Below are 67,405 nucleotides of genomic sequence, written 5' to 3' on the forward strand. Positions count from 1 at the left end.
TGTGATGAGGTATTGTATGCTGATATGTTCCTTACATTAAGGCAGTATCCTGAGTGGCAAAAGAAATGTGGAATCAGTTTGGCCCAACCGATCCTCTGGTGTTGGTATTAGAAAAGGATAGGTGAGAGAGAGATAAAGGGAAAATGTTAAAGAGGTGTTGACCCAGAATGAGCAGGACGAGGATGCAGAGATGTTAGTGGCTCCAAGATTGAGACAGAGACCTCAGAATCGTGGGTCTGAGCCCTCTGGGGCAGAGGGATTGGATGATGCATCCAAGAGAGGTGTTTTAAGAACAACTCTGGTGGTGGAGAGAACTTGCAGCCGGCAGGGAGTTGCATTGCAAGCCCCACTGAGACAAGCAGTTGGAAATGATGGTCCAGTTGTGATGAGAGTGTCTTTTTCGATCACAGACTTAAATAACTGGAAAACAGCTGCTGGTAGCTATAGGGATGATCCTGATCGGGTGGCTAGTGCTTTTGAAATTGTGGTCAAAACTCAGGATCCAGATTGGAGAGATATTGAAGCTATCATGCAAGTACTGTTTGATAGTATGGAAAGGGAGATAATTCGTAAAGCTGCAAGAACTCAGGTTGAGGCTCAGGTAGCAGCAGGGGTATTGCGAGGGCAGTTAAAGCACCACTTTCTCTCAGTAGATCCTGGTTGGGACCTTATTGACAATGGAGATAAATTGTTGTTAATGCAATATCAGAAGTGGGTTTTGTTCGGTGTAAGAAATACTATACTGAAAGTGACAGATTGGTCAAAAGTATATGAAATCAAGCCAGATAGAAAAGAATCTCCAACTGATTTCTTAAATAAATTGAAGGAAGCTGCCTGGAAGTATACAGCCCTTGATCCCGAGTCAGAAGAAGGGAAGAACCAGTTAGCGACTTTGTTTACCAGGCAGTCTGCCGATGATATTCGGAGAAAGTTGTAAAAGCTACAGGGAGCAGATGCCAGAGATTTGGGAAAATTGTTGGATATGGCTTAGGTGGTCTATAGGAACAGGGATCAGCAGAAAGAAAAGAGGAATGCCAGACTGATCACTGCGCTATGAGGGAACTATGGCCCTCAAGGAGGAACCAGGGGTGGATTTAGAGGTGGTTATTGAGGAAGAGGACGTGGCAGAGGATTCAAAAAATCCCTAATAGGAGAGAGTCAGTGTGCTTATTGCAAAAACGAGGGGCACTGGAAGTGAGAAGCCCCATCTTTGCAGAAACTTGGGGAACCAGGCACTCCTGTGTTAGCTATAGAAGCTAAGGACTGAGGGAGGCTGGAAGAATCTCCCCCAGCAGAGCCCCTGGTTAAAATTAAGCTGGGGGAAGATGAAACAGAGATAGAATGTTTAGTTGATACAGGGGCAACCTATTTCATTTTAAATTCAAAGAGACATGAATTAGGATATGATAGTGTAAGAATCGTTGGTGCGACAGGAAAGGCAGAGACACAGCCCTTCTTTAAACCTATGAGATTTAAAATTGGAAAGCAATGGGTAATGCATCAGTTTTTGTATCTGTCAGGTGTGCCCAAACCTCTAATAGGCCAAGATTTATTGGAAAAATTAGAAGCTGAGATAAAGTTTAAAAATGGGGAAGTGGAAGTAATAATGCCTGGCTCTAAATTTGTCCAAGCTACGATATTGTTATTGCAGGAAATTGAGCAGGTGGAAAAGAAAATCCCCGCTGGAGTCGAGGATGCAGTGATTCCCATTGCCTGGGGCAGGAGATGTACCGGGGAAATCAGAGAGAGCTAAACCCATAAGGGTAGACCTTAAACCAGGATCGGCACTGGTAAAATTGAAACAATATCCCCCAAAAGTGAGAAGCCAAAATTGGGTTAGTACATATTATACAGAAATTTTAAAAGTATGGATTGTTGAAAGAATGTAAATCTAAGTATAATACTCTGATTTTACCTGTTAGGAAAGCTGACAGGAGATCTTACAGGTTCGTTCAGAATCTGAGAGCAGTGAATCAAATTGTCCAAGATCTCCACCCTGTGGTAGCAAACCCATATACACTGTTAACTGCTCTTAACTGAAGAATAGGGGTGGTTTACAGTTCTAGATTTAAAAGACGCCTTTTTCTGCATCCCGCTTGATTCTGAAAGTTAGGAATGATTTGCCTTTGAGTGGGAAAATCCTGAAATCGGAAGGAAGACCCAATATATTTGGACAGTATTACCACAAGGATTCAAAAACTGTCCAACAATTTTTGGAAATCAGTTAGCAAAAGATTTAGAACTGTTGAGACAAAACAATAAGAATGGGATAATGCTACAGTATGTTGACAATATACTGTTAGCTGGAAACTCCTGGGCAGAATGCCTGGAACTGACAGTTTATTAAATTTCCTTGGACTAAATGGTTATTGAGTATCAAAGGAAAAGGCTCAAATTGCATGAGAAACTGTAACGTATTTGGGTTTTGAAATTCTGGAAGGACAGAGACAGTTAAGTAATGAGAAGAAAGAAGCTATTTGCCAACTTCCAGAATCTTGAAATGTCCATGAGCTGAGAATGTTTTTAGGAATGGTGGGATGGTGTTGCTTATGGATTGCTAATTATGGACTGATAGTGAAATCTTTGTATGAATTACTGAAATCATCAAGAGGTTCCATGCAATGGACAGATGAAAATTGGAATGCATACACTCAACTTAAAAGGGCCTTGATGAAAGCTTCAGCTTTTGGGCTGCCTAATTTAGAAAAGCGTTTTGAACTGTTCACCTATGAAAGGCAGACCGTAACCCTCAGTGTTTTAACCCAACACTTGGGAGGATATAAATGAGCAGTGGCATATTTTTCTAAGCAATTGGATCCGGTAAGTCAGGGATGGCCTGCATTTTTAAGAGCAGTAGCTACAACCATATTATTAATACAAGAGGCTTGGAAGCTCACCATGGGACAGGAGATAACCATGTTCCACACATGGTAACTACAGTGTTGGATCAGAAGGGCGGACATTGGCTGTCCCCTAGCAGAATGCTAAAATATCAAGTGGTACTAAGAGAACCAGATGATGTGACCCTAAAGACTACTGCCGTGGTTAACCCTGCTATGTTCTTCTCAGCTTGACAGGAAGAAGGCAAACCTGAACACGACTACCTGCAGACCGTTGCAGAATTTATTCAAGCAGGCCTGACTTAAAGGATGTTCCCTTGCAGAATCCGGATTGGGAACTGTATCTGGATGGCAGTAGCTTTATGAAAGAAGGAAAGCAAGTATCAGGATATGCAGTTACCACTGTCAATGCAGTGGTAGAAGCACAAGCACTGCCCACCAAAAACATTGGCCCAAAAGGCTGAACTGATTGCTCTCACTCGAGCTTTGCAGTTAAGTAAAGGCAAACGTGTAAGTATTTGGACTGATTCAAAATACGCCTTTGGAGTAGTGCATGTACATGGAGCCCTTTGGAAAGAAAGAGGACTACTGTTTGCACAAGGGATGGACATAAAGGATAAAGAAGAAATTTTGAGCTTACCTGAGAGTATAAAGGCTCCCGTTGCTGTAGCTGTTATGCATTGTAAAGCTCACCAATCGGGACGAACCACTCAAGAAAGAGGAAATAAGCTAGCTGATTTGGCTGCAAAGCAGTCTGCAGAAAAAGGCTTAGAGAAGGAATTATTAGCTATAGTACCAGAAAAGAAAATCTCCCTCCAGAAAAATCCTATTTATGATATGCAGGATTTAAAATTAATTGAGACTTTAAAAGCAGAGAAAGGGGAAAATGGATGGGCAGTTACACCCTCAGGCCTGGTGGTATTACCCTATTCCCTTATGAATAGTCTAGTGAAGGAAGAACATAATGCTGTGCATTGGGGAACAGAAAATTTGTTAAAGCATTTGCAGAAGTCAGTTATTAGCAGGAACATGGTAGAAACCACTAGACCAGTCACAGAAAGATGTGAAATATGTTGTAGGAACAATCCAAAAACACAGAATAAAATTCAGTTTAGAAAAATTGCTGAGGGACAGGCACCTGGAGAATATTGGCAGATAGACTTACTGAATTGCCAAGAAAAGGAGGGCTAAACTATTTGTTGGTCCTTGTGGACACATATACAAGTTGGCCTGAGACCCTTCCATGTTGCATTAACAAAGCAAGAGACGTGGTAAAAATATTGTTGAAGGAAATAAGTCCAAGATTTGGAATACCTTTAGGAATGTCACTGGACAGAGGTCCACATTTTATAGCCAAAGAAGTTACTGAAATAAGTAGATTGTTAGGTACTAGTTGGGATTTGCATACCCCTTATAGACCCCAGTCTAGTGGTGAAGTAGAAAGAATGAATTGTACCCTTAAAACTCAGTTAAGCAAATGATGTCAAGAAACCTCAATGAACTGGACACAGGCTCTACCTTTAGCTTTGTTGAGAATCAGGGTCCAACCTTGAGGTAGCCAACATCTCAGGCTGTACAAGTTGATGTACAGACGACCATATCAAACACCTGGACTATGAGGAGAGATGCGAATACAAGGGGAGAGTGATATGAGAAATTACATCATTGCTCTGAGAAGAGTTTTGCAGGAACTGAATAAATATGTAGTCTTGAATAAATCTTTAAGTCTTGATTCCCCAGCACATCCATTCCAGCCTGGAGACTGGGTGTACGTCAAATCCTGGACTTCTTCTGAACCACTACAGGAGAAGTGGAAAGGACCATGTCAGGTTTTGTTAACTACATCCACAGCAGTCAAGTCAGAAGGAAAAGTACCATGGATCCACTATTCTCGAGTTAAGAAAGCACCAAAACCATGGACCTCCTAAGAAATAGCCCCTTTAAAGCTTACACTAAAGCAATAATATCTGTAGTGTATGCATTGACTGAAATTTTGGGAAGTACAGGACAAGGATTAGAGGCCCTGTGGAAAGAAAATGTCCATGTACAATTGGTAACAAGAATTGCTTCTGCAATTAATGCAAGCAACTGTTGGGTCTGTTCTAAGTTCCCAGGACATGGTGCTATGGCAAATGTTACTATAATAGGCCTTCTAATTCCTTTTAAAACTGCTTGGGATAATCATTGGGGCAGACCGGATGTTCATTTTAAGAACTACAGTGTAAACGCTCAAATCTGAGATATTAAAACCCCCAAATAACAAGAGAAAGTAAAATGTATCACAGATTATAAATTGACTAATCTTGGGAATTTCTCGGTAGGAAATTATTCACAGTGTGATTGGTATATGCAATTACAGTGGCAAAGAGGACAAAAGTACTGGGGAAAATACTGGGAGGTACTTAATGGAACAGGGTGGTATTAGTTATGTGGAAATAAGGCTCGTAAATCCTGCCCCCTTGGTGGACAGGTTCTTTACATTAGGAGTAATATTTCCTAGAAATAAGATAAAGGCTGAGCTCAGAGGGATGGGATGGTTGAGGTCTCCCATAGGAAGAAAGAAGAGAGAAGCACCTAATAGTAACAAGCCTAATCCATTAATAATTCGGTTTACAGCCTTTCATTCGTTTGCTAGGTGGTTTATTACATGGCTAGCTGTTAGCAAATTAGAGAAAGCCATAGTGAAATTATCAGCAATTATTGGAACTGGGATTGGAATTGGGCTGGCTACAAACCCTCAAAAGAAAAGGAGGGATTGATACTGACTTCAAAGGAACATATAGTCCCCTTCTAATTGGAGCAACAGAGCTAAGTCTGAAATACTTGGATTACTTTGCCAACAGATAGTCTTAGAATTTGCTAAATGTGATTAGAGAGAAGGGAGTCTGGAGGCCCTGTATCCTGGAGTAGAATAATTAAGCAAGATGTGCTATAATAAGCTAGTTTTCTATCAGTAAGAATTGTGTAACCAAGCCAAAAGCAAACTGAGCACCCCCAAAGACTGGGTTCAACCAGTAGACACGGTGAGGAAGACTGTCAATGACCACCGGAGAACCCTGGAAGACCACCAATGGACACGAATGTGCATGCATAAAGGACAATTGCTTATATTAATGAATTCCACAGAATAGTCTGCACACGATGATAATTTCCTAGAAAACCAAAGAATATGTGTATTTTGATTGCATATAACCCCTGAGTAGAGCAACTTGGTGCGCACACCAGGTGGAGCGATCCCCTGTGCGCCCAGTGGCACAATAAAGAATGCCTGCTTTCTGAAACTACGCACTGAGTTTTAGACGGTTCTTATTTTTACCGACTTACAGAATCGAGGGTGGGGCCGCGGTGCTGCGGGGGCGGTTGGGGGGGCGGGCAGAGCTGGAAGGTCCAGCGGAAGGCGGAGCCTCGCCTGGCCCCTGGCAACGTGGCGGCCGGCGCGCGCGGCCCTTCCGCTTCCGGGCCAGCCGCCGGCCCCGCCCTTCCCCGGCTCGTTTCTCCTCCCGGTTCCAAGATGGCGGTGGCCGCGGCGGGTGGCGCGGGGGCGGCGGCGGCGGCGTTGTGGAGCGAGGTGAACCGCTGCGGCCAGAACGGCGACTTCGCCCGCGCGCTCAAGTCCGTTAACAAGAGTGAGTGAGTGAATCCGCGGTGCCGCCGGCGGCGCCATTTGGGACGGCGTCGCTCCCGGTGTCCGTGTGTGTCCCGGTCCCGTGTCCTCCCCCCCACCACCCCCCCGCGCCTCTCCTGGCCGGTGTCGCTTCCCGGCGGAGTAGGGCCCTGTGCAGGGGCGCTGCGGCGGGGTTTCCGACTGCGGGAGCCGGGCTGCAGACTGAGGGTGCCCGGCGGACGCCGGGCACGGGTCGGGGGGCTTTGCGGTGCCGGGGGGAGGCGAGGGGGCAGCGCCCGGGGCCCGCTCCAGCGCCGGGACCGCCGGCTGCTTCTGGTGCGTCACGGAGCCCCTCCTGCGGGCCAGGCCCTCAGAGTTACCGTGGGCTTCCCTTCAGCTGTGGTCGTGGGAGGAAGGAGGGCTTTTCCACCCGGGAGCTGCGGGAGTGGTGCTATGCGCATGGACCGACCGACCTGGGAGCAGTAACTTGCTCGGGGGCGTGAGTCCACGCTGAGATGTGTTGTTTTGATAGTTTCCAGTGTCACTGAAAGGTTTGTCCAGGGGCGTACAGCTGCTTCGGTGCAGCTCTGTTCCAGGCATGTTAGCACAGCGGTCACTTCGGGTAGGTCCAGCACTTATATTGGATTCTCTTGTCCTGACAGGATTTGTTTCATGATCTAAGCCAAAGCAAGCCATGCTAGGACCCTTTTATATTGTCGCAACTGGTCTCTGTGATGGGTTTCTGTAACTGACAATACATGGCTCTTACAAAGCCTTAATGTGTCTGATAATGAGTTATATCATTACGTTGAAACTGATTTCCCCTCCAGTACTGCAGATCAGCAAAGATGATGTGACTGCGCTTCAGTGTAAAGTAGTGTGTCTTATCCAGAATGGGAACTTCAAGGAAGCCCTCAGCGTAATCAACACTCACACTAAAGTGTTAACCAGGTGAGTTGTGTCTTGCTATGCTCTGCAAAACATGAAGCAGTAAGTCCTTGAGAAGCTGCTGCAGCTTCAGTGGAGGGGACTAACAGGCAGCAGAATAAAGAGCAGGATGTGCTCAGAGCCATTGGGATTAGGCTTTTCAGTGAAACACTGACTTGTTCTGCGTGTGAGAGGTGGTCTGGGTGAGTTTGAGACAGTCTAATATCTTGTTGTTACGGTTGAAGGGATTGTCCCTAGTCTAGTTTTCAGCTACCTTCATGAGCTGATTCTGCTTGTTGATGTGGTTGAGCACCACAGCTGGTGCAAGGGAAGAGGACAGATCTTGTGGGGAGTGAAGAGAGGGAGAAGCCATTGCCAGTGGCAGCAAGCTGTTAGCTTTGCTTGGCTGTCTCATCATACTGCTCCTTGGGGACCCTTTCTTTGCCAGCCTGAAGGTACTGCTTCAGCTTTCGGGGTGGTGCAAGCCCTTTGTGCCTGTTCTCAAAATCAGGACCTTGGAAGCAGCTTGTGTTTAAGAACAAGTCAAGCTTCCCATTTGTGTCAGAGACAGACTCTAATTTTTTTCCTCATAAAGATGCTCTTTGTGCAACAATTAGGATCTAAATTGCTACCAAAGAACTGCCTGGCAGCAAAATTTTTGTTTTTCAGATACCGCTTTTGCTAAGGAACTTCCCAGGAAAGTGTTTTATAGCTTCAGTGTGATGAAATGTACGTTCCTGTATGTTCACATCTGAATAAAACATAATTACCTTATTCACAAACTCCTGGGATGGAAGGGGTTTAATTTAAGTTTTTTAGTTTTTTTGTAGTATATGATGAATTTGTCTAAATTCAACTGGCTTCAGAGTTCTCCCTATAACTTCTTTAGCTTGACTCTACTGTGTGTCTTCCTCTGTATCCTGCAGAGCAGGGAAAGGGGTGGTTCTTACTCTGCCTTGAAGTTGTCCTGTCCTGCACGGAGGCTGGTCTGCTGCTTTGCTTTAATTCTTAATGCCATTCATTTGTTTTCAGGCTCCCCTAGTACTCAGCTGTGCTGAGATAATTTTAAATAGACAGAGAAATAGCTGGTGACAAGTGGCACAAGTGACAAACTAAAGGAATCACTGATTAATTTTCCTTTGGCTTAAGTGGTAATTCAGGGGGTAGGTGGAACACAGCATTCAAGGCTCTACTTGTTTAATAATGCTTCCCTGCTGGTGTGAGCTTGCTTTGAAGCCAATTTTATGTGAACATCAGCAAGCCCTATTGCTGCAGTTCTGCTGCGCTGATATTTCAAAATAGGTTAATGCTACTGTTCGCTTAGTATCAGACTATGAGAGGGGCTGGGTTTCATACCGTTTCCTTTCTCTCTCTGTGTGAGTTGATTGTCTTTCCAAGTTTGCAGTAACTATCTTTTGCTGTAATGATGCCTTCTCCTTAAGAAGGAGTCATATAATAAGTTCAATATTGTTTTACCTTTAAGCATGTGATTCGCATAATCAGTAGGAGGCGAGGCGGGGGCACAGATGAGTTTGAAATGCCATGTGTCTGGCAACATCAGAAAAAGAGGAACCTCTTAGGTGAAGTTTTTATATTCCTTTTCTGTTGAACACAAAGTAGGTTTAAGATATTTTCAGCACTCAACAGATACATAATTCAGTAATCTGGGATCACGTGCTCACCTCTGGTGTTTGGCTATTTGGGAATGCAGCAATCTGTTACTAGTTATGGCTACTTAAGTAAGTGTGTTCAGGTGGGTGAATGTTGTTGAATGAAGTCTACAGTGCCTGCTCTCAGCCTTTGACTTGTCCTTGCAGTGACGTTATTGCCTTTGAGAAGGCCTACTGTGAATACAGGTTGAATCGTATTGAAAATGCTCTCAAGACCATTCAGAGTGCCAGCCAGCAGACAGACAAACTGAAGGAGCTTTATGGACAAGTGGTAATTACAAGCTTTTCTTCTTGGTGGGAGTTTCATATGCTGGGTTCCTGTCCCTCCTCTAATGTGGGGCAAGTATGGGGACAGAATTTCCTTCTCTGCCTTGAAGGTAAGGAGAGGTACAGCTCCCAGCTGCTCCAGCTTTTGCAGAGCTTCAGTTACCTGTTGCTGGAGGCAGAGTTGTCATCCTATTGCCACTGAACAAGAGCAATACATTTGTGACGCCCTCTCCCTTCCTGGGTCTGGCCTGATAATAGCCATCTAGCTGAGGGGATGGAGGATGGAAGAGAGCTGATGAGATTTATCTGTGGTTGAGCCATCTGCTTGCATTGGATACCTGTCCAGGAATGGTTTGCGGGACCTGACATCTCAGGCACTAGAAGTGAAGCAGAAAAGAAGTTGTGTTTCTTCTGTGGTTTGTCCCTGGTTGATCAGAACAGTATTGTGAAGGATTGGCTGTCTCCTCTCAGCTATATGAAAGACCATTCGTTTAATCTGTCATAGAGAGGTGATCTAGTCTGGAAAAAGGCTGCCTGAAGACAAAACTGTAAATTGCTACTTTTAAAGAAGCTGTTTGAGTAATAAGAACTGTGCTGCTTTTGTGCAGTATCTGGTGTCATTGCTTGAGTCCTTGCAAATGTCACCTTTAGAGTTTGTCCTTAAAGGTAGATGAAAATGTTAGTAATGTTCAGCTTAAAACATATGATGCTGTGCTGCTGCCAGCCCATGGGGAGGGATGATGGAGGCTGTAGTTACAAGCATAAACAGGGAAATACTATACTGAAGACTAATCCCTCCCCCTTCTCAGTTGTACAGGTTGGAGCGTTATGATGATTGTCTGGCTGCATACAGAGATCTCATCCGCAATTCCCAGGATGAGTATGAGGAAGAGAGGAAAACCAACCTCTCTGCTGTTGTGGCAGCACAAAGCACGTGGGAGAAGGTGATGCCAGTAAGTAAGTGTGCATGTGTATAAGAGCGAGAGCCGAGGGATAAAGGATATGGAATTGTAGATATTTAACAGGATAGAAATGTGTTCTTGTCTTTTAATGGCTTCTGAGTATATCAAAGATCACCTAACAGTTTCTCCGGTATGGAGGAATAAATGCTGTTATTCTGAGGAATGAAGAGTTATACTTCATCTTTGATCTCTAGGAGACTTGTATTAGTAGATGTCACAGCAGAGTGGGAAGTACATCTCTCTCAGCCTGCATTAGGCAGAACACCTGTAGTGACTAGCATATCTTATTACCCTGTTGTCCAGGGTAAAACTAACTGCCTGGATCACCCAGCCATGCTTGGGAATGTTTTTGTTAATGAACAGTGCAGATTGTAATGTTCTCATTTTCTTCAGAAATCTTTGTCCTTGGAGGTGTGCACAGCATGCTCACCTTTCTGCTCAGCATTGTGGACCCACTTTCTAATTCTCTAGAGTAGCTGTTCTTACCTGCCCTCTTTCAGCAGCCTAAGTAGTCTCCAAATTCAGGCTGGAGTTTCACTGCTGCCTTGTCAGTTGCCTCTGACTTTGTTGTGCAGTGTAAGGGAAGATCCTTTGCACTGTGATTTATTTGCCAGGTGTGTCCCATTTTAGAATTGTCTCTAAATTTATTTTGCAAGGAATAGTTTGAATGTATGCGAAAACTATAGTTTGTATCCATTGCTTGTCAAATCTGGATAGATCATTTGGTGTTTATGCAGTGTTACATTTGCTTTTCATGCTAGGAGGATTTGGGCCTTCGAGAAGCTACCTACGAGCTGTGTTATAACAGTGCATGTGCATTGATTGGGCAAGGAAAGTTGAGTGAAGCAATGAAAAAACTACAGAAAGCAGAAGGTAAAAACATGGTGAGGTGAGAGGGAAGCTTTGTGTGATAGAAGTAGTTACTTGCTCTCTATAGACACACTTAATCAGAGGGAAAGAGGTTTTGGAAATTTAAAATATGACCAACTGCAGGTTTCATTTTAAGTTTCCAGATGTTTCCTGACGGAACTGGTGTTTCTGTAGAAGCATTCCTCTGCAGCTCTTTTGCAGAGCCATGCGGCATGTACCATCTCGTGGTTGTCATATAGCTCCCTGATTGGTGTTCAATGCCTTTGAGCATTTTTTTGAAGTAGGAAGTAGGCATGAGCATAATCTCTTCTCATAAGCATGAGATGTTTCATTTATTCTGACTCCTGGTTTTATTAGTATACATATATGTGTGTATATATATAAACGTATACCACAAAAAATAATAATACTTCATGGTCTGAATTAGGTATGAAATTAGTATAAGCCAATAAATGAGCTTTTCTTGTAAAGAGGATTTTTTTTTCTCTGGGGTGGAAGGGGGATTTTGTGTGTGTTTAAAAAGAAAAAAAAGGCCAGGGATGGGAGAATTAGGAAGAATTAGTTTCTTTCTAATTGCTCTTGCAATTAAATAGGTCTGTCTTTTCCTGATTTTGATGATAGAATAGCAGCTCTCCCATACACCTGATTTATTGAGCATGTGTAATTTGAACCAATGTACTGTGCTAGTAGTCCTTTGGAGAGCAAAACAAGTGATGTCCTGGTGAGGTGTATTAGAAGGTTAAGTGGTGACTGGTATCTGTACTGAAAATTGATGGAATTTCTGCCCCGAAAAGGGTGGTGTAATCTGAATACTGCAGGCTCGCAGCAGTTAAAATAACTCTCAAGATGGTGAACAGTTGCAGCAGAGTGATCCCTGTGGAAAAGATCAGGAGCTAGTTTTAAGGAAATTTTTTCAGGAGAGAAAATGAGTGTGACTCTGCTCTCAGAAGGCAGCACTGGGAGGGGCAGTATCTCCTGTGCATTTGATATTTCTTCTGCATCATCTAGTCTTCTCCCTCATGCTCAGTCCCATCCATCATCAGACTTGTAGCCTGATGTCCCCATGTAATGTTGCAGAAGTTTTGGGGATACATGAAAAAAGCGTATGTTCCTCTGTGCATCTAGGCTGGTTTTTTTTCTCCTAAAGCCTTCTAAACTGTGTTCTTTGATTTGTTTTTCCTTCTAGAGCTGTGCCGCCAATCGCTATCGGAAGACTCTGTAAGTTCTTGATGTTGTTCTGGAAAGTGTTTGCTTTGCACCAGCACGAGCGAGGGTGTGGTCATGAAGTGTACTGCGGATAGCCAGAGGATAGCCAAAGCTGCTGTGCAGTATTACCCAGCAAGACTTGCCACCGCTGCGGCTACCTGCTTCTGAGGCTGGGGCAGCAATCATGGTGGTTGCAGAAGTGTAGCTAACACTGCAGACTGTTTGCTGCTGTGCTCCTTGCACAGTTGCCTCTGCTGGTGCAGGCAGGATGGGTACAGGTTGTCTGATACCTCCCTGTGACCCACGCCTGCTATGGATGACATGCTGAGTGGGTGCTGGGAAACACAGGAAATTTGTAATCACTGTTCTTGGCTCGAGCAGAGGGGCAAATTCAATGCACAAGTTAAGGGTATCTTCAGATTCTTGCAAGAGCAGGTGAAGCTTTCTTTGCTCCTGGTTTAACCCTGATAGCTTGTATTTGTTTTGTGGCTACAACCTTTACCTGTATTGGCTGGGGTACTTTGCTGCTAACACTTCTCAGGAGAGCTCATAGACGTTTGCCAGCAGAATGCTGAAGCCAGGAGAAGAGAAGTGAGATGGCAGCTTTTTTTTTGCCTTGATTTTCCTTCAGGATGTGACAGAGGAAGACATTGAGGCTGAACTGGCCATCATTCATGGTCAGATGGCTTATATCATGCAACTGCAGGGTCGTACAGAGGATGCTCTACAGCTCTACAATCAAATAATCAAGTTGAAGTAAGGGCTCTTCTAAAACAAATGGTCAGTCTTCCATCTCTAGAGAGACTACTGTTAAATAACAGTATGCTTTCTCCTTTTCTTATCTGCAGGCCAACAGATGTAGGACTGCTAGCTGTCATTGCAAATAACATCATCACAATTAACAAGGTACGGAATTACCTTGCTGCTTTCAGTGTGGCCCTTTCTGGTGGTTACTCAGCCTGCTTCTCTGCTTCAGTGGAGACGGGGGTAATCAAGAAAGACTTTTTCCTAAACAGTAGTTAAATTGCAGACCCAGAGACTGTTTCTTCAAGGAATGTAGTGAAATCTTCATCATGAATGAATGAAATGAAATAATGATTTTTGATTTCTTCAGGACCAAAATGTCTTTGACTCAAAGAAAAAGGTGAAGCTGACCAATGCAGAAGGTGTTGAGCATAAACTCTCCAAGAAACAGCTTCAGGCAATCGAATTCAACAAAGCTTTGCTGGCAATGTACACTAACCAGGTAGGGGAAACTGACCTGCAGTAAGTAGCTAGTGCTTTAGCACTCTGCACAGGGGTTTGACTAGGTGAAAATGGGTATGCAGCTGTTCTGTGTCAGAAGGTAAGACCAACTGGTTTAGGCACATAAGTGAGGAGGAAAAAAAAAAAGGTCGTCCCTAAAGTAACAGACAGCTGGTTGTGTAGTGACTTGAGTATTGCTGTAGGGAGGATGGTGTGGAGATGACCAGGAGACAGAGGGGTGTGTGGGGTTCTTAAATGCTTCTGAAGTGCTACTAAGAGGATGACTTCTTGGTTCTGTGTACACATTTCAGGGAAGCCATCACTAGCATCTTTTCTTAGATGTAACTGGTATGTTAAGCCCTGTGTTTAGGTGCTTGCAGAGGCTGAGAAAAGTGTATTGTCTCTCCTCACTCCCCAGGCAGATCAGTGCCGCAAGCTGTCAGCAAGCCTGCAGTCACAGAGCCCTGAGCATCTGCTCCCTGTGCTTATCCAGGCAGCCCAACTGTGTCGCGAGAAGCAGCATGCAAAGGCCGTAGGGCTTCTGCAGGTAGGTTAAGAGAAAGTTCTCCTTTGGCCAAGCTTCATTTAAATTTGTGCTTTTTCTTGTGTGCTGTTTACCTTAGCTTGTTTTGTCAGGCTTAAATTTCCAGGGGTCTCTGACTGTGCTTATTATGGTTTGGTTTAATGCTGCTGGAAAGCATTTACACCCAACTGAATGATGCTGCTTTTAAAGGGAAATAGAAATCACAGGTGCAAGGGACTATGCTTAGGAAGCTGTAGCAGACTTCTAGGGTAAGCAGTGGGCTGTGGTGCTCTGCTTGCAAGCAGTTTGCAACAGCCTCCTTTTGGGGAGGGAGTGAGGGGTCTGGGACAGAAATCTGAGAGGGTGATGGGCCACTGGCTCAGTTTGGGGCCCTCCTCTGCTGTGTGCTGAAGCCTGCCTGTGCTGGAAAGCTTCCTTTGGCTCTTGCCAGCTTGCTGTGACTGAGCACGAGATATGAATCACCAGAGCAGCAGCCTGGTGCGCACACATATGTTGAATTGTTCTTTCCTCTGACTCTCAGGACTTCGCAGACCAGCACCCTGCCAATGCAGCTGAGATCAAGCTGACGATGGCCCAGCTAAAAATTGCTCAAGGTATCCAATGATCTCCTTTGTTGGGAAGTGTCTGCATATGGTAATAATACAAGGGGTGAGAAAAACAGGCTTTAGGGCAATCTTTGCTGCAGTTGCTATTGTGACTGTGCTGCAGAGCAGAGATGCTTTCAGTTGGGTGTTCTATATATACGGCTGTGGCAGGATAAATCTCGTAGCTTAATGTCTGCGTGTCCAGGCTCCACAGATTCCTGGTAGAGGTGCTGACAGTCTTTATGAATAATTGGGCTGAATCTGTTCTGGGGCAGTAGGGTCTTTGGAGCAGCATGGGGCTCCTTGATGCTATCATTCCTATATAGAGTCAGGCAGTGTGGAGTTGCTCGTGGAAGAGAAGACCCTGCTTGCAAAAGCTTGCTCCTGAACCCTTGCAGGATGTGGCACGGGCAGAAAGGTCTTTTGTGTGGAGGCCTGTCCTTTATTCCTGGAAATGGGGGAGATATTCCAAGAAGGAGATCCTAATGTCCCCATTGTTTACCTTTGCCTGGATATTCACAGGCAGGGTGAAGTGTTAACCATGCCACTCAGCATGTTCCTCCATGTCTCTCTTCTAGGCAGTGTAACCAAAGCCTGCATGATCCTGAGGAGCATAGAAGAACTGCAGCACAAGCCTGGTATGGTAAGCAACACTCAGTCTGAACTGTGTGAGGTTTTTCCCCTGTAGCACAGCTCTGTACTGCCTGCTCCCTGTTGTGTCTTCCCTGTGGTTTTCACTTGACCTGGGTGCCTGCAGGGAATTTGAGCCCATCTTCCTTGTCTTGCACAAAGGTGGGATTATAACTTCTCATCAGGTGGCCTGAACACAGAAGTACTCTGCCTGTCAGCAGAGATGCTCTCTGCCTATGTTCCCACTCTCTCGTAATCCCTCAGACCTGCGTGTTGCCTGGATTTACTTGCGTAACGTGATTGGAGCAGCTGCTTCCCTGGTATGTACTGTTGGGAAGTATTTGAAGCAGGTTTAGGACAACAGGCATGAGGGAGAAAGTGCCATATGTTCCCCACAGCATCACCCTGGTCTGCATGTGTCCACATCTGGTATTTGGAAAATATGACCTTGAAAACACTCAAGTGTACAGCGTAAATGTCTTGAGCAGCAGCTGACAGTTGTAGGTCTGTTCTAATTGCAAGTGCACATTGTCAAAGTAATTTATGGGGGCAGTCAGCAATACCAGCTCCTTGCCCTGGGTCACCTCTAGTTGTGACTGGGGTGTAGACAAGCAGACGATGTCTGTATCATCTCTTCAGTGCTGCTTTTTTTTTTTTTCCATGGTTCTTGGGATAGAGAATGGGGGAAGAAAAAGGACTTCTAATGAAACTGTGTCCAGTGGCAAGGACACAAAGTGCCAAGACAAGAAGGTTCTTTCTGTGAATGCAGCATTAAGCTTGTACTGTAGCAGAAAGACTGGTGGGAACATTTCTTTGGGAGGGACCCAGTCTTGCCTGGGTGTCCTGCCTGTTAACCACAGCTGGTTTTTCTGGACAGAGCAGAAAGCTCACACTGAGTCTGCTTTTAGGAAAACCCATCATTTACTGCTGACTGTCTGGCTATAGATGGCTTTTGTGAGGATCTGATATAAGCTGCTCTTGAATGGTTGCAGGTGTCTGCGTTGGTGACAATGTACAGTCATGAAGAGGACATTGACAGTGCAATTGAGGTCTTCACGCAGGCTATCCAGTGGTATCAGCAGTTCCAGGCAAGTCAGACCAGAGGAGCTAACATGCAAGGCTTTGTCCCAGTCTTTCCTAGCTAGTTCAACCCAGCTTTTCCTGTTGATAACACAGCCCCAGCAGCTCATCCGATTGGGGTTTTGGAGACCTGCGAGCTCCTGTTTTAGTAAGCATTTGTTTTATCACTGTTTCATTATTTTAGACGTGTTGCAAACATGGAGCAACACCTCCTGTCAGATTAGGAGAGTGGAGGCAATGGGTGCCCAAATGTAGCAATCAGGCCTTCTCCCTGATTAGAAAACATTGTGGAGCAGCAAGCTGTCTTGTCCCATGCAGTTCTGCCTCACATCCTGGAGTGCAAAGGTGGTCTACTTTCTGCATGGCAGGGTGCTTACTCAGTTCTTCTTAGCTAGGTCTTAGCCAGGGCATTAAAGCCAGCTAGAGCTGGGATCTGTGCTACAGTAATCCATGATCTGTGGTGCTCTGTCTTTCAGCCAAAGTCTCCTGTCCATTTGTCGCTGATAAGGGAAGCTGCCAACTTCAAACTAAAGCATGGCAGGAAGAAGGAAGCAATCAGCGACTTGGAGGAGCTCTGGAAGTGAGTTGGGTGGTTGCTGAACAGGAGGTTTCCACCCAGAGACCTCTGCAAGCTGTCTGGTGCCAGACACTGACAATGTGGGTTGACTGGTAGCCCTCCTTTGGAGCTGTTTTTGCATGGGGGCTCCAAGGCAAAGCCATATTTTGGAAGGGGAGGGGATCATTCATTTTATCTGTAGCTGAAGTTCACTTGAAAACCTGGTTGACTTGTCCCAGAGGCCTCCTGTGTGCATTGAAGGTTGCTCTGGGGACTGGGACGTGTAATTTTTTCTGGTGCTGCATAAACCATGGATTTTTAGGTTTTAGTTTTTATTATGCACTTGATAAGGTGTTCTGAGGGGACTGTTAACTTGCCTTTGCTACTGGGACCTGAGGGATTTTTCTTTCATTGCCTGCTTCATGATACTGTAGAGATGTCTGCACCTCCCTTTGTCCGCACCAGTGATGTGCTGTGGATGAGACCACAGACTGACGTGCCTGTCCCTACAGATAGCAGCTAAGCTGCAGCAGCAAGCACTGCATGGCAATACCAGTCTTTGGGATATGTGTGTGCCTTGGTAACTTGGTCGGTTTTTTTTTTTCTTCCCTGCAAAGGCAAAACCCGAAAGACGTGCATACTCTGGCACAGCTCATATCTGCCTACTCCCTGGTGGACCCTGAAAAAGCTAAAGTGTATCCTTTTGGTGGTGGCATCAGAGCAAAGGAAGTGGTTTTTGGGCATTGCTCCCTTGGATTTCAGCTGTGTGGGGAATTCAGGTCCACTCCTACCTGAAGAAAGGCAAGGAACATCTCTAGAGCAGCCACATATCCAGGCCAAGTTGTCTGGAGCTACATTATTTCCCTAATTGGTTTGATTACTGCAGGATCCCAGGACCCTTTTGTCTTTGGCCTGCTTCTCTTTGAGAATTGGTAATTTAAGACTAAGTGGAACCAAAAATAGGAGCTCCTCCATCTTTTCTCTTGGAATCTTAAATCTGTGGTAGTAATGCAGGATTGTGCCCGATAAAATATGGCTAAGCTCTCACTGACCCAAAACGTCACGTTCACATACTGCTTTTGCCACCCTGAACAACTTTCAGAGAAATTTGCTGCTTCTGTCCCCATATCAAAAGAAGGGAAAAATGAGGCAGATGACGATCAAGCAGCTCATCCCAGCTTGTGTAGGAACCTGGTGGGAGAGCTGGAACTAGGCCCATAGGCCTGTCTGGTGTCTATTACTAACAGGCCGAATTTGTTCAAGCTGAAGTTGCCTGTTGGTGTCTGGACAAACCTGGGCGTTCATCTTTTTGCTTGCCGGTTTGTATCCCTGAACTCTTCCCTCACAGACTTAGCAAACACTTGCCTTCCTCGGACACCATGTCACTGAAAGTCGATGTTGATGCGCTGGAGAACTCCCATGGAGCAACCTATGTGCGGAAGAAAGCTGGGAAGCTCACTGGAGATAACCAGCAGAAGGAGCAAGGGTAAAGTCAGCAGCTGTAGCTCTGGTGCTGTCATTCTTTGGGCAGTCTGGGGTGGCACGAGAACCATGGCTGATGTGGTGGGGGTATTGCTGTAGAAGGCAGGCTGGTGTAAGGCAGCCTGTTTAACTGCAAGGAGCTTCAGGTAGCAGCAGGCCAAGTTTTGAGGGAGATGGGAATGGTTTAGCTTCTTCCAGAACTAATTTTTAGTTGACCTGTCTGCTGTGTCTGTGCTGTGTCACAGCAGCTATTTCCCTTCTTGCTTTTCAGACAAGGGGATGTGAAGAAGAAGAAGAAAAAAAAGAAGGGTAAGTTGCATTTCCAGAGAGCTTGCCAGATTGTTTCTTCAAATAGCCAGCCTTCAGCTCCCCAGGAGCTGGAGCCCTTTGCTGGGACTGTGTCCCTGTGAACCCATATCTTCATGATAGCTTGTTTGGATGGGGCATTTTTCCACAGAAGTGAGAGCAACGTCCTGATAGGATAATGTGGGTTGCTGGGCTGTTTGCGCTTCCTAGCTGCTGGCATCCCATGTGTATCGCTTGCTGATGCCTCTCTAGGGTATTAACCCCAATCTCATTTCCTGACGCTGGATTTTCTGCAGGAAAGCTGCCTAAGAACTACGACCCCAAGGTGACTCCTGACCCTGAGCGGTGGCTTCCAATGCGAGAGCGTTCCTACTATCGGGGACGGAAGAAGGGCAAGAAGAAGGATCAGGTTGGCAAGGGGACTCAGGGTTCAACCACAGCTGGCTCCTCTGAACTGTAAGTACCCATTCTGCAGGGCTTGGTGTGGGGTATCACTCCTGGGTGGCTGGGAGGGCTGGCTTTGTGCTGCTTTTCTGTGGCTCTGCCATCGTGCCAACCGTGGGTAGCACAAGTGAAATTGTACTTTGCAACTTGAACTTTCTACCAGCTGCTCTTCCCGAAGATGCCTATAGGTTACTGAAACACAAAATGTACATACAATAGGCATGCTTGAAGGTGCCATGGTGCAAATAAAATTCCCATAGTCTTTTAATACGCTTTTCTTAGCTTTGATGAGACTAATTTTGCATATTTTATCTGGAGCCATTAGCTTTCAAGTCTTTTGGGGGCTGGAAAACCATTAGCCATGATTAGGAAAACACTATACTTCCTTTTAAGTTGACACTGATTATTTGAGCTGGAATCAGGGTTTACACTTGTGTACGAGGCCTGACAGCAAGATGATGACTTACTAGCAACCGAGAGAAGGAAGTGCTGCTAAAATAATAGCAACGAAGGGAATTGCCAGTGCTGTCTGATAGTTTCTCTTTACATGGCTGTCTCAAAACAGAAGCATGAAAAGTTTTTTGTGGTACTGTTGGTGAGAGCAGTGTTTGCGAGGAGAGCTGGCACAAAGATGCCTTTGTGGTTAAGGAGAGAGAAAGGATGTTGGTTTTGCACTGTCTAAGCCTGGGGCCCTGAAAGGCCTCTCCTGTGTTGCATGAACTGTCACATGTCTATTGAAAAGTTAGTGTAAGTCCTCAACAACAAATGCAAGGCTATGTAGTGAACATTGGTTAGAAGGTGATTGCCTGCCCTGTGAGACGTGTCTATCATGTATTGGCCCTTCTATATATGTTGAAGCTTATTTAAGGTCTCTTTGTACGAGTACCCTCCCATACATAATGCTACCTGATGCTGTCTTATGGGGCAGCTGCTATATTTTGCTGTCAGCTTCCTGCAGTACTGCCACATTTTGCAGGTGGTGGTGAACCCACACGGTATCTCTTTCTCTCATCTTCCCTGCAGGGATGCCAGTAGGACTGCCAGCAGCCCACCTACCTCCCCTCGGCCTGGCAGCGCTGCAGCTGTATCGGCCGCAAGTAATGTCATCCCTCCCAGGCACCAAAAACCTGCTGGTGCCCCGGCCACCAAGAAGAAACAGCAGCAGAAGAAGAAGAAAGGGGCTAAAGGAGGGTGGTAAAAAGCAGGATGTATAATCTTCCTCCCTCAGCAGGTGATGCTGGTTGCAGAATAAAGGTCAAAAGCAAGTGCTGGAGAAAGACTCTTGGCATCTGGATCTCTGTCCTGCCTGTCATTGCTGTGGGGGCAAATGGGCTGCTATAGGTTCTGTGACGCATCTGCTCACCAAGTTGCCTTCATAGAATCATAGAATTATTAAAGTTGGAAAAGACCTCTAGGATCATCAACCCAACACCCCCATGCCTCCTAAACCATGCCCTGAAGTGCCGTGTCTACATGTTTTTTGAACACCTCCAGGGACGGTGACTCTACCACCTCCCAGGGCAGCCTGTTCCAACGCCTGACCACTCTTTCAGTAAAGAAATTTTTCCTAATATCCAATCTAAACCTCCCCTGGTGCAGCTTGAGGCCATCTCTTCTCGTCCTAGACTTGCTTCCTCACACTTACCCCACTGTGAGTTAGGGTGCTGCCATCAAACTCAAATGCAGCCCCTAAGAAGAAATCTGTCCATGTTACCAAACATTTAAAAGATGTGGAATAACCAAGAACTTCTTGAAATGTAGGTTTATGTTCCTCCTGCATATGTTAGTTAAGGCCTTTGACGGATGTATCTGACTATGTCTGACTATGCGTGATGCAAGCACTGTCTTCTATGTCTCATCCCGGTCAGTCATTGACCACCAAACAGCACAGGCACAAAGGGTCTTGGAAAACAGCATATGGGCTAGATTATACAGGAGAAGATAATCTGAAGGGGAAGAACAAGGCTGTTAAGAGAAAGCATGGCAATGTGTGTGGCAGCTAAGTGTCCCCTTTTCTGCAAGCCAGATCCCTTAGTCTAGCGGGCTTGGCAGAACAAGAGTGAGCTAAAACAAAGTGGCTGGTTGTGGTGGTGGGCTGCATTGAGAGGTGCTGCACTTCTCACGTGGAAGCTGGCGATGAGGTGGGGGATGTGTCTGCTCTCCTAGCGCTCCACAGGTAGTCCCCAAGCATCTCTTGAAACTTCTGGTTTGGTCTGAATGTAGCAAAAACATTTTTTCGTATGTGGACTTTCATGGCGTAGGAATAGCACCTCAGGCAGAGTTGTTAGGTGTCAGCCCAAAAGGGAAAGGCTCGTTTCTGAAAGAATTTAAAGCAAAGGCCTGAAGGGGGGGGAGCAGGGGAAATGTTACTGTGGCTTAAACTTCCTGGCCTGAGTCCCCATGGAGTAAAAATCTAGTCTTTATCACCTTGGCTGTACACCAGGAGCATCTGGAAGGGCGCTGAACGTGTTGTGCTCTGGGTGAGAAGAAAGAACAGCGTAGAGAAAACAGCTTTATGAATGGCTGGCAGAGTCACTTCCTGCCAGCTGAGTGCAAGGATTGCTCTAAATGACTTGGTACCTGGGTGATGTGCTGCGTCTTAGCCATGCGCTACAGGAGAGGGCACAGTCCTGCAGCCATGCAGTTTCCGGAGGGTGATTTGGAGAGGGAAGATACTGGAGGAGAATGCAACTCTCTGTTCTCCAGGCGTCTCCTGGTCAAACCTGGCTGAATCGCTGACTTGTGCTGCTGCTGGGGGCCTGGGCAGCATCCCGACTGCTCCCCCAGGAGATGGGTGCCTGGATAGAGGCGAGCCGGGAGCAGATCCCGTTGTGTGGGGGAGAGGGCGGCAGCAGCAGCGGTGGGGAAAGGCTGCCCTCCTCTAACAGCAAAAAGCCACCTGTGAAAGGCTCGCTCCTTATTTTACCGAAGGTGGGGGGCCCTCAGCCTGCCGCTCGGAGCGCGGCTGGCGGCGGGGGAGCCGCTGGTGGCGGGGGAGCCGCCTGTGCGCGCCGGGCGGCAGGGGGAGCTCCGTGCGCCGTGCCGGCGGGGAGCGGGCGGCTCCGGGGCGGCCATGGCCACCCGCCCGCGGCCCGCCGCTATCGGGGCAGCGGCGCTGGCCCTGGCGGCCGCGGCGGCCTGCGCCTGGGCCTGGGCCCGCCTGCGGAACCGGACCGCGCCGACCGCCGGCCGCACCCCCCCCGCCAGCACCGCCGCCGCCGATCAGGTACCGGGGCCGGGTGGGGGCAGCGGGCGAGGCCGCTGGGTCGGGGAGCGCCGACGGGGCCGCCCATCTCGGTGCCACCGGGCCCCGCCGCTCCCCTGCGCTCGCCGGCAGCGCGGCGGGGCCTGGGCCGGGCCGGGCCGGGCGGCGGGACCCGGGGCCGCCTTCCTTAGCTGCCGGGTGTCCGGGCGGGCGGCCCCGCGCTTGTGCCGCAGGAGCCCAGCGGGCACCTTCTCCCCTGCACCCTGAAGCGGCTTTTGCTGTTCCCTCCACACCCCTTGTTAAGCCCCCTTTCTTCCCCCCAGCCCTGCCGAGCTTTGTGGTGCCCCGGCTGCCTGGCTAAGCGTGCTGCCCCTCGTTTTGCAGGGTAAAGGACACACCAAGCAGGTGCTGGTGCTGGGCCTGGATGGGGCTGGGAAAACCAGCATTCTCCACTCCCTGGCAACTAACCGTGTCAAGCGCAGCGTGGCTCCCACCGAAGGCTTCCATGCCATCTGCGTCAACACTGAGGAGTCCCAGCTGGAGTTCCTGGAGAGTGAGTGGACCTGTTTAGTACAGAACATAAAATAAGTTCCTATGCTATGTCCCAGGGCTCAGGCCTGTATTTTAAAAACCTTCATATTCCCTTGTGCCTGCTTTAGTAACATGAAGTTGCAATTATTTCTCCTTGGGGAATTTTGCTTTCCCACCCCACTTCTTGAATGAGATGATATGCTGGTGTCCTCCAGGGAGTTCTGCTCCCAAAGAGAGAAGGGTAGCAAGAGTGATTGCATGAAGCAGGCCCAAAGCAGAGGTGTCCCCAGTTAGCCCTGTGTTGGGTCTGTAGCCGTTGTGTGTCATACAGCTCCTCCTTGGTGTTCGTGCCTAGCAAAGGGCAAGAGCAGATGAATAAATAATAAGCTGAAAGAAGAGAGGAGGAAGATAAAAGCTTTGTGTGCTTTTTGTTCAAAAGCCTCCGAGGTGGTGTTTTCTAGTCTTTAATGGCTTTTGAATGTCTGTAGGTTTTCACTAAGCTGTCTGTGTTGTCCTTAGCACTGATTTTTGGGTATTGTCTATGCCTGCAGAGAGCATCTCCTGCAATGCTTTTGGGGTGCCCCAGCTGTTCTAGGTTCAGCTAGCTGATGGGACAGGTCAGTCCCTGGCACAGAGAGGCTGACATCCTAGACTCATTGGTGCCTGCGTTCTGCTGAGGCAGAGGCCATCCTTTGCTTCCTGCTGTTTCTGCACTCTGCTGTACCAGTGCTCGACTGACTCTGTTGACAGCGAGCCCGTAGATGCCTACATACCTTTGTCAGCAGGCCTAAAGGAGTTGTGCTGTTCCCAGGTAAGCCTTTGGGATGTGAGGATGAGGCTGCTACGGCAGAATTTCATTCCCAGTCCTACTACCAGGAATCTCTGTGGTATCTTAGGGAAATAATCTCTTCAGAGATGCTTGCAGTCCATGCTCCTCTCCTAGTAGGTATGAGACACCTGCCTCTCTTCCTGGGGGGTGCTTTGCATAGCTGAGCCCAGAATAACACGCAGTATCTCTGCTCCTGTCCGGGGATGGCCTGGGCCCAGCGCTGCGCACCCCACTGCGGAACCTGTTGTTTCTGAGTCATCCTTCCCTCTCTGGTCCAGGTTGGTAGTGACTGAGATGTGATGGCTGCGATCTGACCCATGGGAAATGAAATGTCTCAGGCCAGTTTCAGCCAGGTAAATCCGTGCATGGCTCTGTAATCTGGTTACTTATCCAGTCTGTACCATTGCCTAGTCCAGGGGTTAGCAGCCTGTGCTGTGATCATGTGGCACAAGGTAATCAGCAGACAGCAGGGTTTTTATTTTGCTGCCTTAGACAGATAGAAAGCTATTCTATCTTTTTTTTTTTTTTTGTACCATCATATAGATAACTGGGTGGCATCTTACCTCCATAAGGGATAGGAGCTCCTGGCATCTGCTGAGTTCCTTCTGGTTTGGGGGAAAAAAAAATGTTCTCTGTGAGGTTGCTGACCCCTGGGTTATGCTATGCATGAATGCACTTAACAGAGGGAATGGTGGTGACCCCCTAGAATGTCACTTTCCACAGTGGCGGACTTGCAGTTCTGCTTGCAGATGCACTGCGGCGCTTGAAGAAGAGTCAGGCACACCCTAGTGGGGAACGTTGCTTCCCTTTCTGTGTTCTTGAAGCTACTGAATCATTTTGACCTAAGCAAAAGCAAAATTGCTTTGAAACAGAGCAAGGTCAATGAGGGCAGTAAAAGATGGCTGACTAGCATGTCAGTTTTGAAATGAGGTCCTGTGTAAGGCAGGAGACAATTACAGGGAACCCCAAATGTATTGCTTTGAAAACTTGCTACATTTGGGTGACTCACCCAGGCCTTTTGAGCACCTCCGTACTCTTCAGCGAGTGGTTCTGCAGTTTCAGAGCTGAAAGCACATCTGAAATGCTTAATATACTGTCTCTACCCCTGCACCTATCAAACTCAGCAAACTACCAAACTTCTTGTCCCCAGATGGGAACAACGATCTCGGGCAACTTGCTGCATGTGGTTTCACTGCAGAATTGTACCTGGTTTTGAAGGTGGACAGCTTTCCTCCGTATCCAGCAGAGAAGGGGTCAGGGATCTCCTGTGCAAAGATTATTCCCATCACCTAAGGATTGCCTAAAGAGTCTGCTGGGGCTTGATTTTTCTCTCTTCCTAAGCACCTCTGGTTATTGGTAGTATGAAAGCTGTGGGAGTTTTGAACTACTCCCTCGTGTATTACAAATCTGATGAGAGCCCTCCCCATCTCAGAGTGAAATTTCTTCTTTGGAAATTGTAGGCCTGCTTTGTCTTAAGATGAGATGGGCGTGTGGAGGTAGGTTATATGGGGACATTCTCACATGGTGTTTATGGACACTGAACCTCTTTCAGCTCTCTCTACTAGCTTGAGAGCAAAAACCAACAAGGCAGAAAGCATCCATAAAGAAACTGAACCCAGAATCCTCTCAAAATAAGAGCTTAGAATGGGAAGAGATATATATATTTTTTTTTACCCCCAGAGCATATGTGTATGCCTGCATGGGACTTGACTGGGGAAAATAAAGCTATTTGCAGTCTCATATAGAGTAGCCCAGATACTTTGAGTTTTTGTTAATGCTTTTGTTAACCTTGGGTTTTCAGCCCAGGGCCTGCTGTCCGCACCTCTGGGAGCAGCGCTGCTTGGATTACTTGGTGAATCTTGTGCTGCTGTTTTCTCTTCCAGTCGGGGGCAGTGAATCTCTGCGTTCATACTGGAAGATGTACCTGCCCAAAGTGCTGTTGCTAATCTACGTTGTGGACTCGGCTGATCACGCCCGACTGCCTGTGGCAAAACAGCTGCTTCATCAACTGATCCAGAACAGCTCCACCCTGCCGGTGGTGGTTCTGGCCAACAAGCAGGTAAGAGTTCCCTGCTGCTAGCTGAGCGTGGGCTGGCAGCAGCTCTGAAAACAGCAACAAAGCCTTTCAAAGGAGGCTTCATGCCTTTAAGGCGGCCACATGGCTGGGAGCTGGGGGTCTTTCTGGGACACCTGTTGACCACAAAAGAAAATAATCTGAGGTTGAGTTTTGGATCTGCAAGGTGCGGGTCCTCTCCTTGGAGACGGTGCAGAGCTGTGGGTGGAAATAATGGTGAAAAGTGCTGTAGAGTTGCAAGTTTTGAGAGCTGCAATGGGAGACTACAGTTAGACCTGGAGTTAGGCTTCTCTTTTAAGTGTCTGTCTAGAAGTACCACTTTACTTAGCAGCTGCCACAAAGTGAAGGACCATTGTTTGCCTTCAGATTGGTTGGTTGCTCCTATGGCCACTGCTGAAGCATGACAGAAGAGCAGCTTTCCTCACAAGGCAGTGCTTTCTCCTAAGATCTTTGTGGAAGTGTCAATGACTGGTGCTGTACCTGGAATAAAATTGTGCCTGTGGTACAGTCAGGTGACGGAACAATGCAGAGTTTTTAAGCCCAGATTTTCTTTTCCCAGTCCATTTTAGGGCATGGGAACTTGATCTTGTAGAAGGTACGTAAGAAAGCTTTTTGTGGCAGAATTGAAACTCCAAAAGTGCATAGCTGTTGAGTCATAAATGGCAAGATCAGATAAAGAGAGGAAATCTGAGGCGTGAAGATTTTTTACAAAGTATACACAGAACAGGGCAAAGGTACAGCTGAACACTTTTTTGCAGTCCTATCACGCCACCAGCATCCTCGTATTGCTAGAAAGTATTGCACAAACTGTTTGAGGATAATATGGCCTATTCACTGAAAACTACCAAGCACCATGCTGAAGGCCAGTGACCTGATGCCATTGAATACTAAGGGGGGACTCTGGGTGCACCATGGAAAGGATGGATTTTTTTCATAGACTTTTTGCATGGTTGTTTACACCCACAAAAAGTGAATATAGGCCACTGCTATTCCAATTTAACAATGTTTTTCACTCATTCTACAAAGGCATAAATGACTTTGGGACATGGTTTAGGAGGCCTGGTGGTATTGGGTTGATGGTTGGACTTGATAATCTTAGAGGTCTTTTCCAACCTTAATGATTCTATGATTTTGTGATTCTATAATGGTGCTCCAGAGCCTTTGAGACCCTTCCCCTCCCTGGACAAAGGCAGTGCCTCAAAGCAGGAATGGTGCTGCCACCTCGTGCAACTAACAGGCTTGTTTTGGTTTTGCGTATCAGGACCTCGAAGGTGCATATAGCATCACCGATATCCACGATGCTCTGGCGCTGTCTGATATTGGGGATGAGAGGAAGATGTTCTTGATTGGTACCCACGTGGCAGAGGATGGCTCCAAGATCTCCTCCAGCATGAAGGATGCCAAGGAGCTGATAGCGCAGCTGGTTTTGGAAACGCAGTGACAGCTCTTTTCCTATGATGTAATGTTTGCCACTGAGGGAGACAAGGTGTTAGTGTATGGTCAGTTTGCCCCATGGCAACTGAAACATACAGATATCTTTTCCTTGTGGGTGTGGAATTCCTATGAAAATGATGTCTAGTTGATAAAAAAATCTAATTTATAGTGCTTTGAAAATACATTTGAAAAGCAATGTATTTTTTAGTATATTTGTAGGGGAAAATTAGTTTCATGAACAGCAGAGTTAAGGGCATATATAGCTTAGATGGGCTGAGATGGCTTCTCGCCAGGGGGAATCAAGCATTGACTTCAGTGGAACAAAGTTGTATGCAGTGAATATAACCTGGCTCGATGTCTCAGGCTTAAATTGAAATATGTTTATTTCACGGTTTTTGCAGAACTGTGTTAACAGTGTTGTTCTGTTAAAAATGAGACCTTGCTTCTTGAGAGTGCCAGAAATATAAAGTGCTGTGACTAGTATTTTTGACAGTGATGACTTTTGTTGTCACTGTATTGGAGTCAGCTTTTAAGGGAGTGGCAAATTAGTAGTCTCTGGAAATTGGGTTGGTTACTGCTTCTTTAGTGAATAAAACCAAGAAAACGAGTGGTAAGACATTATGTGTTTCTTTGCCTACGGGGGAAAGACAGAACAGTGTAGTTCAAGATAGTGACTGAAACCATTTAAGTTAAATTGGCACCAAAGGTGGGAGACTCCTGCATCGGGCTGAGTGGCTTGGTTTGGTTTGGTCTGGGTTGCCCTCGAGCAAGCACTCTTGCATGTGAAAAACCTGTTGTTTTTTGAAAGTGATTTCTGTTAGCACAGCAGGTGAGTAAGATGAGTTGCTGACAAGTGTCAGTCTCCTAATCACTCCACGAACGTGATCCAGGGCAGTTCTGTAAAGGACCTGTTTTGCAACCGCATTTATTGTATGAGGGTTTTATGGTTTTGTGCTTTGGAACAGAGGCATAAAGAAGAGAATTTTACCCAAACTGGTGGTCTAGGCTTCATTTACTGGAAGAAGGAGCGCTACAGGAGGCCTTTCTTGGACAGCCACCTTTGAAACCGGCCTTTTCGCCCATCTGCAACGGGCAGGTGCTCAGGCCCTGCAGGCCCCTGCACGTGCTCCCTGGCCCACCGGCCTTGGCTTCCATGGGCAGCGGGTCCTGCTTCCTTGGGCCCGCCAGCAGCCAAGAGATTGGGTTGCCATGGTGGCGGCTGGGCCGGGGCACTGGGGCCCTTGGCGGGGGCAGCCTGTCCCACCATGGCAACGGCGTCTCCCCACGCCCCGGCCCCTGGCCCAGCTGGCATAGGGCTCCTGGGCACGCAGGGCCCCTGGTAGCATTGCTGAGAGCGGCTGCCGGGCAAAGCGATGCCAGCCCATTGTGTGGCCACTGCTGCTATCAGGGCACATGGCTCCCTGAAATCGGACCTGGTTTCCCCACAGTGCCCTTGCCACCACATCTCTGGTTTTCCTGTTGTCCTCCCTGCCCGCCCCCCCCCCCCCCCCCGCCCTTAAAAACACAGCAGCTTGTTTTGTGCTGAGTCCCAGTTCAACTCCACCCCTACTCCTCCAAGGGTCTTGGAACTGACGGCAATAACAAGGGGTAGCTACACTGAGCCAGGTGAGAGCCCGCAGGTTAGCAGTGGCCGCTGGTGCTCCTCCTGGGAGGAGGATGCTGGTGAGGGGACGTGGTGCTGGGGGTGCTCTGTCCTGCAGTCCCGGGGTGCTGCCATCATTCCCCTGGTGAGGAGCAGCCCCCAGGAGGGAGCGTGCAAGTGCGTTGCTATGCAGCTGCACCGGGAAGGACTGGGGAAAACAATACAAACACCTGCCAAGCAATTGTATCCTAAGGAGATGCACAAGCCTCATCTGCCTTGTGATTATTTAACACTGAAGAGCAGGCAGCCCAGGCTGCAGTTGTTGCCAAGCTTGTAAATTCACCTCTTCTTGCCTTTGCACTTTCTTTTTGTCTGCACACTCACGTGACAGGTAAGAAATGCTCCCAGCCCTGGCCTCCTGGCTGGGTGTCCAGGCTGTGCCCCCACATCTCTCAGGGGGGGCTCAGTTGGAGATTTACACCGAGCAGCGAGTTGGTATATTGGCTGACACTGTGATAAACACACAGAGGAAGTGGTGCCTAGTTTTGCCCTTCCTCCTGCTTCTTATGACAAACAACATCTGACTGTCCTGCCCCTTCAAAACGGAAGCTGTCACCCTTTGCTTTACAAGGAATTAATCTCAAAGGGAGTTGATCCCCCTTAAGCAATGAATCTGTGTGAGCTCAGGCAGCAGAGGGGAGGCGTTTCTGTGTCTGGCTGCGGCAGATGGACTCCTTTTCCCTACTTAGAAGCACGAGCATGACCAAAGGGAAAGGCTCCCCCAGGGCTGTCCCCTTTTCAATGAGGTGGCTTAACTCCTTCAAGTTGCAGAGCTGCTGCAGGTGTCCTGTGTGGGGATGCCCATCAGTCCAGACTTTTGCCATGATAAAAGAGTACAAAGTTATCTTTTTTTTTGTAATTGGAAAAAAAACCCAAACCCTTAACAATTGTCAAGTGAGTCGAGGGACCTGACTTGGACGTACATGTGATTCGTCCATTGGCTGGGTCATGATGCAAGCTTTGCACAGCAGTGTCCATGCCAGCAGTGTGGGGGACTAGGGCCATGTGTACTTCGTACTAGGTTTGGCTGTGGCTATGTGGTGGATCTGTGCCAGCAGTGGAGCAAAAGTGATGACCCTGCCTACAGAGGTAGTGCCAGCTCTGCAACGCAGCTAGGCTTGGGGGGGACACCTCCATGTGGTTATCCTTCACCCCCTTGCACCTTTTGCAAGGAAAAGCCTCTGGGAAGCCACTTGGGAATGAACAGCTGAAACTGGTTTTTGGCTCCTGAAATGATGGCTGCATTCCAGAGCATGTCCTTTCTTGAACTGCTGGCAGGAGGCCAAAGTCCCGCGGGCAGTTCCCTCTGTGGGATCTCCGTGGGAGCCGAGTTTGCAGTGTTGTGACCAGCAGTTAGGCGTGACAGGGAGATAAATCAGCAGGTGTCTCTCAGGAAGCATGTGTCGAGGATGCTCTAACAGCAGCCTGCCATTGCCACGGTCTCTGCGGTTTTGAGCTCTCTGGCAAGCATTTGCTGGGGCTCAGTGTCTCACTAGAGGTATCGGCTCCATCAGAGAAACCGCAGGTGTGTCCTCAAAACACAGACCATTTTCTGTCAGCAAACATCTCTGTTGGTGTCCCCACTCCTCTCTAGGGCTATGCTGCCTTGTTGACGGGTGATACTAAGCAGGGAAGCAATGCCCCAGGCTTTCACCTTCTGTGCTTTTTCCATGGTGGGGCACTTCCACAGCTGCCTTCATCATATGGTTGTTCCCCAGCTGGCTGGGGTCTAGCACCTGCAGCCCCAGTGGGTGGGTATGGGCTTGGTCTGTGAGTTCTGCAACATGCAGCACTGGCATCGTCTCGTCCTTCTCTTTGTAGCAAGGCTCACAAAGCACAAGTGCTTCACAGCCAGTGGGATTTCAGGCCTGGGACACCTGAGCAGCAGGAGCAGACAGCGATATCCGATCTTCCTGAAAGGTTTTGGTCTGATGAATATTGAGTAAAAACATTTTCAGTGCTGCTCCTAAGGCACAGACCATGTATGTTTCTGTGTCTCTATAGCATCTGAGACCTCTGTGCCAAATGGATTGAAATAACATGACAAATAATAAAATATGTCTTCACCTGTGCTTCTAAAACCATGTGGGAACAGTCCTGTCTCCATGGTGCCTTTTAGTAAAACACAAGACTGTTCATAACAGGTGTTTCTGTTCATCTGAACTCCTGTAGGCTGGGAGATCAGCCATCTGGGTTTGCATGGCGTGTTATTAACCAGAAAAGTAACTTCCCCCTCTCTCTTCCATGTCCCAAAGGGATCCTGCCATGAGGGCAGAACTGCAGATCCGTTTCTCTGCAATCCAAGAGACAGCACAAAAATCCATGGCTGGTGAGTCCACCAGATTAAATGGATGGAAAGTTACTTGAGAGAGAGATCCCTTAAATGCACTCTCGCAAGGGATGGAGGCAAAGGCATGAGGGTTCAAGAGTGTGTTATGCCTTTGAGGACAGCAAATGACTTTGTTGGTTTAACTGTATGTTTAATGGTATATTTGTCCTTTTCTGCAATTTTGATAGGATACAAGAATTCACAGAACGCAAGAAAGTGGCTCTTGCAAACGATCCCAGCTAAGGAGGTGCCCAGAAGCCCTGGCTTGAGGACTGGGGCCTACTGGGGCCTCATCTAGTGCAGACCCTTTGAATTTGTCTTGCTATTGCTCTCCCCTCAAGAGCAGAAGTGACTCCAAAAAAACAGACTGAGATGTTCAGTGCGTGAGGGGCTCTCTTCAAGTGGTTCGTTCTTGTTTTCAATCCAAAAACTGGGCCTGACCTGAGTCTTGCCTTTCCTGCTCCATCTGAGCTTCTCTGCTGAGATGTTGTAGAGTAGGTTGGTGCTGTGATGCAAGAGGACTGGACCTCATTGGAGCTACAGGCTGCTGTATGCTGGAGGACACAGTCAAGCTTTAGGAACAGAGTTACTCTCTGCATTATGGGGTCAATCTATGGCTTGACAAGCTAGGGCAGCGGTCTCTTGATAATGTCTCTTCTCCACTGTCTGGATGGGTGTCACTGTGCTTGAAAAAGGCTCCATCACCCTGCTGTTCCCTGTCCTGACAACCCTGGTACCCTCTCCCACCGTGGCCTCTCTCTCAATGGGGGATGAGCAACTCGAAATTTGCCCTCAGCACAGGAGAGTAACCACTAACGTGCTGCAAAACCTCACCCACTTTCCATGGCACACCCTGACCATAAAATTATTATTATTTTTACTGTCATACCTGTGGTATAGTTAGGTGGTAATGGTGAGGCGAGAAAAATGCAATAATGAAAGTCCCCCAGGTGTTTCAGAGGTGTAGTGAAACGACCCTTTCTGCACATCCACTGGGAACTATAAAACCAGACTCGTTACTTGAAGGCTCTTTTCCTTTTGAATTGACAACCACCACCTGGACAGTGTTAGGAAATTCAGTGACAGAGAAGGTAAGTGCTCAGGGGATGGCAGTGGCAATGTACAGCTGTGGGGAGCCGTAGGGACTCTGTGTGTGTGTCCCATCCCAGACAGGGAATGATAGCCCCAGCAAGCACATTTCACACTTGCATGTGTTTCTAAAATTTCACACCTTTGCTGTTCTGGCTAGGCTCGTGTGGGGAAACCAAGAGACGATCTGGACCCTCTTGTGGGGTGTACTGATGGCTCAACCATCCCCAAGAACAGTGGCACTGGCCAAGCCCAAGCAAGATTTTGGCAAGCACCACTGCAGGTCAGTGATGTGGCAGCACATCCTGGGGAAGGGGGCAGCTCAGATGGTGCCCTCTAATCAGGGTGGATGTACTGACTTCCAGGGGAAGGGGAGATGTCAGCAGCTGTGGAAGCCTGGATGAGCATGCACTAAGCAAGCCCGGGGAGATCCCAAGAGGAAAGGACCTGCAAGGCCACAAGGTGCTATTAAGCCACTGCAGCAAAGAGGTTTCTAAATTGGCAGAGCTGAACAGAGATGCTGATAGGTTTGCGCTGTGGAGTGGCTTCTTGAAATGGTCCAGGGAAAGGCCTAGATTTTGAAAGTAACGCACTTAGGGTGCTTAAGAGAGGACTCTGCATACACAAACAGCATTTGCCTTTAAAGTCAGGAAATCTCAAGTGTAAATAGCTATTTGTTCATGGCTTTTCCATGTGCACCAGTGCCAACTTTTGTACATGCAGCAGCCATGGATGTTTAACCAGACTTAGGATACCATCTGCCAGGATCACATTCTCTGGCAGTTACCTTTTACTAACTCTTCTGTGCTGTTCCTCAAGATCCCTCTTCTTGTATAGCTGTGGACGGGAATCAACGATCTGGGAGCGTACCCCGCTAGTGGATTTTGGCTTCCCTTCTCATCGGCTGCTGAAGTTGTCTGAACCTAAAAAATGCCAGGCTGCTTACCTGCAGCAAAGGTGAGAGGCCAGAAAACCTGTAGGGTGTTATAGGTAGGCCCTTGGGTCTTGTAACATCAGCGCAGCTTCGAAGTAATAAATACAGGAACAGAAGATGGGTACAACAGAGGGCAAAATGCGGAGCAGGGACTCTGCTGGGATTAGGACATCTGGACTCATGGCATGGGTGGTTTCTACACGGGAAACGGCCACAAGACAAAGCTGCCTTCTGCTGTGGCAGTCATGAGGCTTATACATCTCAGCTGCAGCCTGGTTTAACCAGTGTGGGGGAACATCTATGAGTGGCGGTGCCATGACTCTCTGCTTTCAGACCTCGCCAGTCCCCTGAGTGGCCCGTGTCGCCAGCTGCACTGAGCTATAAGGCCTCCCCGCGGATCCTGGAGCTTGCACGGCCAAAGGTGCTGCACCCAGAGTTCCTGCTGGCCAGAGAGGTGAGGAGGTGGTTGAGTGAGATTTGCAGGGGACAGTGATGCAGCAAACTGCCCTGAGCCTTTACACCCTCTGTCCTGCCCCTGGGTGTGTCCCGCTGAGAGACAGAAAACAGCCAGGTTGGAGCAGCCTAGAATAGCAGAAGAGCCAAGGGAGGAATCTGGGCTGCATCCCCTAATAAAGCAGCCTGGGAAAGTGGAGAAATCTGATGGGAACGGTCCGTTTAGCTCCTAGGGAGTACAGTCACGTTTGTAGTTGGGCAGCTGTGCTCCTGTCTATGTTTATAGTGGGGATGAGCCTGTGAACACTATATATATTTTAACAGTGTTTTACCAGAAGCTTAATTTAGAGATGTATTTCTGAAGTTGCTCCTTTTCGGTGGGTCATTGCTTTGGCAGGGGTGAAAGGGCTTGGGGCAATCTCGGATTACAGTTATTTCCATGGCAAAGGCTAAGTTTTCTGGTTGCAGTCTCTGGGCTAGGAAATAAGAGAGGCTGTGCTGGAGTGGGCCTTGGCACCAGTAACCCTGTGAAAAATGGGAAGAAGTCCCATGCTGGAGCAGTAATCACTTTTGCTGTAGGAATGCAGTTAACTGCACCAGTACTTTTACTCCAAAATCTGAGCGTCTCTCCTTAGCAAGAAAGTTATTTGATTCAGCCAAGAAGATGAAAATGAAAAATATTTTTTTACTCTGGAAGAATTTTCTCTGCATTTCTACCTGGCTACACAGGCTGTCATTACAGGCATTCCTCTCCTGACTATGAGTGAGCAACAGTTGGGGAAAAAAATAATATTGGCTAAGATATACAAAACCTCATAACACCAAAATTACCTTGTAGTTTGAGTGAAATAAAAATAATAGGTACTGGGAAAATATGAACGCTCCTTCTTGTGACTGTGCCCATAGAGGAAGGGTGCTGTGTGCTCATCCCTTTGGAGAGGGAGCGTGTCCCTGTGCGCTGCAGTGGAGGAGCTCTGTGTCTGCACATCCCCCCCATTCTGAACCCATGTAGGTGCCAACACAGGTTACAAACGCTGCGGCCTTGGCCAGAGCATCCTTGCGGTTACAGCGCCTCGCAGAGCCCCGGGTCAGGAAGGTGACCTGCTGCTACGAGCACAGCTTTCTTGAATCTGTCATCCGTCCGGTAAGACAGCATCACCCAGGACCACGCATGGCAGGGACACTGGGCAGAAGGGAGGGCAATGGGTGCCCAGTGACTGGTGGGTCTCTTCATGGCAGCCCTGGATGTGCTGCTGTCTGTGAGGCTGATGTTGCTGCTTCCTGGGCTGGAGAGCAGGACTCATCCTCCATCAAGAGCATGAACTGGATTCCAGCAGACATCCTCAGAGGAGGACAGACCTGTGCCTGGCCTGCAGTTGTGGGGATGGGGAGATATGCACAAGTGTCTAATTGGGATCTCCACTGCTGGGGGATGGGTTGGAGAAAGAGCTATGAGTAAGAGGAGGTTGGAGGGCAGGTGGTGGGACTGACCAGGCAGTGGCTTCTCCTTCCACAGCTTGTCTGGTGCCATACACAGCCATGGACAGGATCGTGTCCCATCTGTGTGTGGTCAGTGGCTGTGAACCTGGGTATTGTGAGTTGCAGGCTGTTCACCCTTGAATGCCTGAAGGACCTGTAAGGACCTTCCTCCTCATTCTTCCACAGGTTTCCAAGTCAGCTCAGGAGGCAATTGCGAGCCCTCGGACCCTGGAGCTGGCCTGGGCAAAAAGATTGCATCCTGACTATGTGCCCTTGCGGGATGCTGAGTGGCCAGTGACGAAGGCTGCAAAGCACGCAGTGGCCACACCACGACTCGTGGAACTAGCCCAGCCTTGCAAAAGGTAGGTGCTGCTTCCCTGCCATGGGGAAATGATCACCTGTCAGCCCGTTTTGAGCAGGCCATGGCACCTTCTTGGTTTGGGTTTGGCCAGTGCGATTAAGCCACTGTTCTTCCACTTCCAAAATGCATGGATTTTGTGTGGCTGGATGTACTAATGCTACATGGATTGTAGTTTAAAAAGCGTTCTTGAGGTGGAAGGAGAACCAAATGAGAAGAAATAGGAACTTTCTAATTCCAGTAGGAATTACTGGTTGAGACTTCTTAATTACTAACTAAAAAGCAACCAGCTGACACATGACAGTGTAGCACATTCACATTGCCCAGCATGATGCAGCCAGCCCCAGCCTGGGCTGCAGGACATGCTGAGTGGGATGTTTCACACAGGGTGAGGGAATGCCTGCCTGTAGTGGCTGTGACAGCTTCAGTGGGAGATGGGACACCCCCCTCACTGGTGTCCTGGTGACAGCAGCGGATCCATAACTGCTTTTGTCATTCCTTGACAGGGGAGGGCAGGGCGTAGGTGGAGGTGTGTCAGCTGGCCGGCAGCTTTGAAAGCTGGCCCTGCTTCTGTTGGAATTGACTGGCTCTGTCCTTGCTCCCTCAGGCCTCCTATGGGCTCAGCTCAGTTCAACCCAGACGCGTTCACAGTGAAGGAGTCTGCTAAGAAGGCGACTTGTTCTGCTCGGATCCAAGAGCTGGCTCGTCCGATTAAGCACTAAGCCTCAGAAACACAGCCCGCTCCCTCCGCCAGCTGCCCCCACCACCCTTTGGAACATCACCCTCTTTGGGCTGTGCTGTGCTGGAAGACCTGCTTGATCACGGTGCAGAGGCAGCACCCAGCAGGAACATTTTTCTTATGAGCAGCCACTTTTACTGGATTTATCGGGCGAGTTAAATAAAATGGTGATTCCTTAAGAACAAAATAGTCACCAGGGGAAGTGAGCAGAATTTGACCTAATATGGGGACCCTCTCTCCCTAGGACAGGTTACATCTGGAGTTTGTCACTCTACTTATTTTTTTGCTGTAATAGTTAAAGAAGTAATGAAACAACTGCTGGGGGAAGGCAGCACAGGAACTGTGGTTTCACATAAAGAAGTGTGGCAAACCAAAGCTGACAGCATGCTGTGGGTTGGTGCAACACAATTCCTGACCTTGGGTTTCAAAATTTTTGCTAAACTTTCAAGATCTTAGTGACACTCAAAGTTTTGTGCTTGTGACAGAAGCAGAAACACAAAAGGCTGCAAAATTCCAGATCCAGGGCTGGATTTGATAAGGTGTAAAGCTTTAGTACAGGATTTGGAGATGCTGGGGTGGCTTACACATTGAGTTGGCTTGGATTTGGGGCCTGTTTTCTCACATATGTGGAGAATGGGCAGACCCAGCCTCTTGCTTTGCATGCATTTTGATACAGGTTACACAGGTGGGTTAAATCTGTGCGGTTCAGATATTCAGTTGTGTGGCACTGGGCAAAATAATAGAGCCCTGCACTGGGATTCTTGGAGCCTAACTCAAAAAAGCAGAGTTGCCCTCAGTGTAAGGGAAAAGGCACGTTGCAAAGGCTAAGAAGAAGACAGATATCGGTGCCAGACTCTGCAGAACAAACTCTGAGCTCCAGTCAGGTCTGAGGGTGAGTCAGTTTGGCAGCTGGATTGCAGGGGAACAACACAGCCTGTGTAGGACATGGCACAGGGAGATTGTTTTTATCTATTTCTTATGAGTTTGGTGTGCTTTGCACTGGCAGCCTAATCACCGGCGATGGGCTGGAGATAATGAGGCAAGAGAGATGCTCTCCAGCTAGGGACAGAAGTCATAAATGAAGGCATGTGGCAGTTTCAGTGCCCAGTGTATCTTAATCTTCCCTGTGTTAAGCTGATTCTCCTTCCAAAGGGGTAGAGGCAGGTGACCGCAAACCAGAAGAGGATTAATCAGAGGATCCACTAATTGATCCGATAATCCCCTAAGCAGAGGATTTTTGAACCCTTTTGAACAAGGTAAGGTCACTGGGCAATGGTGCTGGTTATTTTTTAGCCCATGCATTGTCCTATACCAGGACAGATGAGAGTCTGGGCTTTGTGCAAGAGCCCCAGCACAGTTGCATCCATCAAGCTGCAGGCTTAAGAATGGCCTGAAGGAGGTTGGGGTCTGCCCCCACCCTGCAGGGCAACCCCAGCATCACCAGCCTCTGCCGCCTCAGGGCTTGGTGTATGCATGGGGCTGCGTGGGCTAACTGGGATGGACCTGTGGATGTCCTAAATGAGGAGGTTGCCCATGTGTGCGGGCTATCCCTCTGGGAAGAGGGGAAACCCAAGGTGTGCACTGAGGCTGCCTTGGAGGAGTCTTGCCCTTCCAGATGAGTCTGCCTCCTGCCACTGGGGCAGGGAGCACAAGCAGGGACATAACACAGCTTCACTCATCAAAAAACTTTGGATTTTTTATTAATGCGTTGGAAAAAAACCCACACCAGTTCTTTCCCTTTGGTGACCTTTAACAGAAATGTGAGAAATGCATTCAAGGGGGGCTTGGCTTAGTCTGATTATAGTGTAGGCACTCAGTTTGCCAATATCCAGAGCTGACTCAGGCATCTTGAGCTAACAAAGATGTGAAAAACACTTCTGGTTTTTCAAGTGCCCTCTTCTCTGCATGATCTGTAGATTAAAGCTAGCACACATACTTTGCCTCTGGGGATCACAAAGAAAATAAATCTTTTTTCCCCCTTCTCTGTTTGAACCTTTCATGGCAGCTTTTCTGCAAGCCTGGGACAAGGGCATGAGACTGCTTTGCCCTGTGCAGCCTCTGTTAATGGATGGGAATCACTGGACAGGTTATGCAGCCATCAGCAGCTGTACACACACACACATATATATAAAATAATATTTTTCCTGGTTATGTACACTTTAAATAAAAATTATGTTAAATAGCAGGATATTACTTTGTATCTCGAAACCTATTGCAGCAGAAGAATCCCGAGGAAACCCACTCTGAAGAGCTTCACCATCATTTACAGCAGGCATGGGGATCAGAGCAGCATCCTCTAGTCCCTGACAGACCCGCTTTCTGAGGGCAGCCCTTCAGACTTCCTCCACTCTGCCAGGCGCTGCTTGAACCATTTCTGGAGAAAAAAAAAAAAACAAACAACGAAACGGAGATTGAGTGTATTGGGCTGACTGAACCCTCCAGATAACTTTGCTAAAGGTGCAGATGTGGTCAGCACATGGGACTAGGTGAGGGAAACTCATGGCACTGCTGTCTTGTAGCAAGGCACTGCGCTATTCCCTGGCAGTACAGGCAGCAGGACAGCTGCCCCTGACCAAATGGCCTTGTTACCTATGTGTGAGCCTCTTTCAAACCAAGTTTTCTTGCTCGCTTCAGACCTTGATAGCATGGGTGACTTCTTGTTTTATTGCTGCAAGTCCAGGTTTTTCTAGTAAACAGAGTAAAAGATTGGCTAAGGAGCTGCTCAGTGGTGTCTGTTTAAATGGCTAGAGCTGTGAAACAATCACTGCAGGTCCAAAAATGACAGGAATCAAAAGTTGACCTGCTTCAGAAAGGGTGAGAGGGATAACACAGTGGCTTTCAGCAAATTTAAGAACAAATAGATTTAAAAAATGGAATAAAAATTGTCTTAGTCCTCAAGCAATATGCGTGGCTACATTATTCTGTAGAAACTTAGCATCTCTAAGCCAACTCCCAGAGCTGCTGATACCACTTCAACACAGCTGCAATTTCAAATGTTAGATAAAATGCAGCTGGATAAAGCCACACTACCTCTGCAAGAAAAGAGATGTAACTCATATGCTGGAAGTACAGCTCAGCCTTTTGTTTGGGAATAGGCCCATGATTTACTTTGTTGATGCTCATTTTGTTGCTATATTTGTTCAAGGCTATTTTTGAAGCTATTGTGGTCCATAATGGTACAACCACGGAGCTCTCTACAAGTGGCTTTCGCACTAGCGCTCCCTTGGACCACATCCAGTTAGACGATTGCCTGCCTAGCCTCCTCCCAGAAATTTCACTTCCTATCCTAAATCTTAATCTCCTGTTGACTCAGTACCTCTTTGCATGTCATTTACTAAATTTTTTATTTAGCCAATAAAGCACTCCAGATGTCAGGAGCGATGATTCTCTATGTCATACGCAATGCAGGCACTTTGCAGTTCACCAACCCAGTCTTGATCCTGTCCCTAGTATGACCTTAATCTCTAGACCTCTAGAAGCACCCTGGATTCATGGAAAAGATGGCTCTCAGGGAAGATTTTAAGACATCTCCAGAGGTCTCCTGGGCATATATGGCCTGTATTTACAACTTGCTTTAGGAAAAAAAAAGTGGAGGAGTGCCATTTCTAAGGAGGAAAACGTATTTCAGGGTACTGCCTGCCTGCTGCCTCAAACAAGCAGTGCAATGTGGTGTTTTTCCAAAAGCGGATTTGTTCACCCTGTGTGCAAAATGCCAAAATACACACAGAGCGGAGGTATTGTATTCATTGCATATCTGCACAAAGATGGGTGCTAGGTGGTAACTCCACAAAGCTAGCACCCCGCACCAAGAAACTGCAAGGTATTTGTACAGTCAAATGTGTCAGTAACAGCTAATATTCACGCTCCCCAGCTAATCTTTTGGTAGTTTTTCTCACTTCATCTTAAATATAGAGCTCCCTTCAAATTTGCCACACATGCTCAGATAGTAATGGGCTTATTTTGGTAGGGGGCTTTCTGACCTATCAGTGTGATTTTAGTATTATAGTGAGGATAGTTCACCTAAAGGACACTTAGTTTTAGTTCTTATCAACATGCATAAAACATCCTGATTAATTGTCCTGCTTGACTTCATACTTTTATCACTCAGCTTTCGGCTTTACTTTATCACTCGGCATATTCTGAGGCAGGATGTTCCCTTTTATCAGCCCCTCAGTTCTTCTTCAAGGATATAGTAGAAAAACAAATGCTTCCCTATCTCTCAGTTCCCTCCTCTGACTTCCATATTCTGTTCTGCAAAGCTCACATGGTCCATTGTTATTTATTAGTGGAAAATTTAATTTTCTGTGGGATATCAGTGGTACCTGCCTGCCACCAAAGCGCAGTAGAGGAAGGGTCTCCTTTTCCACTCCAGCCAAGGACTATGAGTGCAAGGGATGTTATACCAGCATTCTTCCCTGGGACAGGCTAAATGCTGGCATTGCCTGCTCAGCTTTCATATCCCTTTAGCTTTGCTCAGGGAAAACCAGGTTTAGCAGTTCTTTGCAAAATACTGCTAACTCCTCAGTGGGTTGGATTTCTTTTCTATACCTGTCAGTGCTGCTATGGGTCTAGTAGCTTATGAAAGACCTGCATCAAAAATAGCTGCACTGCAACCTGAAGGAATTGGGAAGGAGCCATTTGTTTCTGAAGCCCAGGGTAGGCTGCAGGTAGCCAGATGGAGCACAGGGCTCAGCGGAAGTCCCAGACAGTGGCATTCTGTCCCTGTGGAGGGACATTTAGAGGCCTCTATGTCTCCTGGAGAGGCTAACAGACTTGCCTGATGTCTGGGCTTGGGGATGCTAAACTAGCTAATTGCAGTGAGGAGGAGCGTGCACAGCCTGAGCATGACCCACAGCACATCTGCAGGAGTTGCACCTATCCTGTACCTGTTTTAAAATTGCTGCAGTTTCTTCAGACCATAAAGCCAGCAGTGGTTTGGGCACCCAAGACTGTCAGAAATTGGTTGGAAGGAAAGGACAACATGCATGGGTTGTATATTCAGGGCTCCGCAGCCAACGGCCCTCAGCATACGTCCTTGTTCTGGCTGTGGGAAGCACTAGCCTGGTCTCCAAGTGCAGGCTGGGGCTGTGGATCCCAGGCAGGGGGGGACAAGGATCCCAGTGGGGCACAAGGCTGCTATGGAGGAGGCCATGGCTGTGGGAGGAACGGGCTGCTATTACAGGGGAAGGGACTTTGGGGATGCAGGGGCAGGAACTTGTGGGTTGCAGGGAGAATGTGGGGCATAGGGAGGTGTGGTGGTACAGTAGAGCTCTGTGGGTGCAGTGTGGGGTTGGGGGTGCACTGGGGGGTTGCAGAGGTCCAGAGGAGACTTGTGGATGCAGTGTGGGGTGCAGAGTGGTGCAGAGAGTGTAAGTAGGGAGTATATGGGATACAGAGGGGTGCAGGGGGTGCAGTAGGAAGCATGTGGGTGGACAAAAGGGAGTATGATAGAGCGCCGGGGACAGGGCAGGCAGCAGATGCGGGGGGAATGTGTGGGGCACAAAGGCATGCAAGGGGAGCAGGGCAGGCGTGAGGGGTGCACACTCACCAGGGTTTGCTCCTCAGAGAGTCCGGTCTCAGCTGCGATGAGGCACAGCGTGGTGGGGTCAGGATGCTTGTTCACCTTGCAGAAGTTGTACTCCAGGATCTCCAGCTGCTCCTCAGTGGGAGTCACTGGCTTCTCGGTGGCCATCTCCTCCTGGGGCAGGGCTATGGGACCAGGCACTGTGGAGAGTGGCTGTCATCATTGCCCAAGCTGGGAGCGGCCAGTGGGGCCACACTTGCTGAGTCCCAGATTTGCCATCCCCGTCCCCACCAGCTCCCCCCTCCCCAGTGGCCACTGGCTGCAGCAGGGCACAACTCCCTTCCTAAAGGCAGGCTGGGGAGCTCAGCTGGGAGCCCTAGCCCCCCAGAAACTCCTGCCTCAGTTTCCCCACTGTGGCAGCCGCACGCTAACAGCACCCAGCTGAGCTGTCTCACCATCCTTAGCTGGCAGGAAACTGCAGCCTGTCCTCTGCTCAGCACTCCCCTCCTGCTGTATTTATAGCCAGTGTGACTCCCGTGGGGACGATTCCTGTTTACGGCCGTATTTAGGCCTGGGCGTCACTTGGGAGTGATGTCACAGCAATGGGCATGTTGGGGGGGTTAATTTAAATACATTAATTAAAAACCCGCTATTTTTCCTTTGTGTGAGGGGACAGTAGCTGCAATCCAGCCTAATGGTTTTTTTTTTTTTTTCTTTTCCCCAGCCACCCAGCAAGTTTGTGCAGGGAAATCATAAACCAGAGGATGCAGGCTCTTTTGAAAGCATGGGCCTGGACCCAGAAATCACCCCATTTTCCCTCCTGATCAGTGTCCTGGTTCTCCGCCTAGGAGCATGGCCAGACATCACACAGAGCTGGCGATAAGCAGGTCAGTTGCTTTGTTTTTACTAATACTTAATGTTATCACACACAGGCATAAACAGTCATGTTGTTCCTGAGCATAGCTGAACTGTGTGTTTGGTTTTTTGGTGTCTAAGTGAAGGGTCAGTCCTTGGAGAACCGTACCCCGCGTATCTCTGTTGCCCAAGCACTTACTGCCTTCAGCTGTGATCAGTGCTAGGTGCTCCTGGCAATGGCAGAAGCAAGGAACCCACATTCTTCTCCAGAGTAATGTTTGTCCTACTTGTGCTTTGCACGAATCTCTGGCAGACTTGGCACAAAAGCACAAGCAAAACAAGTAAGTACACCTTGGGTAAGCCCCACACCTCTCTTCTGTAGGGCTCCAAGTTTGCTCCCATGTGGCAGAGGATGAAGCCTGCCAATTCGGTCAACTGAAACATGAGGCGTTGCCCCCACAAAGCACGCAGAAGTCCCTTGACACTGAATCATCTTGGTGTTTCTGAAACCAAGCTGTGGGGTGTTGGTGGGGGAGGAGTTAGATGCAAAAATGTGGCCTTTCTTGATATGCTCTCCTGGTGTCCGAGTTGCCCGGCCCATCTCTGCCAGGCAGGTGGGACAGCGTTGCTGGCTTTCCAGAGCTGCCAGGAGCCCTTGGCCTGCCATGGGACTCCTCTGGGCCATCCACTCCCCTCCTTAGCTGCAGACCTACTCTGCCTCCACCTTGCAGTCCTGCTTCTCCTTCCCTTTGGCTCTGGGGTGTAAGCCAGGCACCTCCACCACACTGCACCCCTACTGTGTCGCTTTAAACCCAGCTGCTTTCCCAGTTGATGGATAACTCACCTTAACCCACTTGGTACCCTGGGGTGTACTAAATGCCCCAGGGCTCTCACTTGCTGACAGCACTGCTGGGATCTCAGCTCCAAAACTGCCTTGCAGCTTGCAGAGAGACAGCTCTCCTAGTCATGAGAGGCTGGAGAGATCATCTTCTTTGAGCTTTACCTCAAAAAGCAAAGGCCCCACTGAGCCTTGTCTGCAGGATGTTGCTTTGACTAATAAAAGGAACCTTTGGCAATGGAGTAGGGGCTTATAAATAGACCAGGGCTGGTTGTGAAACAGCCCACTTTTCTTGAGTCACTTGGTAAATACTGATTGTAACACAGTGATTGCGTAAGGTTGGAGCACCTCTGAGCGTGGAGTGTGCTGGAAGACAGCATCATCCACCACCCAATGGATGGACTGGGGAAAGACCATTTTTAACCCTAGGTGCTGCAAGCTGAGGTGGCCTTGACTGGAGAGTGTTGCAGCCGCAGGTGTGTGGCAGCAGCTGCCTGGGCTTTCCTGGTGTCAGCTCAGTTCAGAGTTGTCCATATAGGAAGAGGGTGGACAAAGTTCAGTCCCTCATGTGTGTGACCTGGTGGGGTCCAGGTGAGTGCTGCTTACCTACCTTGGGCAGTTGGAGACCTCTGCAAATGGTGCAGGGGGAGAAGGAGATCCCCTGGACTTGAGGTACTGCTTTCCAGCACTGTGGCTGCCGGGGTCTCCGTGAAGTCAAAGTGCAGATGAGGCCAGGCTCAGGCAACCAGTCCTTCCTCCCCTCCTTGATTAGCACCCCATGTCAACTCTGAGCCACCTGCCCTTCCCCTATAAAGTCACCACAGGGCCCCTCATCACCTCTTGGATCATGCATCTCACCTGGGCCACCAGCAGCAACAGGTCCTGGCAGTTTATAAATCACTGTTTGCAGCCTGCTGCATTAATGCACATTGATGTGTGTGCATTGATTTGCATAGGAAACACGTGCTTCACCTCTCATGTTTCATCTTCACAGCTGTTTCTATTTCTGATAATCTCCAGGTTCCTGAGGCGTTTCCCCGTAGGACACAGTATCTTCTACCTGCTGGCAGCTCAGGGTGCCCCAGCACACAGAACATGATGCCTGATGCTTTTTCCTTGTCTCTCCTCTATCCCTGCTCTGGAAGGAGAAGAGTTCCTACCTGTCAAGGCCATGAGTTGGCTTTCAGGGAAAGGTCAAAACTCTGGGGATCCTGGGGGGCTCTGCAGGTCTCCCCACATTGCTCCTCTGGGCCCTGGAGGTTTTCATGAGCTGTATGGCCCCGTGCCACATATGGCACCCAGCACTTGACACCTCTTGGGTGCTAAAAATTGGAGGTATATGACAGGACTTGAGGGCACCAGGAGTCCCTAAATGTCCTGATTGGCTGTATCTGGACCACTACTTACCTACTTGTTAGTTAAATGGAGCCATGTTTAAGCCCAGGCCTGGACCCTGGCTTTCAGGCTGCACAGGACCTCTCCCCCGTACAGGAGAGGTAATTTTCTTCCTTACATTTTTTTAAGCCTGGCAGAAATATGGACAATCACCAATATTATGCTCAGCTGCTGAAAAGCATTACTGCTCACTGCTTTTTTTCTGCCTACTTTTTTGCAGACTTTAGAAAAAATTGGCTTTTTCAGTACAAAGGATGTAAACTATCTATTTGGCTTTCAGAAAGGCTGCCGGGGTTGGGGGCGGGAGGCTATGGTCATCATTCAGCTCTGTGAGCTGTCCCATGCCCACTGCTGTCTCCCCAGGGCAGCACAGGGATGAGAGTTCAGAGGCAGGGTGTTACTCACCCGGGCAGAAATGACAATGCGAGATGCACTGTCATAGTGAAACCACAGCTCTGGTGACACCTGCTCTGCCCTTTGTGTCAAGCTAAAGTGCACCAGGGAGTTCACACTTGGTGCTGACTGTCTCGGTTTTAGGTGGAGCAATGTGAGAGCAGCCACTAGCTGAAGCTTGCGAGGGGTTGATCGGCTGCCTAAGCTGTGGGCGGCTCCAGCCAGCATTGCTGTGTACATGGAGGCTGTGCAAGCAGCGCCTGGTACCTTTAGTGTGGCTGATGGGACATTTAAATGCACCTCCAGAGCCATTCTGGAGTGAGCAGACAAAAGATAATTGCTGATGGACACAAGTTGCAGCAAGAGAAAGTCTTGTTAGATATTGGGAAAAAAATCTTCATAGTGGAGGGGCAGTCCAACATGGGGACAGGGACCAGAGAGGTAGGGACACATCCGTCCTTGAGTGATCTCTAAAAATCAGCTGGACAAGGCCCTGAGTGACCTGAGCTATGTGTGAGGTAAGAGCAGTACGGTGGAGAGAGACCTCACTCCGCAGTTATACTGCCTGTGTCCTGTGGTTGCACCCAGCTCCCCAGAGACAGCCTGTGGTTACCAGCAGGGCTCCCCACTTTGGCCTGAGATGGGAGAGGACACCCCTCTGTCTCCCAGCATGCCTGCCCAGCACTGCGAGTGCAGTCAGCATTTACTATCCTGGCAGAAGGCAGCCACTTTTCCAGAAAAGACGTGAGCTCTGTTTGCTCAGCTTTGCTTTTTTGAACAGCAGACACAATAGCTGGCTGGCTGTGCAGCTTTCCAACCATTTACTGCACCCGAAGCCCCTGGAAAACTCTCTGAGCAGTAGCTCCTGCCCAGCTGATGGGGCCTCATAGCCCTTGCTGGGCTGCTTGACCCTTTCCCCAGTGCGTTTCCCCACTGCAACGGCTGGGATGCAACTGGAAGCATCTGCATCTGGTTTTAGCTTGCAGCTATTTCCTGCCACTGCAGGGATCAAAATAGCAGTTCTCAATGCAAACGAGCCCTCCTGCCCTCCCTTGCTCTGCTGCAGAGCCATGTCCTGTCCTGAGCTTTGCTCAGCCTCCTGCTGTGGGGTGGCTGTGGATAACATCAGCCGGCATGGCGCACAGGATAAGGTGGGACGGAGGCTTTAAAAATAAACCAGACCCTGCCATAAATAAGGAAAAAACACCTGTCATGCATCCTGTAAACTACCCGTTCAGCCTTTTAGAAGATAATATCAGATGGGAACAAAGCAAACAAGAGCACAGCAGCTGCTGAAGCAGAGGCAGGTCCCCATGGTACCCCCAGCCTGGAGGTCTCTTCCTGCCTGTGTACCCCTCTCCCTGCCCCAGGCATGAAGCTTTCCCACCACAGCCCTGCTGGGTCCTGCTCCAACCTCCCCAGCATCAGTAAGCTCAGGTCAGCTCCTCCCTCCATCTCCCCCCGATCCCCAACTGCAAATCCACCCAGCACCCCCAGCTCAAAGCCTGCACTTACCTGGAGTTGGCAGGGACCAAAAGTGTGTAAAACAAGAACCCCGCAGGTCCTTGGGTGACTGCTTAAGTATCTGCGTGTGTGTGTGACAGGCAGGGACCTGAAAAACCTGCCGCAAATCACAGGAGCTGCCGGGATCCACAGCTACTCTCTGGGCTGGTAATTCAGGTTTGGCATCCACTCTCCTTGGCAGGGCTCAACGCATGGTTGTACGTGCTGCAGGGCTCTCTGGACGGGTGGCACGGGGAGCCGTCGGGGCTCATCCAGCCATGCTCCAGGCTGGGGGATGCCGTACTGCGGGCCCCAGGGATACCTGCAAGGGTACAGGAAGGGTGAAGGCAGGGTGTGGCAGAAATTGCACTCAGCCATTCATCGGTGTTTCAGCTGAGCCTGCCTGCCCCTCTGGGGGTCCTGGGCCCCCCACCACTGCCCCCTCAGCCAGGCTGCGACCAGCTCCCCTGCTGTGGGTAGCCCCGCTCCTGTCTTTACTGATGGAGCATGGTGGTGGTCACTGCTGTGCAAAGCGGGCTTCTCATCTCACTTTAGTCCCCTGCAAATTATTTTTCCAGGTTTAAGGTTTCTGACTCTGCTGTTGCATTAGTCGGCCCTGTGACCCTGCCAGGCTGGGTATAGGGGCAGGACTGGGTCCTGGATCTGACCTGCTGCTGCAGCCCAAGTGCCCAAGGCAGAGGGCAGGAGCCTGGCTGGGGATGGGGAGGAGGGCAGGGCATTCTCTTCGGACAAAGACCTATACTTTCCTTGAGTAAAGTGCCTGGGAGCCTGCAGTCCCCAGTGGGGTAGGCTGGAAGCATTAGATAGCAGCTTAAAAAGAGGCATCTTGTGGGGTGGGGTGCAGTGGGGAGGAGCTGATTTTCTCTCAGCTCACAGACAGCTGGAAGGGGATGCTGGAAAATCAGAGGGGCTGGAGTAAGGGCTCATGAGAAACTGAGTATGGGTTGCAATGGCTGAGACTATCTGCCAGAGCAAAAGGAAAACTGACACTGGATGCAAAAACTGTGGAGCTAGCTGGAGCCAGGGGCAGGGAGCTCTGCTCCTGGGGAGAAGTGGTTGGACAAACCCAGGCAAGAAGCCTGCCATATGTTTAGCAATGAGACAAAACCACACTGAAGATTGAGTGGTTTTGTAATGTGGGGGGAGACACAGGCCAAGGCAAGGGGATTGTGAAGAGATCTGTGCCAAGGGCAGGCAGACTGCTGCTAATTTTCCTAGCTGGATAAGGTTGATCAAGCAAGAGTGCTTTGGCTACAGGGATAGCCTCACTGTCTGATAAACCAAGTGGTGCTGTGCTGTTCAGCGGCTGCCAGGGGATGGTTTCAGGAGAAGACTTGATCCTGCATGCCTTGGGCAGGCACCCTGCCAAGGGGATATGCCCTGTTTATCACTGGTGCTAAATGACAGGAGGATGGGTAGTGATGGGTGAGGGCAAGCAGGTTGGAAAACATGTCTAATGAGATGGCTCCAGCAGCTGCGGCTGGGGAGATCGGGGTGTGTTCAAGGGGGCTGGAGAAGACCCCTGCAGCAGGACGCAGCCTGGATTTTGAACCCAGTGTGGGAAGTCCAGGCAGAGGCCCTGAGTTGCATACTGCCACGTGCTTGTGGGAGCTCTGGTGGGTATTGCAAGTTACCTGCTCCATGTCTATGCTCTGCCCTGGCACCTGCTTTTGGCTACCCTTAGAGACAGGACAGATGGGAAGACAGTCTGGCCCAGAAAGATTTTCTTGTGTTTGTATGCTGCCTTTTATTTTCTTCCATGCATGTGCCCTAAGCACTGCAAAATGTGAGTAACCTGGCCCGCGGGAACAGGATCGGCTCCTCTCTTCCCTTGTTTATTACTGTCAACAGAGGGAAAGTCTTTAATGTGGAAAAAACCCTTTTCCTTTAGCCTGTGAACCCAGCCCAGACTTGCACTGGGAGTGCTGGCAGTGACGTGTTTCAGGCTGAGACATGCCATTGAAATGGCTTCAGAGCTGCTGGAAGTCCAGCAGTGACAGTGCAAAAGTCATGGCACAAATCTGTCTGTGTCTGGCTGGCAAATGCTAATGTTATTCTGATCCTGAAATATTTTAGGCCCCATTTATCTTCCTGGGAGAGGGCCGGAGTACTGCTGGAGTTTATGCTTCAGCTGGTATGAGGAGATCCTGTCCCCAGAGGTTGTCCCTTTGTCAGAAGAATTAAATTAAATTAAATAGAAACAAAATGCAGGGTGCATCCAGGCCCATCACAGAGTTTTCCACTACATGGGAAGAACTACAGCTGCTTTGATGTGCATTTGAAAATTTTGCATGATACTGTGGCATTGCAGCAAGGAGTTGGCAGCTACAGCCTGTGTTCAGCATCTCACTCCTCTGGACCCCTCTTGCAGAAGCTTGAATATCATCCAGCTCTTGCACTATGGTAACATGTTGTGGGGGACATTGGACACACAGTTCACGGCCATCTCAGCCTAAATGTTGTCCCTCTAATGCTGTGTGGAGGCAGTATGGGAAAAAGATGAAAAGGAGAGGGGGGAAGCAACTTGTCAAGCCACCAGGAGAGAATGGTATGTCATTCAGCTTTTCTGACTTGTTCATGCTGCCTCCTGTGCATGCATGTGACTCTCCTGAATTTTGCCATGTTTTTCTTCCTGAAAATGAGGCTTGGTACCATTACCAATGGTCAATGTCTGGGCATTAAGCAGAGATTTTTTTTTTTCTTTTTCTAAGCGTGTGAGTTAAAAAATGTGTGCTTTCCAGAGACCCCCTCCAACCCAATTGTCAGAGAAAAACCAAAACCTTCCCTTCTCCCCCTGAACACACCAATGCACAGGAAAACCACAAAAGCTATCTTCTGTTTTGTTTTCCCGTGTTTTTTTTTTTCCTGATGTGCTGGGGTTTTCTGGCTACTAACCCAAAAAATGTGGCTGGAAACAAGGCTTTACAGAGTTTTTTAGCTTCCATTCAGTCAGAGAAGAGTTTCCTAACCAGCCAGTACTGACTCACAGGATCTCTCTCACAGCTAATCAGATGAGACTTCTACCTGCAAAACCCCCTTGCCCCAGAATAGCATAAGAGATGGGTTGCTTTGCAGGGTGCAGCTAAAAATTGCCTTTGTTAGATACCCCAAAACACAAGAACCTGACTGAACCATTGACTTTTTGATCAGTTTTGCCCTGGGAGAGCAGCAACACTAGCTGCAGCCCAAGAGCCAGCAGCACACAGTGCTCAGATCATGCCTGGGGCAGGGGGAAAAGGAGGAGGTGGGCGCAGGCAGCTGCTTGCTGCCCTTGTTGCTGGCACAGGACTGCCCACTTCCTACCCAGGCTCAGCAACTGCCTCGGCTGCACTCTCCTTCATGCATTTTCCTTCTGTTTTGGTGGGCAGGGTTCAGCCTGTCTGTTCTCAGCATCAGAACTGATTCAGGCCAGACAGATACAGATCAGATGTGACTTCCAGTAAGATCCCTGCCTTTCATTTGTCCATGGGATACAGCCTTGTGGATGGAAACTGTGGTGTTTTATTGTTCCTCCTGTTGCTTGAATACTTCTCAGAGAAGAGTGTCATCTCATCGGTATTTCCAAGTGCAATCTCTGCCTGGGATACAGTCTTCTTTCCTCCTCTCCCTCTTACTAACCAGATTGTTTTGAAGTGACTAAACCAGGCACTGATACGTGCAGTTCCTTGCCAGGAGGTTTTTCAGCTGTGCTGCCATTGCTTGTAGGCAGAGCATGCCCTAGCATGTGGACAGAGCCGGCAGGGTATCACACGTGTGAGCCCACAAAAACAGGGACTCTGGCACTGGTGAGAGACAGGGAAGAGGCTAGAGGAGACACACAAATCCGCTCTCTACTCCCACGGTGCCAGAGAGATGTGAAGAGGAACGAGCGCCCTTCCAGAGATTTGGATGGCTGCTCATTTTCTAGGGAGCAAGTCAGGGAGGCAGGAGGCTGGAAAATGCCTGCTAAAATCCATCCTGGTCTGAACCTCTATGCTGAAGCTGCCTGGTTTTCGAAGTCCTGACTCAAATACTTGTTTACAGGTCAATGAAAAGACGTTATCCCTCCCTGGAGCGGGGATGAGCTCTGCCAGACCGCCAGCACGCGACCAGTGCAGCCCTTCCAGTTGCAGGCATGCTGTCCCGAAAGACTACCCCAAGGAGAGCAAAGGGTTGTAGCGGGGTGAGCACAGGTGCTCACAGCCTGTAGCTGTGCCATCAAGCCCAGCTGCTCTCCTCAACCTGCACTGTGAGGGACAAGGACCGCGTTTTCCCCTGTGTTGTCCTAGGCCAGGCAGCCCATGGGTGCTGCTCACTGAGAGGGGCAGGGATGGTGCCCCTGGCTGTGGGAGGTGCCTGGGCCCTGCACCCACCTCACAGCACTGGCAACATGCAGCCAGCAATGGTCTCTGTGGATTCTGTTGAACAAATTTGGGTGGGTGGCACAGGGCCATCCATTGTGGGCACCCACTGAGAGGTGACCCTGGCACCACCAGCTGCTGGGGCCTCGCCGCAGGCCCTGGTGCTGTGAGCAGGATGGGGTGCCTCCCTGCGACACACACCACATCCACCAGGGCATCCGTGAGGCACTGGCACATGATCAAGATGACTTGCAGAGTGACAGTGAACAGGGAAGGGACATAATGGAGGCTGGCCCTCTGCTCTGGCTGCCAGGTGTCAGGGAGCAGCTTCAGGGGCCCTGTGCAATTTAAAAAATGTTTCTCCATTTAGCAACCTGGATTTTGCTGCTCTTGTGAAACTGGCACTGATGAAGGCGTTGCAGTTACCTGGGTGCTAGCTGCCAACAGTCTTCTCTATGCAGCTGGCCATGGGGACAGCTGGGTGAGGGCAACAGAGGTGTTCACAGCTGGTTCCCTCATTGCTCTGACAGCCTCACAGCCCCAGGGAGCAGGTCAGGAGCAGAAGGACATCCCCTGCTCATGGGAGCTCCCTCCTGCTTCAGCTTTGGGGGCTGGGGCACTCTGCTGTCAGAGGGTGGGTTGTGTCCAGCATGTCTGGCAGAGAGGCTCCAGGCTGCAGGAGGATGCTCCTGGCCATCTCTCTCAGGATGCAGTGGCTGGGCTAGTGGAAGGGGGTGCTTTCCAGGGAGGAGCAGTGGGAGCAGGGTGCTGTGCTGCACAAGCAAGCAGCTGGAGAGTGCTCAACCAATGGGAGAGCCCAGCAGGCTCAAACAAGCACAAGCACCCTAACAAACCTCAGCTAAAGAAGCTGTACCTGCACCACTGCTTAAAGAAGACACACTCTTGCCCGCAGCATGTGTTTTTGCTCCTCACCCTGCTGGAGGGGAGTGGTTTGGGGACACAAGAGGCTGAGGGTGCCAGTTCCCATCAGCAGTGAGGTCAGATCCTGGGGGCTCACTGCCAAGCTGAGGCTGTTTGAAGCAGGAGAGCTTCTGGCGCTTGTGTGGGATTGCCTTCATGTTGCTCTGAGTGTCTATATGTCCATCTCTTGGCTGGCTGGTACTACATACAGCCAGTGTGTCTGTGTTCCCTGTGTGGGTTTTTCTCCCTTCTTCAAAGGCTGTTTCTTGGCTCAGGCCTATTTCTGGCTTGAAAGATCTTCTCCAGTGAGGGCTTGGTGTGGGCAGTGTCTCCTGTTACTTAAATCTAAGGCCTGGCCACAGGGAACCCTGCTCAGTGGGGTGGACACAGCAGGGCCGAAGCTGACAGAGTCTACTGGAGAGCTGTCTCCCCACCTCCACGCTGCTCCTGCTGTCCAGTGCTCTCCTGTCTGCATGGCAAGGGAGCACTGGACCAGGCTGTCAGGGCTTTCCAGAGCCTGTTTCTCTTGAAACACACTTCACTTAGCATATATTTTTTTTAGCAAGATACCCATTCTAGCCTCTGCTGCCCATTCAGCAATTCTGCACATAGATATGGCTTTGCCGACTTGTGAGGCTGAGCTGGCTTTAAGAGAGGGAAAGGTAGTGTTGAGTTCTCCTGACTTGATTTCTCCCAGCTTGATTTCTTCCCCCTCCTCCTCTGCCGTCACTGGGTGTGGCACTAGGAAACCTCTGCCAAAAGCGTAGAAGGCACAAACTTGCACCTGCCAGGGCGGCAGGATTTGTCCAGGGTATCTTACTGCTATGCTGCAGCATCACCTCTGTGCTACATCTCTGCACAGCTTCAAAAAAAACCAAACCAGTTCATGACAGTGCTGTAGACCACTTCCAGCTGCTCTGGACCTTCTCTGGCCTAGGGAAAAGCAGGGACAAAGGAGTTCCTTCTGGCGGAAAATGCCACTTTGCTGGCCCTCAGCTAGCAGGCTGGAAGGACCATGAAGTCCGGAAGAGAAGGGGCAGGTGACTAGAAGGGGCTGACATGTCCCAGAATCAGCCACCCTGGACAGCACTCTGCTTGTCCTTAACTTATCACTCCATGCTCCCTCCCTCAGTGCCAGGAAAGGAGGTCCCTGCAGCTTGTACATCTCACCCTGGTGCAGAGCTCAAAAGTGAGCTCTGGAGCTTGGCTGCAGTCGTCCTGGTGTTTACAGTGACATACTTCTGGACCTTCTTCAGACTCAGAAATGAATTACACAGAGCAACCCTGCACACCTGAGGAAGAGCTGTGCCACATCATTATTCCCTGGGATGACCAGGGTCCTCCCAAGGTACCTTGTTCATTTGAGCACTGCTGATCTTTTCCCGATATGCAGCCTTGATATGTATAACTCCCCATTTTCAGGGGTGACTGCAGGAGCTCCCAGGGCACAGAGTGAAGCCCAAAACTTCATGCTCTGTCCTTACCCATCTGCTGCAGGCCTGGCTGAACTTGCTGAAGATGTGCATCACCATATTCCACGCTGAACAGCTCTGGACACTGGAGCTGAACTCTTCGCCTGCCAGGGGGAGATTGCAGGCATCATCCCTCCTGTTTGAAAGCCAAAGGGAAGCTGCATTCTCACCTATCTAGCCCTTACGGCTCTTGGAGAAACAACAAGGACACAGAAGAACACTTCACTGCTGGGATCACTGCTGTGCTTTATAACCAGGCTATAAACTGACAGAGCACAGGGACCTGCTTTCTCTGCTTTGCAAGCTCTCACTGGTTGCTCATCAACCACAGCTCTCACAATGCGCTGACACTTTCCTGGGTGCTCCCAGCTACTGCCCAGTCTGGCAGCAGTATTTTCTCCTGGCATAAACTCTCCTAGGAAAAGGAAGAAACAGGGAAATGTTTGTCTAGGTTAGACCCAAACCAGCAGTCCACTGGAACTGCCCTGCCAGATTCAGCCCTTAGGGGAAGTTTTTTTACTGCATGTGCTGCCTCTTCATAAACCATCTCCCCTTGCCACTGCGGTCTCATTTGCTGAAAAAGTGTGCATTGAAGCAAAGTTCAAATTCCAGAAGGGATTTCTCAAAGATCCTGGGTTTTACATACAGGCAGGACAGAAAACTGGTGTCTTTGGATGAAGCAAGAGTCCCAGAGTAACTCCACTTCTACAGACAAAATTACTTTATTGGGTCTGAATGTTACAAAAGAGTAAGCTAAAGAAACAGGATGGGTACAAGTAGCTCATGTGTTTCTGCTCATTACTGAGCTGAGAGTGTTATCCCTTTTTTGTTGTGATGTGTAATTGCCAAGTTAGATCACTAGCTCTGCAGTGGGGTGTCAGCTTGGCTGGGTTACCTACTCTTTGTAGTACGTTTTGGACGTACATATACCAGCTCCTGCTTTCAGCCTGGCCACCCAACCACCTGACTGTGACCCACATTACTGACTGCCAGAATGGATCAGGGCTCTAAGTACATCTAAGAGCTGTCTGGGCTCAGCAGCATTCTCACAGCTCAGCTGGGTGAGCCGAAACACCGTTGTGCCTGATCATGGCAAGTATGAGCCATGGGGAAAATAAAGTACATGAGGAACCAGCTTTTCTCTCCATCCCCAGCCTCCTGTTGCACTGCAAATCTGTGTGACCTGGGGGTGGGAAGACTCAAGTGACTACGTACCCTCCCTGGAAAGACCTTGTGTGAGCCAGGGACTGCACACAACCTGCTGGTTTCTGTCAGCTTAGGTTCAGGCCTGCCATTTCTGAATTCTGGAGGCTTTCCTGAGCTTCTGAGATTGTGCTATCTCTTGTGGAGAAAGTCATCTTATCACTCCCTAATGGCTGACAGTTGAACCTAAGCACCCATTTTATGAAGTCTGCACCCAAGGAACTTGAATCTAAAAGATGGGATATTAAGCATTCTCCTGAAGCAACAGGATGCTTGTGGCACGGACGGGCAAACTCTTTGCTGGGTAAAAAAGTGGCTGGATGGCTGTGCCCAAAGAGCTGTGGTGAATGGAGTTAAATCCAGTTGGCGGCCGATCATAAGTGCTGCTCCCCAGAGCTCAGTTTTGGGGCCAGTTATATTTAATATCTTTATCAATGATCTGGACAGTAGGATCGAGTGCACCCTCAGTAAGTTTGCGGGCGATACCAAGTTGGGCAAGAGCTGATGCTGCTGTGGTGGCAGTGAGAACACGAAAGCTGAGGTGGGCGGTGGGGACGAAGGCCGGGGCTTGCCGGCTGGGTGATGCTGCTGTCGTGGCGGTGAGAGCACAGAGGACAGGTCACAATGGGAGCTGTGCCCAGGGGCAGCACCAGGCAGCCCCTTCTGCTGTTGGACTTGGGCGATCGGTGGGTGCAGCATGCAGGGGGGAAGGCTGGGCTGGATGGGGGACAGGGCAGATGGCCAGTGGGTTTCTAGCCCGGAGTGAGAGCCGAGCCCCTCGGGGCAGGGCACGGTACCATCCTCAGGGCTGGGGACAGAGGTGCTCGGGGCTCCCGGTGCTGGCAGGTGCCCAGGGAGGCTTTGGGGATGTGCCGAGTGCCCACGTCTCCACAGGACACTTGCATGTCAGGGGTGGGGCCCAGGGAGACTCGACTCTGCTGTCCCTTCCCTTTCACGGGGCACGGCGCAGCCAGGGGCTGGCCATCAGGGCGGCTTGGGCAGGGTGGGCCCCACGCTGTCTCCAGCCAGGGCCCGCGGCCCCTTCAAGCCTGTCGACACCAGTGCCCAAACGCTTTCCTGGGACAGCCCGTCGCGCCCATCCGTGCGGGGCTCACAAGCGCTGCCCTTGCTCCCTCCCACCTCCCTCACCCCCTCTCCCAGCTTCAGGTGCCTCATGCCCCGCTCCCCCAGCCCCGTCCTCCCTCCCACCCAGCCCCGCTGAGCTCCCTTTTCTCCCACCTCCTCCAGGCCATGGCTGTGGCAATCGCCCTCGTTCTGTCTCTGCTGGCCATCCAGCATGGGCTGAAGCACAGTGACCAGACAGAAGTGGCCACGGCCAAGCGGATGCAGCAGCGTGAGGAGTATCTGCATCAGGAGATGACTCGGCTGCTGCGGGAGATTGAGCAGAGCAGGGGCACGGAGGAAGCCACGCTCCGTTCTGTGTTGCAGCACCGGCTGTTCCAGGCTGTTGTAGGAATCGCGTCCCTGTTGGCTGCGTTCCGCTGGCTGTCCATGGAGATAGCGCTTGCCGTCGACAGATACAGTCAGGAGGACGGCTCCAGCAGTGACGAGGACGACGTGCAGGAGGAGGAAGCCCTCGATGGCGCACACGCTGTTGTCAGGCCTTTGGCTGTGTCCACCCCATGGGCAGCGCAGGGCCTGCCCGACATGTGCAAGGTGCTGAAGGAGCTGGTGGGTGACCTCCTTGGTGTCTGCCAAGTGCTTGGCAAGAAGACTTTCATGCCACAGATGCAGCCAGCCATTGGGATGGACGACACCTACGAAGCCTGGAGCGTCCACGAGAACAGCATCGCCTACCACCTGCTTGTGTTCCTGCAGCCGCCCCCCGGGCATCGTTTCAGCCTGGAGCTGCACACCACAGGGCAGCTGCCAGCAAGGCACTCCAGCATCCATGTGGCGCTGGAGTGCATCTGCTCGAGGGAGCAGCTGCTGGGGGATCCTTTGTGCTTTCTCCACCACGCTGATGACACGCTGCAGAAGGACCAGATCTCGTGCCTCCTACGCACCCTCTGCACGCGCTCCTGCTTAGATGTGGAGAAAATCGCCTGCTGGGTCCAAGCGTTGGTGAGATCAGCCTGGCTGCTTTTGCCTCAGTCGCACCACTGCCAGCTGATGGTGCTGCCCTCCTCCCAGTCCTGCAAGTTCCAGCTGACAAGCGCCTCCAAGATAAACATCTTCGCTGAGATGACTTTTGCAGTGCAGCAAGGCACCTCAGGCGCCTACCTGAGACTTAAGTAGGCGGAGGCCAGCTTGACCAGCAGCACACCGCGGCCCGTGAGCTGCGCTGTTGTCGAGATGCAGCTTTTCAGGCTCACGGTGAGGCACGCCCAGCAGGACAATTTCCACCTCAGTGGACTGCAGCTCGGCACCCATATCCTCGTGGTCACACACAGGCTTTTCCACCCATGCCTGTGACCCTGCGGACCTCTCCCTCTGGTGGGGCCCAGGTGACGATTTTGGACACTGAGACAGAGAATCTGCTCATCCCAGAGACTGCCTGGGGAGTTCTGTGCCGCAGAGCTGAGCAAACTAGGCACGGAGATGGCACCGCTCAAGAGGAGCGCAGCATAACCAGGGCCTGGGGAATCTCCCGCGGTCCAGCTGAAGATGGCATTGCAACTGGGGCTCCTGTTACCACCTGTAACAGCATGGGGCCGCCCATCCTGTTGGAGAGAGCCGATCCCCTCTGGGACCCTTACGTGACGCAAAGATGACAATAAATCAGCTTGTTTTAACCAACCCTCTGCCTGTGAGTATCTGTGCAACACTTTGGTGGGGAACGTGGGCAGGTAGCAGGTTGCTACCTGCTCGGCTGCGGAAGAAGCGGGGTGGCACTTTGAGATAAGTAGGTAGTACCAAAACAGAATGCCTCCCCTGACCCCTTTTTCTTTTCCAGTTTTCTGCTCTGCTTCCATTTTAAAGGGGAAGATGGCTCTGGGCAGGTCTACCTGATGGCAGGGAACAAGCGCAAGGGAGCCAAAGATTTCTCAGTAGTGACAACAGGACAAGAACCAGTGGGCACAAATGAAGAAAGATGAAATTCCGTCTGAACACAGGAATGCACGTCCTGGCTCTGAGGGTGCTCTAACGCTCACACAGGCTGCCCAGGGAGGGTGTGGAGTCTCCAACCTTCAGAAGTCATCTAGGCTCGGTCTTGGGCAGCCTGCTCTAGGTGGCTGTGCTTGAGCAGTTGGTGAGATCATCGCGGCTGCTTTTGTCTCAGTCGCACCACTGGTGTGAGGGGGCTCGCACCAGATCAACTTGCGGCAAATCCGCCTCTGGGAGCCGGACAGCATTGGCCCGGGGCGATCCCCTGCGGGGTGGACACCACGGTCTCCAAACGGTGATCTCTCTGCACAGGGAACAAGCACCACAAGCACAGAGTTAATTTGCTCTGCAGACCGTACAACCCTTGTTTTGGTTTTTTGGAATGATCCACCAACAGGGCCATATTTTCTCCCAAAATTAATTAACTCCTCCACTACCTCCCCCCACGTCCACACTTTCCTTCCCGACCGCTTATGGTCAGGGGTTATTATCCCTTCCAGAGTGGCTGCAGTTCTTTCTCCTTCGGAAGTATTTTGAATTTTCCCCTGTAATTGGATCCCAATGGGTTTCAGGGAGTCAGGGAGTCCCCGGATCAGGGGAGTCATCCTCTCTGGGTCTACAGGCATCATCATCGGGGAACTCTGGTTGGGCTTGAGCTCCCGATCATACATCATTTGGAGACAGGCCGCTTTCTGCACACGTTCCACTAATTGATCCACTGTACCTGTTATGGCAAGGGGATCTCCCCTCTCCAAAGGGTTCAGCCCTCTGGCCCAATACGCAGCCCTCTGGGTTAGTGACCATGCAGCTTGGCGATTACCTGTAGTTAAGAACACACCCGGACCCCAGTATCCTTCTGCTTCTTTCTCTGACAACAAAATTCCATCCCCCCTGACAGGGACACTCTCCACGCATATTCTGCCTCCGATTCCTTCGGAGTTCTTGCAAAGCCTTTTTTCAACTTTGCTAGTTCAGTTGCTGTAAATGGGACTTCTTTGGTGAGAACTTGAGGACGGTCATCGTTATTGTCCTCATACAAGTTCTCTGTTTTACCCAGTGGATACACGTGAGGGAGCCTTTCTACAGTTTGCCTTGCCTTCTGCAAGCCTCCCTGAGGGTAAACTTGCTGTATCCCTTTCCCTGAAAGTTTCACCTCTACCTCCGCCAGTGTATCTGCTTCCCTCAAAAGTTGGTCCCTCAATTCTTCCTTCAGTATGGCATTTTGATTTCTCTCCTCCTGCAACAATCGCTTGTTTTTTTCCAATTGTTCCTTCAGTTACTTTATGACCATCTGCAGTGAGTCTATTGTGACATCGGCTTGACAAAGCCTCTGCTTCCTATCTTCCACCACTGCTGCCAGACTCGCTCCAAGTACTGCGCAAATTGCAGCTTTTCCTTTCCCCGGTCTAACCCTAGCTTCCTTCTGCAGTACCCTTATCCTGTCTACTACAGTCTGCGGTTGAAACCAATGTTTTGTCGCCCAATCTTGTCCCTGAGGTGAGGGGTGAGATCGGTGCACCTCCAAAAGTTCATATAGCTTATCTATCCCTTCGGCCCTCTTTGCCCTCAGGAGGTCACACCTTAATTGTGCACTTTCTGTTCTCCGAGAATCCTGTCCGTGACGCCAATTAAAAAATGTCACGATCCACTGTTGGCTTCCACAATTTGGCGTAAGTTGAGCCCCCTTGCTTTCTAACCAACCTCAGATAATCCTGGGTGGCTAGGGGCGGCTGGGCTTAACTTCTGAGTGATGTTCAATTCAATGTGTTATCGTGACCAGGTTCGCTGTATTCTCGGGAACAGAATTAAGACTCAGAACGGAGTCACGTGCCAAGTCACTTTATTTGGCCGCCAACAAGTACGCAAGAGAAAAGGAGAGAAAGAGTAAAAAAGGAAAAAAGAGAGAGTTACAATAGCTACCACCACGGATCTGCGGCGTCCCACCAGCCCAATGTATCTCCAGTCCGGTGGGGGAACGTCCCCACTGGTCTCCGCTCGTTCCGCCTTTTATAGCGTTGTCCCGTTGCAGAGTCAATGAGCCCCACTCGGCAGCGGGGCGCATGCGCAGTATCGTCACTAGAGGGCGCTCCATGCTTCCAGAGGGTTCCAGGAAGCCCAAACCCCCTCCCCCTTCCCCCCCGCCATGTTGTAAGATGACCCTGGGGCCAGGCGCATGTGCAGAGGACTGGGCCTATGTGCTCAAAGGCAACAAGATATAACTATAGATATGTTCCTATTGGGTAGAACTTCCTCAGTTGCCGTCGTGGTGAAGCCTTGGTAGTCAAGCCATCCTGCCGACAATGCTGAGACAAGTTTCTAGTCCCTTACAGGGGTGGACACCACGGTCTCCAAGTGGTGAGCCCTCTGCACAGGGAACAAGCACCACAAGCGCAGAGTGGGGCTCTGGGTGCTCTGCTTGCTGCACCAGTGGGAGGCTTGGGCACGAGCTAATGCAGAGCAGCAGCTTGAGAGCTGGAGGCACGGCTAGGGCAGGCGCAGGAGGGAAGAGTGTCCTGCAGCACCAGGCACCTCCCCTCCTGCACCCCCTCATCACCATTTGGAAATAGAGCCTCTTTTGGAACACCGATCTCTCACCGGCACAGCAAGGACAGAGACCCTGCCATGGAGAGGTCCCATCCTGCCACAGGGATATACACCATCACCCCCACGTCAGTGTCACAAAGGCACCAAGAGCACTGCCATGTCTACAGGCACAAAGGCCAGCACCAAGGGAGCCCATCCATCTTACAGCCTGGCAGAGCACGATTAGACCATTCACGGGCCACGTCACCTTCTCTCACACGTGCACGCTTTGAATCCCTTTGGGTGGCCTGCCTACAGTCACAGGCAGATAGAGCAAAGATAGGTCTAGGAAGGCTCCTGGAGTGTGTGGAAGATGATAACTTCCTGACACGGCTGGTGAGGGAGCCAACTAGGGAAGGCTCCCCGCTGGACCCGTTGTTCACGAACAGAGAAGGACTTGTGGGGGGCGTGATGGCTGGAGGCCGTCTTGGGCACAGCAATCATGAAATGATGCAGTTGTTGATTCTTGGAGAAGCAAGGAAGGGGGGGCCAGCAGAACCGCCACCTTGGGCTTCCGGAGGGCAGGCTTGGGCCTGCTTAGGGGCCTGGTTGACAGAGTCCCTCGGGAGGCAGGCCTGAAGGGCAAAGGGGGCCAGGAAGGCTGGACATTCTTCAAGGAGGAGCTCCGAAAGGCACCGGAGCAGGCCGTCCCCATGTGCCGAAAGACGAGCCGGCGAGGGAGAAGACCGGTCTGGTGGAACGGAGAGCTTTGGCTGGAACTCAGGAAAAAAACCCAGAGAGTTTATGTCCTTTGGCAGAAGGGGCAGGCCACTCAGGAGGACTAACAAGGATGTTGTGAGGTTATGCAGGAAGAAAAATAGAAGGGCCAAAGCCCAGCTACAACTTAATCTGGCTACTGCTGTAAAAGACAATAAAAATGAATTCTATAAATACGTGAGCAACAAAAGGAGGGCCAAGGAGAACCTCCATCCTTTACTGGATGCAGGAGGAAACAGAGTGACAAAGGATGAGGAAAAGGCTGAGGTACTTAATGCCTTCTTTGCCTCAGCCTTTAAGAGTAAGGCAGGTGTTCTCTGGGTACCCAGCCCCCTGAGCTGGAAGGCAGGGATGGGGAGCAGAAGGAAGCCCCCATAGTCCAAGGGGAAACGGTTAGCAACCTGCTAGAGCACTTGGACACCAACAAATCTATGGGGCTGGATGGGACCCTCCTTAGGGGGCCGAGGGAGCTGGTGAACGTGCTCACCAAGGCACTTTCCATCATTTATCAGCAGTCCTGGCTAACTGGGGAGGTCCCAGTTGACTGGAGGTTAGCAAACGTGTCACCCAGCTACAAGAAGGGCCGGAAGGAGGATTTGGGGAACTACAGGCCTGTCAGCCCGACCTCACTGCCAGGGAAGGTTATGGAGCAGATCATAGTGAGTGCCATCACGCAGCACGTACCGGACAACCAGGCGATGAGGCCCAGTCAGCAAGGGGCCATGAACGGCAGGTCCTGCTTGACTAACGTGGCCTCCTTCTATGACAAGGTGACCCACTTAGGAGATGAGGGAAAGGCTGTGGATGTTGTCTAACTAGACTTTAGTAAAGCCTTTGATACTGTCTCCCACAGTATCCTCCTAGAGAAGCTCATGGCTCATGGCTTAGACGGGCGCACTCTTCACTGGGTAAAAAAATGGCTGGATGGCTGGGCCCAGAGATTTATGGTGAACGGAGCTAAATCCAGTTGGCGGCCGATCATAAGTGCTGCTCCCCAGGCTCAGTAGCGGGGCCAGTTCTGTTTAGTATCTTTATCAATGATCTGGGCGGTAGGATCGAGTGCACCCTTAGTAAGTTTGCAGGTGACACCAAGTTGGGTGGGAGTGTTGATCTGCTTGAGGGTAGGAAGGCTGTGCAGAGGGACCTGGACAGGCTGGATCGATGGGCTGAGCCCAGTTGTATGAGGTTCAACAAGGCTCAGTGTCGGGTCCCGCGCTTGGGTCGCAACAGCGCCATGCAACGCTCCAGGCTTGGGGAAGGGTGGCTGGAAAGCTGCCCGGCAGAAAAGGGCCTGGGGGTGCCGGTTGACAGCCAGCTGAATATGAGCCAGCAGTGTGCCCAGGTGGCCAAGAAGGCCACCAGCATCCTGGCTTGTATCAGAACGAACGTGGCCAGCAGGAGTAGAGAAGTGATCGAGCCCCTGTACTCGGCACTGGTGAGGCCGCACCTGGAATACCGCATTGAGTTTTGGGCCCTCTACACTACAAGAAAGACATTGAGGTGCTGGAGTGTGTCCAGAGAAGGGCAATGAAGCCGGTGAAGGGTCTAGAGGACAAGTCTTCTGTGGGGCGGCTGAGGGAACTGCGGCTGTTTAACCTGGAGAAGAGGAGTCTGAGGGGAGACCTTCTCGCTCTCTACAACTACCTGAAAGGAGGTTGTAGTGAGGTGGGTGTCGGTCTCTTCTCCCAAGCAACAAGCGATAGGACAAGAGAAGATGGCCTCAAGTTGCACCAGTGGAGGTTTAGGTTGGATATTTGGAAAAATTTTGTCACTGAAAGGGTTGTCAAGCACTGTAAGAGGCTGCCCAGGGACGTGGTTGAGTCACTGTCCCTGGAGGTATTTAAAAGACTTGTAGGTGTGGTGCTTAGAGAGATGGCTTAGTGGTGGACTTGGCAGTGTTTGGTTAAGGGTTGGAATTGATGATCTTAAGCGCCTTTTCCAACCTCAAGGATTTGATGATTCTATGTTCCCTCCACTTGAGCGCCTCCTGCCCCACTCCCTCAGGTCCTCACCACCTCGAAAAGAGAGACTTAACGCGGAAAGGCACTTTGGGGCATGCTCCCACTTACTGACATGCCCTCCCTCTCTGTGCCTCCAGAAGGCTTTTCACAGGAGGCACATCGCGTGTATGGCTCTGCATGTGCCGAGCCAATGGAAACATGGCACCCGCATCAGCCTTGGCACATATGCAGCAAGGCTAAGGAAAGATTTTGGGGTGTCTGGATCTCAAGGCATGCACTCACGCAGTACAGGCCATGTTTCTGGGAGGCATGATCCGCAGCGGAGCGCTCCAGCACGGTGTACAGGGCGCTCTCCTGAACAGGGGAAACGTCAGTGGAGCAGAGAGACAGGGGCCCTGGCACGGCCTCTTGTTGTGGTTTAGCCCCAGTCAGCAACCCAGCACCACGCAGCCGCTTGCTGGCTCCCTCCTGGTGGGATGGGGGAGAGAATCGGAAGAGTAAAAGTGAGGAAACTCATGGGCTGAGATAAAGACAGTTTAATAGGTAAAGCAAAAGCTGCATGCGGAAGCAAAACAAAGCAAGGAATTCATTCACTGCTTCCCATTGGCAGGCAGGTGCTCAGCCATCTCCAGGGAAGCAGGGCTCCATCACGCGTAACGGTTACTTGGGAAGACAAACGCCATCACTCTGAATGTCCCCCCCCTTCCTCCTTCTTCCCCCAGCTTGATATACTGAGCATGATGTCATATGGTATAGAACATCCCTTTGGTCAGTTGGGGTCAGCCGTCCCGGCTGTGTCCCCTCCCAGCTTCTTGTACACCTGGCAGGGCTTGGGGAGCTGAAAAAGTCCTTGACCAGTGTAAGCGCTGCTTAGCAACAACTAAAACATCTCCGCATTATCACCACTGTTTCACAGAATCACAGAATCACAGAATGGTAGGGGTTGGAAGGGACCTCTGGAGATTATCTTGTCCAACCCCCCTGCTTGAGCAGGCACACCCAGAGCAGGGGGCACAGCAATGCATCGAGGCGGGTTTTGAAAGTCTCCAGGGAAGGAGACTCCAACCTCCCTGGGCAGCCTGTGCCACTGCTCCATCACCCTCACAGTAAAGAAGATTTTTCTCATATTGAGGTGGAACATCATATGCTCCAACTTGAGCCCATTGCCCCTTGGCCTGTCATTGGGCACTATTGAAAAGAGCCCGGTCCCATCATCCTGACACCCACAAATCCAGCACAAACCCAAAACACAGTCCCATACTAGCTACTACAAAGAAAATTAACTCTATCCCAGCTGAAACCAGGACACCACTCCACCCCCCTTGCTTGCCCTTGCCAGGGGCAAGTTGGTAGCCGGAGACAGGAGCCGCAGGATCTTTTCCACTTGCACCTGGGACACACTTTGCGTTTTGCTGGATCGTCAGGACTTGCAGGGCTAGGTCCAAGAAGGAAGCCAGGAGGAGAAGAGGGAGGAGGAGTTGTGTCCCTGCCCAAGGGCTCATAGCTCTTCTTTTCAAGACAACATACAGCTAGACCACCTGGCCCAGAAAACTTTGCACTTCTCTACGTAAGTCAGGGACGTCCACCTACAGTCCCCGTTTTCATGTTAATTACGGTTGTGGGGGGGTGTCTGCCCACTATGTCAAGAGAGCCCCTGGGAGCTCGCTCCTGCTGGGCAGGTTTGTCCTTGGTGTGATGGCCAGGACCCACTGAGGTGGGCAGTGGGGACGAAGGCCGGGGCTTGCCGGCTGGGTGATGCTGCTGTCGTGGCGGTGAGAGCACAGAGGACAGGTCACAATGGGAGCTGTGCCCAGGGGCAGCACCAGGCAGCCCCTTCTGCTGTTGGACTTGGGCGATCGGTGGGTGCAGCATGCAGGGGGGAAGGCTGGGCTGGATGGGGGACAGGGCAGATGGCCAGTGGGTTTCTAGCCCGGAGTGAGAGCCGAGCCCCTCGGGGCAGGGCACGGTACCATCCTCGGGGCTGGGGACAGAGGTGCTCGGGGCTCCCGGTGCTGGCAGGTGCCCAGGGAGGCTTTGGGGATGTGCCGAGTGCCCACGTCTCCACAGGACACTTGCATGTCAGGGGTGGGGCCCAGGGAGACTCGGCTCTGCTGTCCCTTCCCTTTCACGGGGCACGGCGCAGCCAGGGGCTGGCCATCAGGGCGGCTTGGGCAGGGTGGGCCCCACGCTGTCTCCAGCCAGGGCCCGCGGCCCCTTCAAGCCTGTCGACACCAGTGCCCAAACGCTTTCCTGGGACAGCCCGTCGCGCCCATCCGTGCGGGGCTCACAAGCGCTGCCCTTGCTCCCTCCCACCTCCCTCACCCCCTCTCCCAGCTTCAGGTGCCTCATGCCCCGCTCCCCCAGCCCCGTCCTCCCTCCCACCCAGCCCCGCTGAGCTCCCTTTTCTCCCACCTCCTCCAGGCCATGGCTGTGGCAATCGCCCTCGTTCTGTCTCTGCTGGCCATCCAGCATGGGCTGAAGCACAGTGACCAGACAGAAGTGGCCACGGCCAAGCGGATGCAGCAGCGCGAGGAGTATCTGCATCAGGAGATGACTCGGCTGCTGCGGGAGATTGAGCAGAGCAGGGGCACGGAGGAAGCCACGCTCCGTTCTGTGTTGCAGCACCGGCTGTTCCAGGCTGTTGTAGGAATCGCGTCCCTGTTGGCTGCGTTCCGCTGGCTGTCCATGGAGATAGCGCTTGCCGTCGACAGATACAGTCAGGAGGACGGCTCCAGCAGTGACGAGGACGACGTGCAGGAGGAGGAAGCCCTCGATGGCGCACACGCTGTTGTCAGGCCTTTGGCTGTGTCCACCCCATGGGCAGCGCAGGGCCTGCCCGACATGTGCAAGGTGCTGAAGGAGCTGGTGGGTGACCTCCTTGGTGTCTGCCAAGTGCTTGGCAAGAAGACTTTCATGCCACAGATGCAGCCAGCCATTGGGATGGACGACACCTACGAAGCCTGGAGCGTCCACGAGAACAGCATCGCCTACCACCTGCTTGTGTTCCTGCAGCCGCCCCCCGGGCATCGTTTCAGCCTGGAGCTGCACACCACAGGGCAGCTGCCAGCAAGGCACTCCAGCATCCATGTGGCGCTGGAGTGCATCTGCTCGAGGGAGCAGCTGCTGGGGGATCCTTTGTGCTTTCTCCACCACGCTGATGACACGCTGCAGAGGGACCAGATCTCGTGCCTCCTACGCACCCTCTGCACGCGCTCCTGCTTAGATGTGGAGAAAATCGCCTGCTGGGTCCAAGCGTTGGTGAGATCAGCCTGGCTGCTTTTGCCTCAGTCGCACCACTGCCAGCTGATGGTGCTGCCCTCCTCCCAGTCCTGCAAGTTCCAGCTGACAAGCGCCTCCAAGATAAACATCTTCGCTGAGATGACTTTTGCAGTGCAGCAAGGCACCTCAGGCGCCTACCTGAGACTTAAGTAGGCGGAGGCCAGCTTGACCAGCAGCACACCGCGGCCCGTGAGCTGCGCTGTTGTCGAGATGCAGCTTTTCAGGCTCACGGTGAGGCACGCCCAGCAGGACAATTTCCACCTCAGTGGACTGCAGCTCGGCACCCATATCCTCGTGGTCACACACAGGCTTTTCCACCCATGCCTGTGACCCTGCGGACCTCTCCCTCTGGTGGGGCCCAGGTGACGATTTTGGACACTGAGACAGAGAATCTGCTCATCCCAGAGACTGCCTGGGGAGTTCTGTGCCGCAGAGCTGAGCAAACTAGGCACGGAGATGGCACCGCTCAAGAGGAGCTCAGCATAACCAGGGCCTGGGGAATCTCCCGCGGTCCAGCTGAAGATGGCATTGCAACTGGGGCTCCTGTTACCACCTGTAACAGCACGGGGCCGCCCATCCTGTTGGAGAGAGCCGATCCCCTCTGGGACCCTTACGTGACGCAAAGATGACAATAAATCAGCTTGTTTTAACCAACCCTCTGCCTGTGAGTATCTGTGCAACACTTTGGTGGGGAACGTGGGCAGGTAGCAGGTTGCTACCTGCTCGGCTGCGGAAGAAGCGGGGTGGCACTTTGAGATAAGTAGGTAGTACCAAAACAGAATGCCTCCCCTGACCCCTTTTTCTTTTCCAGTTTTCTGCTCTGCTTCCATTTTAAAGGGGAAGATGGCTCTGGGCAGGTCTACCTGATGGCAGGGAACAAGCGCAAGGGAGCCAAAGATTTCTCAGTAGTGACAACAGGACAAGAACCAGTGGGCACAAATGAAGAAAGATGAAATTCCGTCTGAACACAGGAATGCACGTCCTGGCTCTGAGGGTG

At 50.3% G+C, this 67,405-nt stretch overlaps 5 protein-coding genes across 18 annotated transcripts; 3 read left to right on the forward strand and 2 right to left on the reverse strand.

The window, feature by feature from the left end:
• The first annotated feature begins 6,219 nt into the window (after positions 1–6,219).
• On the forward strand, positions 6,220–20,511 carry SRP72 (signal recognition particle 72). Its single transcript, XM_075090882.1, has 19 exons — positions 6,220–6,466; positions 7,275–7,395; positions 9,189–9,312; positions 10,118–10,261; positions 11,032–11,143; positions 12,327–12,358; positions 12,978–13,102; positions 13,195–13,252; positions 13,461–13,592; positions 14,010–14,138; positions 14,656–14,728; positions 15,298–15,362; positions 16,342–16,437; positions 16,906–17,009; positions 17,603–17,680; positions 18,334–18,471; positions 18,739–18,776; positions 19,070–19,229; positions 20,241–20,511. The coding sequence occupies exons 1-19, from the start codon at positions 6,352–6,354 to the stop codon at positions 20,413–20,415; spliced, it is 2,019 nt and encodes a 672-aa protein (XP_074946983.1). The 5' UTR covers positions 6,220–6,351; the 3' UTR covers positions 20,416–20,511.
• Positions 20,512–22,151: 1,640 nt separating this feature from the next.
• On the forward strand, positions 22,152–28,283 carry ARL9 (ARF like GTPase 9). Of its 2 annotated transcripts, XM_075090902.1 has the most exons (5): positions 22,321–22,443; positions 22,807–22,975; positions 24,061–24,135; positions 25,666–25,841; positions 27,118–28,283. In XM_075090902.1, exons 4-5 carry the CDS (start codon positions 25,701–25,703, stop codon positions 27,295–27,297), a joined length of 321 nt encoding a protein of 106 aa, XP_074947003.1. In that variant the 5' UTR covers positions 22,321–22,443; positions 22,807–22,975; positions 24,061–24,135; positions 25,666–25,700; the 3' UTR covers positions 27,298–28,283. The 2 variants fall into 2 exon arrangements, with proteins under 2 accessions (XP_074947004.1, XP_074947003.1); XM_075090903.1 differs by lacking the exon at positions 24,061–24,135 and having other exon boundaries at positions 22,152–22,443.
• A 3,766-nt stretch (positions 28,284–32,049) lies between these two features.
• Positions 32,050–36,517, forward strand: SPMAP2L (sperm microtubule associated protein 2 like). Of its 2 annotated transcripts, XM_075090886.1 has the most exons (6): positions 32,050–32,654; positions 33,191–33,328; positions 33,639–33,759; positions 34,771–34,902; positions 35,424–35,599; positions 36,203–36,517. In XM_075090886.1, exons 1-6 carry the CDS (start codon positions 32,584–32,586, stop codon positions 36,315–36,317), a joined length of 753 nt encoding a protein of 250 aa, XP_074946987.1. In that variant the 5' UTR covers positions 32,050–32,583; the 3' UTR covers positions 36,318–36,517. The 2 variants fall into 2 exon arrangements, with proteins under 2 accessions (XP_074946987.1, XP_074946986.1); XM_075090885.1 differs by lacking the exon at positions 32,050–32,654 and having other exon boundaries at positions 32,937–33,328; positions 36,203–36,452.
• Positions 36,518–38,006: 1,489 nt separating this feature from the next.
• Positions 38,007–47,650, reverse strand: HOPX (HOP homeobox). 12 transcript variants are annotated; one of them, XM_075090892.1, is made up of 4 exons: positions 47,511–47,650; positions 46,855–47,164; positions 41,883–42,058; positions 38,007–38,708 (listed from the first exon to the last, which is right to left on the reverse strand). In XM_075090892.1, the coding sequence occupies exons 3-4, from the start codon at positions 42,024–42,026 to the stop codon at positions 38,631–38,633; spliced, it is 222 nt and encodes a 73-aa protein (XP_074946993.1). In that variant the 5' UTR covers positions 42,027–42,058; positions 46,855–47,164; positions 47,511–47,650; the 3' UTR covers positions 38,007–38,630. The 12 variants fall into 12 exon arrangements, with proteins under 12 accessions (XP_074946993.1, XP_074946992.1, XP_074946988.1 ...); XM_075090891.1 differs by lacking the exon at positions 47,511–47,650 and adding an exon at positions 44,162–46,522 and having other exon boundaries at positions 46,855–46,896; XM_075090898.1 differs by lacking the exon at positions 47,511–47,650 and adding an exon at positions 44,410–44,711 and having other exon boundaries at positions 38,013–38,708; positions 46,855–46,962.
• Positions 47,651–57,951: 10,301 nt separating this feature from the next.
• On the reverse strand, positions 57,952–65,478 carry LOC142056883 (uncharacterized). The gene is given in 4 exon segments (XM_075092408.1): positions 57,952–58,760; positions 58,763–59,480; positions 63,412–63,483; positions 65,452–65,478. Coding segments are annotated over 4 exon segments (1,626 nt in total).
• Positions 65,479–67,405: the final 1,927 nt, after the last annotated feature.

This window comes from Phalacrocorax aristotelis, chromosome 4 (genome assembly GCF_949628215.1).
Source record: "Phalacrocorax aristotelis chromosome 4, bGulAri2.1, whole genome shotgun sequence".
In the NCBI taxonomy this organism is placed as follows: Eukaryota; Metazoa; Chordata; class Aves; order Suliformes; family Phalacrocoracidae; genus Phalacrocorax; species Phalacrocorax aristotelis.

What these genes read in the sequence shown, in the direction of transcription:
- SRP72 (XM_075090882.1), top strand. Translation starts at nt 6,352, where the DNA reads ATGGCGGTGGCCGCGGCGGGTGGCGCGGGGGCGGCGGCGGCGGCGTTG. An exon ending in TGGCAATGTACACTAACCAG is followed by an intron (nt 13,593 to 14,009) that starts GTAGGGGAAACT and finishes CTCACTCCCCAG; the next exon opens with GCAGATCAGTGCCGCAAGCT. An exon ending in ACAGCTGGCTCCTCTGAACT is followed by an intron (nt 19,230 to 20,240) that starts GTAAGTACCCAT and finishes TCTTCCCTGCAG; the next exon opens with GGATGCCAGTAGGACTGCCA.
- ARL9 (XM_075090903.1), top strand. Translation starts at nt 22,291, where the DNA reads ATGGCCACCCGCCCGCGGCCCGCCGCTATCGGGGCAGCGGCGCTGGCC. An exon ending in GCACCGCCGCCGCCGATCAG is followed by an intron (nt 22,444 to 22,806) that starts GTACCGGGGCCG and finishes CTCGTTTTGCAG; the next exon opens with GGTAAAGGACACACCAAGCA. An exon ending in CCAGCTGGAGTTCCTGGAGA is followed by an intron (nt 22,976 to 25,665) that starts GTGAGTGGACCT and finishes TTTCTCTTCCAG; the next exon opens with TCGGGGGCAGTGAATCTCTG.
- SPMAP2L (XM_075090885.1), top strand. Translation starts at nt 33,063, where the DNA reads ATGTGCACCAGTGCCAACTTTTGTACATGCAGCAGCCATGGATGTTTA. An exon ending in AGTTCCTGCTGGCCAGAGAG is followed by an intron (nt 33,760 to 34,770) that starts GTGAGGAGGTGG and finishes GAACCCATGTAG; the next exon opens with GTGCCAACACAGGTTACAAA. An exon ending in TTGAATCTGTCATCCGTCCG is followed by an intron (nt 34,903 to 35,423) that starts GTAAGACAGCAT and finishes ATTCTTCCACAG; the next exon opens with GTTTCCAAGTCAGCTCAGGA.
- HOPX (XM_075090887.1), bottom strand. Translation starts at nt 43,398, where the DNA reads ATGGCCCAGAGGAGTCCCATGGCAGGCCAAGGGCTCCTGGCAGCTCTG. An exon ending in TGGAGCCCTACAGAAGAGAG is followed by an intron (nt 42,059 to 43,082) that starts GTGTGGGGCTTA and finishes CACTCTCCACAG; the next exon opens with TGCCTGGTCCCATAGCCCTG. An exon ending in TCTCTGAGGAGCAAACCCTG is followed by an intron (nt 38,709 to 41,882) that starts GTGAGTGTGCAC and finishes TTTTTTCTCCAG; the next exon opens with AAATGGTTCAAGCAGCGCCT.